Consider the following 61,930-nt stretch of genomic DNA (forward strand, 5'->3'; position numbering starts at 1 on the left):
AGGATCTTCATTTGCTCTGTCCATCATGTCTTTCATGATCCCATACCAAATTAGGTTTTACCTCTGCACATAGCTTTACAACTACGAGCAATATATTCCCTTAATGTTTGGTATTTCTTGGTAATGCAGCAAGCCCCCGATGAAAGATGTTATTTAGCAGGACCCTCAAATAGCACAGGCTAATTTCAGATGGCTTGATTTTACACCCAGTTCAACTGCTGGATGCTGATACCCAAAACCCTGCGCTTGCTCTCTGAGGGGCTGCTGAGCGCCACAGCCAGAGAGGTGGTGAGGAGCCAGAGCAAAGTCTTCTGCATGGCTGTCCTCCATCTGCAGACTTTAGACAGGATGCGCATCCACTGAAAAAAGTCACTTTTGAGACTTTTGGTTTTTTATCCGTTGTGTTTGTCCAAATACTCCTATTTACATTTGCCTGGGGAGGAGCTTTTTGGCTGTTTGATTTTTTTTTAGTCACTCTTGATTAACATGTTGTTGGCACATTTGATGTCCCACAAATACGCAGGCAGCTGATCCCGGGCAAAGATACCCGGTTCAGTGTCAGGTCCGTGCAGTGAGGAGGTTCGTCATTCTCACCAGCACTAGCCCAGCTCTCGTTTATTACTGGGTGTGTTCTGCCCATTGCTAAATAAGATATCTTCAACCCAGTGAATCACCAAGTCAATGCTCTTATGTGTGTACACAGCAATATTTTTTATTTACTTCTTAAATGATGCAGGTGATGGGGAGCCTTCAAATAATGCTCAGTCCAGGGACAAAATGAACAGGGGCTGCAAGTACTTGGAAAAAAGGCAAGAAATGTGGTTTCTTCTTTAGCAAGGCACATAAGCACAGAGCCAAACATATTTCCAGAGGGGCTTGTTATTCCCCCTCCTTTCTTTTAACAGTGTCTGGCAGATATCTGCTCCGAGGTCAATGGCGAGAGAGCAGACATGCAGCCCCTTTGCTCCCTGGGGGAACAGTTCTTACTACCTTGCTGGATAACATACACAGGTTGTCTGTAGCACTGGGGAAAACTGGGACTATGGGTCAGGTGGAGCTGCACTTTTCTCCTTTGTGCTGCAAAAGCATCATCAGCCAAACCGTCTGGAAGCAGTCAGGGTCCCATGTATGTCTGTCGTTTCTGTTGCTTTCCAAGAGCTTGCTGCACAGCGCAGGCGGAGTGGTTACACCGGGCAGGCGCAAGCTGGGTGCAGGCAGCCCTTAGGTGCAGGCAACATTTGGGTGCAGGCAGCCCTTGCAGGGCTGCAGGAACCCTTCCCGGGGAGAAGCCCACAGTGTGGGGGCCGGGGGCTCTCCCTTGGCTCCAGGTGGGCACTGCCCTTCTCCTGCAGTGGCCCTGGGTCTGTCCCTGCTCTGCCATAGCCCTCACACTGCAGTCTGTGTGTGTGATTTATGCAATTCTAGCGAGTGACAAATCCCCTGTGGCATGCAGGTCTCCGTAAGGACGGGTCTTATAGTGACATCCCTGCTGTCACATGAAGGGATGCTGGCAGCGCTCAGAGGGCTGCCGGGAAAAGCAGTCACTGCTCTCCTCCCCAGCTCACCCGCGTCTCAGGCAGGGACGAGCAGCTTTAGGTCCCAGAGGAGTCAGCGGACAGCGTTTGCTTACTGTCCTACTGCAACGTGAAGGGGAATTAATTAATCATCTGGGGCAGCATTTTGGAGTCTCCAGTCCTAGTCTGTTAATGACCAGAGAGTGATCTGCAGAGCAGCCGACAAAAAAAAAAAAAAAAAAAAAATCTTTATAAATACGAACACATATAGGTGGGTGAACAGAGACAAGAAACTAGCATAAATAAAGAAGCATCTCTACTGGTAAATAAATAACCTCCTGGGCTGCATGGTCCCCAGCTTTGCTTAAAATGACTCTGTGGCCCTCAGATTCAGATTCCCAGTGCAGCACACATGCAACGTATCTGGTATTACACAGCAGACAGTGCTGTCAGTGCAAAAGACCTTGCGTTTGGCAACATGTAAACTGGGATGCTCCCAGTTTGCTTTGGGGCTCCACCACGAGGTCTTTGCAGCCACTCGAGGCAGGGAGATGTGCTCTGCCTCTGTAGCTGCTGACCTGGGCTTGATTTTCTCTGTGGAGTCCAATCTCCACCAAACACACACTTTAGGGGTGCTCCTGGGCTGAGGGCAGCTGTGAAATGGGGGGAGTGACAAGGTCCTAGAGGGGTACAGGAAATGAACCACAACCATAAAGCTCTTTAAATTCTCCAAGGCTTTTTTGTTTTGTTTTATTGGTTTGCTGGCTTACGTTTATTTTCAAGCCTATCTGCCTTTATGAGGGTTCATTCTTTCTCCTCTTCGTCCAAGAAGACAAATCCCCGAAGACTCAATTCCCCAAGGCCAAAGGATGAGGCAGCCAGCGGGGCTGCGCTTGCCCTAGGAAGGAGGAGTGCTTGGTGCCCAGACATCACAGCCACTGTGGGGGGCTGCGTGTGGCCCCTCTCCCTGGAGTGGGGGACCAGGCTCTGCTGCATGGCAGGAAAAGCATGAGGATGCTTGAGGACTGAGAAGGGCTGTCACAGGGGCACAGGAGCAGCATGACCAGAGGCTTCACCCTAGGGAGATGAGGAGTTGAGGAGGAGAGGCTGCTACCTTTGGGAGGGAATGAAGGCTTGAAGTTAGCTCATGACTTGGGAATACCTGTGGGGTTTTGCCTGGTTTTTGCAAGCAGTCAGCGTGTCTGCCCTCCTCCTGCCTGGCTTCCATGTCCCCTTAATGGCTGCTGAGCCTGTTAGATATTTCAAATAAATTTGAGGGAGAAACTGGAGGAGAAACTATTGAAACAGTCGTACCAACTTCTGACAAGTTTTGTGCAGATTTGCAGCTGGGAGGAAGAAAGAGATCTGAATACCTCTTCCCACTGAAGTTAAAGCAGGGAGGTTTCAGGCTTTGGTTTGGCATCAGCAGATCGACCCCTGGGCTGAGCAGATGGCTGGTGCTTGTCCTGCCTCCTGCCCAGCCAAATGCCATGGGACAGGGAGGTGAGGGGCAGTCAGCAGCACGAGAGGAGGGCAGATGGGTATTTAGGGATACTAGTAGTGGTTTTAAAATAGAAGGAGGCAGATTCAGACCAGACATAAGGAATACATTTTTTTACACTGAGGGTGGAGGAATGCTGGCCCAGGTTGCCCAGAGAAGTGCTAGAAGCCCCATCCCTGGAAACATTCAAGGCCAGGTTGGACAGGGCTCTGAGCAACTTGATGTGGTTGGAGATGTCCCTGCTTCTTGCAGCGGAGTTGGACTAGATGGCCTTTAAAGGTCCCTTCCAACCCAAACCATTCTATGATTCTATGATATGAGGGGTAGAGAAAGCAAAGGTCTTGTGAGGCAAGAGGTGGAGAGGATCTAGGATCTAGGGTCGTTGCAGAGGAGGCACTATAAAAAGCAGGGATTATCATGGTGTAGGTGGATGTGGAGACAGAGGGCCAGAGAGGGACAGGGAAGCAAAGCCTGACTGCAGCCTGCTGCTGTCACCACCATGCTTTACTCCTCCCATTGGGAAAAGATGGAGGAGGAGGTGAAGAAAACTTTAAATAGGTGACCATCTTTCCCTTCACTCTCGCTGCAGCCACACTACGATGAAGTAATTTATTTTTGGAGAAGCTTAGCTTCCATTTTCCTACCGGCTTTAAGGGTTTCTTAAAATTAAGCTATCTAGTGGGTATCTGCACACAGCTGTAAGCATCTAGCACTGGGTATGTGTACAGAAATATTTGTACATGACAGTTACATATTTGCCCTGAGTCCTGTTAGTTGTGATACCATCCTAGTCCTTGTCAAAGTGCTAGTAAAAAGGAAGGTTGCTAAATCTCTAAGTAAACTTTTTTCTTTCTGCCATTGGTGACTGGCACAAAATAATTTGTAGGGAAAAGGTTCTTTTTCACTGTTATTTGTAAATTATAGCTTCAGTCTTAGATGGGAATAGCCTAACCAGGCAGCTGGAGATGTGGGTAATATACTGCTCCAGATGTCTCTGGATCAAAACCAGCTCTGGAGTGACATCTTACTGCTATTCCACTGTAATTCTTTAATATTTTAAAAATATAAAATATATCACTTTTAAATATACCAAAGCAGGAGAAAGCTTGAGGCTGTGATTTCCAGGGCTTGCCATAGCATGAGGAGCCAGCAGTACTAGCACACAGCACAGCCATGTAATTTGGGGTGCCAGGGCCAGCACCCACCAGAGACGTGGGCAAGCATGTAGCTGCTCTGAGCACACTGCCGGGTGCCTGGGAGTCCCCTCATCTGCTGGAGGAGCTGCATCTCCCCAGTAACCTCTCCTCAAACAGCCAAGAGTACCATGGGGACCATAGCTGTGTTTGCATTACCCACTTCTGACGGTTGAGGCATGAACTGTTTTGGTAATTACAGATTTTCTTTAAACGGAGGATGTAGGCAAAATTTTGATGTATGCTGCCATCTGCTGTGGGCTTAATATTATCATAAGCATTTCAAATCTGTTTCTGACAGAGGTAATGTTGCTGAGGGTAAGGGTGCCCAAATAAGTGATACATGGCAGTCACGTTAGTTGTATATAAAGGATATAAGACTCCCTTCCACTAGACCCTCTATGCAAAACATACTTCAAAAAGTGGGAAATCTGTAGGAAGGAATTACAATTTGCTGGTGAGTTTATTTCTAAATTAAAACTATTTCCCCCTCAAGCACTTTATGCTGTGGTGCTCCATCTCAGGTTAGTTCTTTACTCTTCCCTCCTCATTTTTCACTCCTTCACCACCCTCCCTCTCACATCTGAAAGCTTTGAGGAGACTGTATTTATTTTAAGACCACATGTCAGAGAAGAAGGCCTCATTCCCGCTACTGCCCTTGGGAGCCACTTTTATTTAATTCAGCAAGAACTAAGCAAATCCTGTCTTGGAAAAGCCACAGGTGGTCACTCAGGCACTCCAGCCCCACCAGCCTGCCCTGCACCAGGGTTGGCAGGGAAGAGCCCTGGAAAAATGGGTGGGCAGGGCAGCATCCCACTTGCTGCAGCTAATTTCCATTTATGTAGTCCTCTGTTAAAAGATTAAAGCAGCTGCTTTGACCTTCTCTTCTAAGGCTGCGTTTCGCCAAGCTTGTTTTCACCATGGGGCGGTACCCAGCCCTGGCTATGGGGACACGCCGATGCGCGCTGGCAGCCCCAGAGCGGAGGTCCAGCCTGGGTGCCCGAGGCGAGGCCAGGCTCCTTGCTCAGCTGCCGGTCATGTGCGTGCGTTTACATTGCATAAGCATTCTCCAGCAATAGGAGATGGAGGATCATTAATTTTTTTCCTCTTGCGCATTCCTCTGCTCAAACCGGCAGCTACCAAGGTGCTCTTCTGGAAAACAAATCGGTTATGGAGTCGCTTTTCTTTTAATCAGGAAAAATCGCTCTGACCATTTTGTGCCATCCACAAGGCTGCATTTTTACCTCTCCCCTGTCAAATCTTGAAGCAAACTGTTCAAAATCCTACCCATCTAACCGGTGTTGATGCTGGGGACGCAACCTGCTGTCCTCTACTGGGGCAGGAGCTCCACCAGCAAGAAAACGTGTGACAAAAGCAACTAAACAAACTCAGAAGCCTCTGCTCATGTAAAATACATAAAAAGAGAGATTAAAGGCAATGATCTAGTGTGCTCTTTCAGTTCAGATAAGAAACACTTCCTTGTACCTTCCCTAAAGTTAAACAGCTGAAGTAAGCTCACTTCTTACTGTACTTTCTGTAATCTCAAGCTCCTGCTGCCCACAAGTGTGATACTGCTTCTCACAGGGCTGTTTGTTGAAGAAAAGAAATTTGATCTGCACATCTTAACGTGGTTCTACACTCACAGAGATACTGGAGAGTGTGTACCTTTCAGGGATCAAGCTCAGTTTGTCACCACAACAGCAAGATTTACAGTGCAGCACTTAGAATATAAGATTTCAACCTGCTTTGCTTGGATGATGAAGACTCAAAACATTGGAGGAGCCAGATATATATATACTTTTTTTAAGTTTAATGTACAGTTCTTGTATTCGCATTTACAGACTTAAATGAATCTTGAGAGTAAGACAGCCCCTACGAGCAGAGCTGTGCGGCATCCCCACCTCTGTGCAGCAATTACGTCCTGGTGCAGGATGTATTAGTATGTAACAGCATGTCACTTCTCAGAAAACACTCTGCCTTTCTGAGACACCAAGCTTAGGCATTTGTTTTTGTACTTATCACTGCATCATTACAGAAATTGCCTTTTCGTTTGTACATCTCAAGTGAAAAAAAAAAGAAGAATTCCGGATGGGCCAAGGGAGAGTTTATCCATGTGATGTTTTCCAGAGTGTCTGGGAAAAGTGCATATTGAATAAAAGTCACATCTGGTTCATCCAAAATTATAAATTTTGTCTCAGCCTCCAGCCTTAACTGTCATGATGACAGGAACAGGTGATGAACGGCAAAGGAATTTTTCTTCACATGCTGGACATTTCTTGTGAAGTTATACATTGGATTCATTTTGTGAGAGTCCATGACATGCTGATGCAAGTTTTCTCCAAAGGCTGTGCATACAAGCAGGTTGTATTTCGAAGGGATACTATGGCTGTAACATAATCCTGTGTTCAAGCAAACATTTTAACCAGTAATCTGAGTTCACAAGCTAGAAGCCGTTTCATCAGCCTCTTTAATAATGTAGCAGATATACACTCCTCTAGAATAAAGATCTTAAATACTTCCAAGGTGTTTACCATGAAACTCCTAATCAGGTTTAGTTAAACTAGAGCTGCCTTCAGCCCCACCTGGTTTGGCAGGCCTCTCTACACGCACATGCGGTGTAGCCAATTATTTTCATCGAATAGAGAGAAGAAAAATCCAAGGAAAAGGAAAAGCTTGGTAACCTGTCATATAAGTTACTTTACTGTCTACCAGTTCATTCCAACTGTAATACTGATGACCAGCAGAGACCAGCTTATCAATCCCACCTCTCTTTGAATAAAACACAGTGCCCATCGCTGTACAAAACCCTTCCCACAGCAAATATGCTAAAACCCCATGTATCTTCATTTGGACTAACACAAAGAAATACACTAATACTGTGATTATATTTATTTTTAAGCCCTGACATGCATGTTAATGGCGTAAGTTTGGGAGAGGGAAACCCAACTTTACAGAGTGACTCTCCTGTATTCTGCCCATACCTAAGACACCACAGCAAGGGGCATGAAAGAAATGAGAAGAAAGATTAGCAGCTCAGTTAGCCTGTGGTAGGTCTACCCATAAGTGGCTGCCACTGATCTGGAGGTCAGTGCGGCTTCTTGTTGGGAAGAGTCCACTAGCTTTCTACATTTTACATTGGATTTCTCTCTAATAAAAAGGCAGACCATGATAGATACTTACCATACAGTCTTTTTATGGAAACAAAAGTAGTTAAAAAGGAATTCTCAGGTATATTTTCAGAAATACAAAATAACAACCCCATGAGCCTGTGGAGCCTTGCCCTCATCTCCAGACTGCCAATAATACTAAAACACAAGCTATGTCGGGGCTGTGAAAATGTTACGATAACAGTGAACATTAAAACTCTCGTTCTCTCAAGTTCATATTTCCCATTTCATTCTGGTTTTTGTCTCAACTTTGCAATACTTCTTCCCTCTTCTTTTTAACAACATGCCATTTCTGGAAGTGCTGTTTCCATTGCACCGCGGTTTCTTTAGCCAGGGTGAAAGGTATTGATGCAGTGTCCTCTGAGATCAAAGTCTGTACCCACAGAACAATGCGGAGGTTGACAATGCATGCAGGTTTGCTGTTCTCTCTCAATTTTGACGCAGCGCATTGCAGTGAGAATACAGTTCCAACTCCGCCGGTGCATTCTCACAGCAGTGGTGGTGTGGATACTGATTGAGAAGCGTACAGGCTGCATCTAAAACCACATTTCAAGCAGATCAGCAGCACTTGATAGGATGATAAGATCAAGTTTGGCTGATATTGAAAAGCTCTGACAATATTATCCATTACTCTGCCTACTCAGTCCCTGTCAATCAATTCTAAAATTGACAACTTTCATCCCAGGATTTTTACAAAGGGCAAGTTCAAGACAATCAGGCATTTTCCAACCTAACAACATGAGGCTGTTCTACTAAAATGACTTGTAAAACAGGAAACCACAGCAGCACTTCAGATACTTTGTTCTTTGCCTGGCTGGCATCAGTTCATTCACACCACATGTCACTAATAGGTACAAAGAGTGTGAGATCTGTATTGTCCTGTCTGCAGAGAAAGGCAGGGAAAACAGGGAAGGCGACTGGGCACGAGTGCCTTGGTGAGATGTGAACTTGGGAGTGTTCAACGGCTATTGCACTGCGTGGTGCGTCATAGACAGAGCAGTGATTTTGGCTCTCTAGCATAATGAAAGGTAGTAAAGAAGCTCCTCTTCCCTTTAAGACTGTTCAGTAATCTCAGAGGTTTTCAGTAAAATTACCACCTGTGTGCTCCTCATTTCAGAGCCATTTACCAAAAGCAAACACCTAACAACTCAATTTTTAGGGACTTTGTTCACAGCCACAGGATAAAAAAATTCAATACAGAGATTTTTTTCTAACAGGAATTGAACATACTTGCCAGATGCTTGCCAAAATTGCCAACTGCTTGCTTCATGGCTTCAAAGTAAGCTGCTGCTGCTTGTGCAACAGAGCGTGGACCTTATATGAATACTTTCAGGAAAAAAAAGTCTTTTTGTAGTCTGATTTTTGGAAGGAAAGTACTAAAATAATAGCTAACAACCTGATCTGAAGTTGCTCTAGTCTTCTGCTGATGGTGGCTGCAAAACTTTATTGTAGTAGCATCCTGGGTAGCTGGCATCTTGTAGCTGGCAGTAAATGTGCATGCCTGTCATCCAGCATCCAACTGCCTCTTCCATCCAAAAGAGGCTGAATGTGCAACAGTTTTAGAATCATAGAATCATAGAATGGTTAGGGTTGGAAGGGACCTTCAAAGGTCATCTAGTCCAACCCCCCTGCGAGGAGCAGGGACATCCCCAACTAGATCAGGTTGCTCAGAGCCTCATCCAGCCTGGCCTTGAAAAAGGCCTTCATTAAGTACAGTTACCAGTATCAAAAAGAAATGGTAAAAACCAGTCTGTGAAGGTACAAAGGTCAAAGCAGGTGTCCAGAACAGTGTGGTGGGTCCTTCTGTGGGGCTGGAGCATGATGTGGGTTTTCAGAAGTCCAGTGCACTGCCGCTCTCCTCAGGTCTGCAGTTCTTCTCTCTGGGAAGCAAAACCAGTTATGCATCTATTCAAATGCTCATGTTGCTGCCTATTGAACTCTGAAAGGGAATTACTTTTTTTTCCCCCACTGTAGTAGGGTCACAAAAGGAACTACAGGGCTACTAGAGCCAGTTCTGCCAGCTGAAGTTCTTAGAAAAACACACCATCTTGACAAAAGAGGTACGGTCCAATTCCCATTGCATGCCCTGTGAACCTGAGCACATGGCCATTAGCTCCTCTCACCACTTTAGTTTGCTGGTTCTCAACTTTGCACAAGCTAAGACAGGAAGACAAAACTCATAAAGAAATATGGTTACAGGGACTGGAGGAGTATGTTAGTAATATTCATAGACACTGCGTGCATGGGACACATGCATACAGGGAGCTAAGTAGGCTTTGAAGGGTTTTATTTTATTTCTTCTTGTTGTTCCATTGTTAGTTTTCTCTTTTTCTTTTTTTCTTTTTTTTTTCTGGGGTGGGAACCTTTCATGTCTATTTAGATTTAGTAGTTGAAGCATAGTATTTCTCAGACAGTAATGTATGTAGGTCACTGGTACTCCCCTTAGTGCTATAAACTTTTTGCTTCCTCCCTAGTGGGAGGGCTTTTCAAAATTGAGGCAGCATAAATTCTGTTCACAATGTTGGAGAAACATCTTGCTAAATGACATCAACTAATTTTCGCCACTTAGTGGAAAGTAATAAAAAAAAAGTTTATTTGCGCTCACAGTAGACAGCCTTTAGCAAAATGTTTGTATCCTCCTGAAAATTTGAGAGACAGAACTGCTTTATTCAGGTTTCAAACCTGGAAGTGGAAGATCAGGAAACTCAAATACCTTCTCTTTGATCATGCCTTGTGTTAGATGATGGATGAGCTAATTTCCAGAAAGCAAGCTTTTAAGGGCATGCTGATGGCCAAATTTCTTATCTTGCCATTTTGCATCACTTAGATCAAAATGGATCTTTTTCCTAACTCCTTTGCTAAGCCTGAGCTATAAGAGTTAATTTCATTTGAAGAAAGCACGGAAACTTCTGGAGAGACCAAATGAACCCCAGTTCACGGTAAGCAATAGCAGGTAAGAGCAGATCAGGACCGTTAAGCCACAATACAGATCTGCCAGGTGCAAGCCATCCCCTTGGTGCCATTTTCAAAGGTACACTAGTTCTGCTTTCTTTTGGTTTGTTTCAGAGTCCGTTAAAAAGTATCCATGGTTCTATGCCTGCAGTTGAAAACCTTTTCTAAGAGGATAAATTGATGAATTAATGTTTACATCTGAAGGATGTCCCTGTGAAAAATTAGAACATTAACTACACAAAGATTTAGCTGTACTTTTTTTCCCCCGATCCCTTCTTTATAACGGAGATCTGTGCTTTCACTAGATATCGACCCCTCATCTGAAATGTCTGGACTTCTGTATTAGCAGAATATCAGCTGTTTCTGGAACCTATGCTTAGATATGGGGGAATCACAACGATGACAATATTTGTGAGGGAAGAAAGACAAGAAAAATTGTCAGAGGTCTTAAAGATTTAGATGCATTATCCTGTCTTCTTTAGCTTTGCTGAGTGGCAGAAAGGCACCTGATAGCATAAATCATCACGTGTAATATAGGCTGTGGAAACAGCATGTGTGATACAGTACACAGATGCGGGCGCTGAACTGAAATTGCGCATGTAACCCTATTTCAGGCATTTCTTTGGGAATGTTTGTTATTGGCACTTTGATTTGAGAAGGAGGTCTCACATATTTCACAAACAAGATGGGAGCCGGAGTGGTTTCATCAGATGCCATTATGGTGACACAGGCAGCTGTCAGGGCTAGGGCTGTATTGCTGGTGCTGGAACAGCAGCACTGCTATTTATTTATTGATTGATTCATTCCAGCAGACTGGGTGCTGGAATAGCAGCGCTGGTGCCTCCATTTGTGAAGGCCAGGCTAGAGCGGGATGGGATATACACTTTGGTGCTTAGGGTGGCTTTGTCTTGATGCTAAGAAAATTATAATTTAGAGCTTGTGCATAGGTGTCTACTTGCAAGCTATGTGTCTAGGTTCCTACCAGGGCAGTGGAAGATGGTTCACTTGCATTGCACATGCACTATCTAATGCCACTTGAGATCACAGAATCATAGAATGGTTTGGGTTGGAAGGGACCTTCAAAGGTCATCTAGTCCAACCCCCCTGTAAGGAGCAGGGACATCTCCAACCAGATCAGGTTACTCAGAGCCCCGTCCAACCTGGCCTTGAATGCTTCCAGGGATGGGGCTTCTACCACCTCTCTGGGCAACCTGCTCTAGTGTTCCACCACCCTCATTGTAAAAAAAAATTTCCCAATATGTCTTAGGGCACTTTGCCTGACCTCCAGCAATTGGTCCTGAAGGCCTCAGATCTCTCGTAGGTCCTCTATCATACCTGCCTGAGCTGTCACAGGGTATCTGAGACGTTCCCGGGGGGATGGTGGGTACAACCCAGGACTAACTGCAGATCCTTGCCCTTCTGCAGGGTCACCCATGAACCAGGCAGGACAGCCTGGAGTCTCTGAAATGGCTCTAGATGCCTCTGCTTAGGCAACAGACCCCTTCCCGGGGGTCCACCTGAAGCTCAGCTGACTGAACTCAGCATCTCTCTGGCAGCACTGGACGGGTGCTGGCAGCAGACGACTCTGTCTCCGGGGAGTGGGCCACACTTGGGGCAGGTACAGGGGGCTGCAGCATCCCCCCACATCCTTGCCTCTGGTCTCCCCTTCTTCCAGCCAACACCATCTCCTTTCCTCCCTAATTTACTTGTCACCATTCAGCTTCCACTCCCAAGGCTTTTTTGCAGCAGCCGCATGGCTCCAGACGAAGTCCCCAAGCATCTTTTCCCTTGCTCCCCACCTCCTTACTCAGCCCTTTCACACCTCCCTGATTCCTGCTCTGTGCCCCCTCCCCAGTCATTACCATGCTTCTCTCCCACCTCTACCCCCGCCTGGGTGCTCCCTACATCTCATAAGACCCCTGCACCCTGTTCTGCCCACTGTGCCTGTGGACCTGTCCTGATCCCCAAAAGCACCCTCAGGTCGCACGTGTCCGTACAACACAATTCAACTGCGATAAATATGAGCTAAACCCTGTATGGCACAGGCGGAGCAAAGCGACAACTGGAGTTGGAGGGACAGGGCAAAACCAGACCTCCATCTGTTCGTGTATCCAGTCCAGGAAGGAGGTGGTTCGGCTGTAGACACCCGGCTTATTCTTTTCTGCACAGCCCACGCCAAAGCTGGTGGTCCCCACCAACTTCCAGACACTCATATCTTCACACGCTAAGGGGCCCCCACTATCTCCCTGGAGGACAAAGAATTAAAACAAACGTCAGTGTCCCAGAAAAGGAGAGGAATGTCTATTTGAGGGGGTAGCAGGAGAGGCATAGTCCAATAAATCAAAGTCTTCTCTTTCTGCTCTGTTCTGGGTCCTGGGAAAAGCATATGAACAGCAGAAGTTGGAGACTTCTTAGAGATGTATATTTGATCATATTTTTCTTTCCCCAGTTAGCAGTACAGTACCACAGAAGCAACCTTGCAGCCTGCTGTTAAACAACATTTAGGTGGTGAGGAGCATGTCTGTCCTGCAGACAGGGCATTGCTAATCTCCAGTCTCCCTGCCACGGCCTTCATCTCTCACAGCGGCTTCTCTCAAAAAGCTCCGAGCCGTTGAGCTGAGCTGAGCCCAGGGTTACAGCATCAAGCTGGTACCCCACCTTCTTCCCTGCCTGCTTTTGCCTGCGGTCTCACACGCTGATTTTCTGGCCCTTCCCAGACACCTTACTAAGCAGATTCAACTCAATAGACTCGCATCTAAGTACTGAAAACCCTCAAATTATTTTGCTGGGGCAGTTTTCTGCCCTATGAATATCAAAGCCAGCACAACAACAGAAAAAAAAAAAAGGGGGAATTTGGAATGAGCCTCTCCCTTTGGTAAGTAGGGCTCATTTTGTCACTTGGAGCTGTAGGCTGAGCATGCTGCCTTTGGGCAGCTCTCGCAGGCATAACGATGTGCTGGTGCTGGGTACCTTGCCGGTGAGGGGTGGTGCAAACAGGTGCTTCACTGAAGATCTATGCACTTTGCTTTGTCTTGTCCTGTAAGTAATTGGGACGACACAAATCTGTAAACATAAAGTTCCTCCCCAGCCCTTGCTCTTCTTCCATGACTAGCTAGGTGAGCCCACATTAGTCTATGTTGGGATGAGACCTGGCACAAGGTGGGCACCATCATGACTCTGAGAGTGATTTTGAGACATCACCACCCTGGGTTGTGAAGGATCCTCTGATCCATCGCTTCTATGAACCCCTCTCCCTCAGAGTCATTACCAGTGCTCTGAGTTACTCAAACACCTCTCCCTTTCTTCCTTCCCCTGCCTCACTCCACTCTTTCCAAAACCACACAGTTCTGCTTCTCTGTTGATATATGCTTTGGCTGCTTTTCACCACAGGGTTTCTACACCTTGCAGGTCTCTGGAGCTGCCCACAGTGCAGTGCAGTGCAATTCAGTGCCATGCAGAGGCCACAGCCAGGGTGAAGAAAGGATGGGACCATGCTGTAGAACATGCAAGAAGTTAAAAAAATGTCTTAAGTAAAGTTGGCTTCAGAAGTAGCCAATATGGTCAACAGAAGAAATACAAGAAGAGAATTCTGGCATATGAATACATGCACGGTCAGTGATTGATATTCATGGTAAATAGAGTAAACTTCACAAAACCAAATGTTTGCCCAAGAAAAGCCTGGGAGTGCCTTCTGATAACTTATCACTCATGTTTTTCCATTGCTGCTGTTAATGAGCACAGTTTCAGTTTGGAAACTTCCGTACCTGGCAGGTGTCCACCCCTCCCTTTAGGAAACCGGCACAAAGCATTGAAGGAGTTATGATCCCACCGTAAACATCCCTGTGATTGCAAATTGCATTAGAAATCAGAGGAACACCTGCATAATTCATGGTATCAGATGTGTCACCTGTTAAAAAAAAAAAAAACACACACGAAGAAAAAAACCTCTCTGTCCTTGAAACTAATCTCTAATTATAAACAACAAATGAATATGAAGAAATGGCAAGTAAGGGTGAAATAAATATAGTTAAAATAACAACTTACAAGTAAGGCAACTAGATGTCTCAGCACTTACAGAATCCAGTAACTAGCGATTCTGTAGAGCTGTGGATTATCACGGTATATAATATAAAGCTGTACATTACATGTTTCTACTTCAAACTAGATAATCAATGACAGTAATGAACTTAAAAGCCAGTTGGACACCGTCTTCAGTGCTAGTGCCAAAATTTGGTTTGAATTATCACCTGTTCTGTTAGTCAACAAATCACCTGCAAACCTCTGATTCATTTTATAAATATGTATTTTATTTTATTCAGAGTCTGAATGGATCATTTCTACAAACAGGAGTATTTGCACACTGTCCATTGCCAATTTATAGCTGACTTTTTATGTGGTAAACCTTGCTTTCATTTTTTTCTGCCCTTTCACTATTATCTGTAGGTCAGGTAACATAATGTTCTTGTTCTCTGAACAACAGGAACGTGTTAAATGAGAAGAATGAAGAATGATAAAAAACAGTGACCTGAGAATTCAAGCATTTTCACATTAAAGTCACTCAGCATGTATTATTGATTAACATGACCTGTGAGTCATGGTGAAAAAAAAAAAAGAATTCCCTTTTCTTTGTGATGTTAATCACGGGCCCAATTTCTTCATCATCCAATCTGCCTGAAAATGCATACATGCTTTCTCTGAAAAAATGGATGGCAAATTCTTGCGTTCATGCTGTGCTTTCTATACTTGAAGTTTTAAAGGATACAGCCTGTCTGACTGAGGCCGAGTACAACGTGGTGGACAGTGTTGCTGTCTACATGTCATTTTCAACATTTTCACAGCATGTACCTATCCATTCCTTGTGATAAGGGTTTGTACAGCACTTTTGCAGTTGGGGTGAGCATAAAATTTAGGAATATGTCTTCTTTCCCCCCCTAGATATTCCAGAAAACTTAATGTTGAACAATGTTCCAAGCAAATCTTGCATTTACTGTATGTGAGGTGTTTTCATGTAGCATAATCAACAGCGGACTATTTAAAATACCTCCTTCCACAGTTGCTCCCCATCCTGATACCCAGCACATTTTCCCTTCTGGGAACTGCTCACCAAAATTAGGCAGACAAATTGGCTCTATGTGACCTATTTAAAAAAAAAAAAAAGGGAGAGAAGAGAGAATTGCCTTTAAAATTTAGCAAAAATTTGTATGCCTCAGTAAAACTTGAGGATTCGACTTGCATTGAACTCGTTATGAATACCACCCACGCCCACATAAATAGCCTGGCCGTCTGCAGGCCTTTCGTCTTACGGCCAATACCAAGGGTTTGAAACAATACCTACACCAGGCCTAATTAGCTTCAAATATGAAGCAACAGGAGAAGGTGTTGGCAGGTCAACAAATTGAAGAATGAGCAAATAAGAAATGCACCGCATACGCAGTTGACGGGCAGATCACAGACCCCACAGCACGCTGATCGGGCAGAGAAAAGGCCTTGGCTTAACCGTGGCATGACTGCATGGCACCTCCTAACAGCGGCACGTGCAAAGAGCCGTGTGTGCACATCTCTGCGCTCTTCTGAAGGGGCAACATGAAGTCTGGGGTGCTCTTTGCTTCCCACCCATCAGCTCATAAAGCTTCTCTGCGCCCTGGGACACGGAACGTCATGCAATGTAATTAGTGCCTGATGCTCGCAGGGACAAACTGTGGTGTGTAAAAATGAGCTGGCAGTGAGCAAAGGAAGGGGAGATACCAGGTATTACTGGGCAATTCCTAGTGGTTCAGTTCTTCACAGTGCAATGATCACAGCCCAAAGCATCAAGCCCTCAGCATGGAGGCTCCAAGCCCTCCCAGTTGCCCCCATCCCCCCAGGGCGTAGCAGGTATCTCGCTCAGGTGCAGAACCATTACTGTTCTTGACAGCCTCCCAAAATTATTCCCAAGCAAAAGAAAACAGCACTAGCTAAGATATAAAGCAGAACAAAATCAAGCTTATTTTTCATTCAAAATGGAAGTTTAAAGTATTTCAAGAGAATTGATTTAGGAACTGACAGTCTAGATGTGTCAGAGAGAGCCAAGTCCCCTTTGCAGAGAGCTCACAGGGATTGGGAGGTATTGGTAGGTGATAATTTAAATTCATACAGTATTATTACACGTTATTTCATTCACTAACTGTGTCAGCTGTAGGTAGCATCCTGCTGAGAAAATAAAAGTAGTTTTAGTTTAAAAGCATCATTATATTTTAACTGCCTTTTCTTCTCTTTGAAATTTAAGCTTGATTTTCAGCTTTGGACACTGCTGGATCTCGCTATACTTACAGAAAGGACATGATAGAAATCTCTGTGACCTCCAAGCAAAATGAGGTGGGGCATTTATTTTAGATAGGAAAAATATTTTGAAAGAATAAAGTTAATGTTTGCCTATTATTAAATGCCTTCGGTAAGCCAACACCAGAATGGACAGAATGGAACATTTTGCAGAGCCCTGTGACCACGTTGTTGCTCTCCATGCCTGGATATCGAGTACAGAGAGGTTCCTGATGCTGAGGCCAGGGAGTTTCTGCCGGTGCAGACTGAACAGGGATCGCTGCCTTGCCATCACAGCAACAGGCTGGCTACATCTACACTGCACATCTCTTGTTGCTTTTAGAGGCAGTGGGGATTCACTCGCCTGTCCTGGGTCAGGCATAGGGTGCCAACAGAAATGTCCCTGTCCATACTAGGAAGGACCCTTCTCAATTTTAGCTAGAAAGGCTAAGTCAAGTGAAAGCTAACAGAAAGAATTACCATTGAGAGCAAGCGGTGCTGCCAGTTTCATCAGTGCTATATCATTTCCCATGGTCTTGGGTTTATAATTTCGATGGTATATAATTTTTTCCACTGAATATGGGTGAATCTGGGTGTCTTGCTGAGTCACAAAACCAACCTGCACACTCCATGAGCTTGGCAAGTACAGGCTGAAACAAAGAGGTAGGAGAGAGTGAAAAACCTTCAGGAAAACCCTCGGATTTTCTAACTGTCTCCTGAGCTTGCAAACCACATAAAACTCCATAGGCAAATAGCTACAGTGTGCTCTACTTGTTTATCTGTCTATTAATATTGGATACATTTTGCATCTAATTTAAAAAGATATAGAATGGGTGACTAATCTTAGTAACACACTGGGCCACTGGTATATTATGTGAGCAGCTTTCTACAAATAGAGGAGAGTTTTGCGTTGGCCATCCTGTCAGTCCTGCCATGTGAGCGGTCGCTGCTGCTGCCTGGCACGCCTGTGCTCAGCCACTGAGCTAGCTCAGCAGCGACACTGGTGGCAGGGCGTTTTCAAGGGACAGGCTTTCCTTCTGAGAGGTGCTTCCGCCCCCAGCTCATGAGCAGCCACATATTTCAGCCTCCAGCACACGAGGAGCTCCTCTTCTCTTGGCTCCAGGGATGTGGGTTGTGAAGCCAGCTCCCATCCCCACCAGCCTTTGAACACACCACACCCATCTGGGTTGTGGGGGACAAAGCCAAGAACAAAAGTCCTAAAATGCTTCGTTTTAAGTAATTACTTTTGTGGCAACACAGGGCTCTAAATAGGATCTAGGAGTGCGATTTGTCAAACACTGGAACAAGTTGCCCAGAGAGGTGATGGATGCCCCATCCCTGGAAACATTCCAGGCCAGGCTGGATGAGGCTCTGAGCAACCCGATCTAGTCCAAGATGTCCCTGCTCCTTGAAGGGGGGGTTGGACTCGATGACTTTTAAAGGTCCCTTCCAACCCTAATCGTTCTATGATTCTGTGATTCTATGATTCTCTCTACTGGGCATAAAAGCATCCTACAGGACTTGCTTAGGAGCAGGCATTCCTGTTCTGGGTCCCTAGAAGTGGTCAGGCAAATTCCATTTTAGCTGCCTAAATGCCTTTGGTGAAAGTGGCCTGGAGTTTGTAAGAGGGAGAAGAGCTCTCCTGCACTATTAGCAACAAACAAGACTGCAAACCCAGACAACTCATTATAAATGAGAGAGGGGGCTGTGTTTATAATTACACAAAGAAGAAGAGCCTAAATAACTGGTTAGCATCTATCGACAACTCAAAGACTACTTCAAACAGCATAAAAAGGAGCAGTGAGTAGGTGGTAAAGGGCACTAAGCACAGTACAACTCACTACCACTAATTGAGCCTGTCAACTTGAAAAGGATTGTGTAATTTATTTTGGAGCTCCAGAGTAACAGAGCAGCCAAGTACAAATTCCTTCTGAGCTATTAACTCACATGCAATGTACACAAATTGCAGAATGAGATACCTAAAATCTAGCACTTAAATGTTGTTTTAAGCTGATTTCCCAGGAAGCTGGGAGTGCCCAGAATATCCGAAAACTGGGGCCTCTGATTTGGACCACTTCTTGGGGAGACTTTTTTTCAATAAACACTTGCACTTGTGCAAGAAGAAAGAGATGGTTTAAACGTTATGGAGCAAGCCCATGATACAAGGATAGCTCAGTCTCTCCTGCAGTTGATTTTTAAGAGGAAGCACAGTGCATTAGCCCTCCTCTGCAGAGGTCCCACACACAAACCCACTGCAAGTGGAGTCAGTGGGGCACCCCAAGCAAGAGGATTTAGGGACTTACTCATAGACGCAGTGGGCAGCCGTGATGATCCAGCGTGGGGTGATGACAGACCCTCCACAGAGGTGGTGCCCATGGAACTGCAGGCTGACCTGCCAGGGCCACTGCCGGGGGGAGGACGCATTGCCCCCCACGATCCGTGGCCTGTAGCTGGCCCGTGTCCCGCACGCTGCCAGAAAGCAAAGGTTATGGTCCACTGAGGAAATACAGGCACGTTTTTGGTTACCTTCAGCCCCTCTGCTCCCAACTTTGCTGAGGCTAGGAGGTTTCTGCAGCTAGACCATTCCCATCCCCATGGCCCACATCTTGGGCTGTGGCTTCCCCCAGAGGTTTCTCCTCCTCTCTCCTATCCCTGCAGCATCTTGCCTGGCAGCCAGTATGGGGGCTGGGGGGCTCACATCTTCTCCCTTGCAGATGTAGTGCTCGGCTGAGCTATAAAACCCACTGTTCTGCCCTCCTTAAGGGCCCACAGGGTCCCAGGGGCCCACAGAGGCAGACTAAAGCATCTCCTCTCCCCTGGTGATTCTTTTGTTGTTGTTTTTTGACTTTTCATATCCCAATCTGAAAACTAGCTGACATGGAGAGATGTGGGATGAGAGTTCAAATCTTAAGGCAGATTTTCCCTTTCCCTGCCAAGATGGCAAGAAAGTTGGAATTACAGTATCAGTCCGTGGACTCAACTCACGATCCTTAAACCTCCACTTTCTACTGTGATTCTCACTGAAATGCCCCTGCTCCCAATCTGCCTTCCCAGCCTATTCTCACTTTCTGAAATTCTTTTAAATTTTATGTAAGAAATACTATTTTTCTTTGGTGTGATAAACTGACGGTATAGCATGCCCTGAGTACACAATTCCTCCCAACTCTTGCCTCACTCTGGATAAAGAAGGACAGTTTCTGGTTTTATTTTCACTTTTCCTGATTCTTACCCAAACATTTTAAGATGATCACACTGCCAGAAGTGCATTCCTCTCTAAAATGTAAAGACAGTGTGGTATTAGTTCCCATTCACAAATACTGAGGGTTTTTTCCATACTGTGTCATCTTCCTGTTCAGCCATGTGCACATAAATATAAGTAACTCATATATTGAAAGAGGTACAAAGTCATGTACTCATCCAATCTTCTTAGGACACTTAGCTGAAATGCTTAAGTTAGGAGCTCAGACCCAGTCGGGAGCCTGCAGACCCCTGCAGCATATGCTGCCCTGCTCAGGAGTGGTTCACTCTTCCGCGAGGGAAGGCTCCTCAGCAATTTTCAACATGTGATCTGCAGTCTCCTTGGATCCATAGCTTTTTTTTGCAGTGAAAGGTAACTAAGAAAAACAAGCAGTTGTCAGGAGGAAGTAATGGACCATAAAGGGTTCGTAAGCCCACTGGGAAATATCTAGGGATCTGTGAGCTGAAACAAACTGCTTCACAATGGGAAAAGATAAGTGCCTGGTGTCTATCCATTTGCAAAAAAAAAAAGGAACATGGGACAAATAGGCTTTCCAAATAGCTCATTTTAAAGCCTTCGTTGATTTTAATGGACCTTGGATCAGGCTCTTAATTCGTATTCCAGCAAGACTGCTACTGAACATTGGTCTATGACTTGTAACAACATCAACCACTTATGAAGTACTACATGACTCAAAAAGTAGGCAACAATCTTAAACTATTAGTAATTCTCCTTCTGCTGATTGCTCTCTTTCTGTCAGGGTGAACAAATTGACGCATACCTGAGGTTCGTTGCATTTTGCAGGGATGTCACTTGACCAGCTGATAACCAGTGGCTGAGGGATACGAAATGTCTTTGAAACTGTTTTTCGACTGCAGCCACGGGCAGGTAACCTGAACTCACGTAACTGCAAATAAACCATAAGCACAGCTTCCTCAGACAGCATTTCAGTAATCTGTTTAAATAATTCAGTGGTTCTGCTAATGAAAACTCAGTGTAGTAACCACAATAATAAGATTTTGACACTTGATAAAGTAATACTATCCTCCCATTTCTTATAATGTGTACATATTTTTGCCATAGTCATGTGTGGAAGTCACACATGCTGAGAGGCATTTAACTGGCAGAGAAAGTAAATTTTAATTCTAATATTGGAATAAAGCTTTTATTGTAACTGGTTGACACATTTCCTGAAGCAATAAAAAGCTCATTGTCCCCTTTTTCTACACTTATGTTTTTGCAGTAAGGAGAACGAATAATTTGTATTTTTTTCTTGTCTTTTTTGTTGAACAATACAGTTGCATTTTATCCTAAAGGCAAGAAAAATTTATTCAAAGAAGCTTTTATACTGATAACTATAATGTATAGAAATCAGAATGACGCCATTGTAAGAAATAATAGAGCATCACTGCAAGTCACAACTTCAAACTCTTTCTCAATTGTGTGAAAGTTTGTGAAAGAAATGGTTCTTTTTCAGGAATGGGATCAATCCAGTAAGAACTGCCTCGCTAGATTCTTCTCTAATTGTGAGGTGGGCCTTAATTCCTAACAGATGTCATGACATGACCTGTATATATAATTTTCCTACAGAGGAAGTAAAAGAAATGGAAAATGCTCCTACGTTTTTTAGTGCCTCTTTGACAGGCTCTAAGCTACTAGAGAGATGAGTAGGATTGAGGCACCTGCATTTCACAGGGGAGATTTAACCAAACCATTGTATTTAGCCATCATCCAAGATTTATAGCAGTAATAAACAGTATCTGCAGTGCACAGGTATTCAGGACTCTTTCCCACATCATCTCAAATCTCCTCAACCATATCATTCACAAAGTTAAGTCCTTTTTTTCTTTTAAAGCACAGACTAATGCAAGGTTTCATTAGCAAGACTGAAAACCTCAGAGTTTGTTCAAAATGCCAAATGAAGTTTCTTCCATTTTGTGTCCATACCTAGAGAAACCCAGGTGTTTGCAGGTCGTATTTCCATATTCTGCTTTCCAGTCATCAGAGCAGACAGTTCGCCAGGATCCAGAAGTGAACACTTGCAGCACTGCTTTCTTGCCACTCAACCTGACTTTGAGATTTGGGAGAAGAAAAGCCTGGGTGAGTTGTGAAGAAGAACCACTGGGTACACAACAGTGTCAATGCACTGCACTGGCATCCACATTTCTTGGCTCACTGATTTTTTACTACTTGTCTTTTTCATCACTTGGATCCTTTGATGGAATTTTTCTGTGGGTTTTTTTTTTTTCCCTCTTAAGGAAGGGAACCAAGGTATGCAGAGCTAGAACAGCCAGGAGAAGAAAGTTGATGCTTATGAGAACGGATAGGGAATGCTGGCTCTAATACAGATGGAGAAGGCTGCCTGGCCCTCCAGAGAGCCTAAGCAAGTCTTGCTGATTACAGTGAGTTGGAGCTGCAGATACTCGGCATCGAGGAAACCTATGATCAAGATAAGCGCAGTCAGAGAGGTGGATGCACTTGCACCCAGCCACCCCCAGGCTCCTGTGGAGTTTCCCACTTGCTCGCCTCTGCGGAAATGGGGCTGGCATGTCTGGGCTGATGAGCATGTAAAGGCTGGGGAGAGGAGAGATGCACGGGTTGGGAACCTGGCTCCCAAGGACTCTTTCTCCATGCCAGCCTGGCTCTGCTCAGCATAGCCCTTCCCCATGGGTGGCTCTTCACGTTAGCCCGGACGCAGGGCTGAGTTGCCCCTAGGAGCTAGCACTGCTGTAAGCTGTGCTGCCTCCAGCCAAGAGATCGACAGGGAAGTACTGCTGGAGGCCCAGGTAGAGAGCTATCACCCATGGTCCCTTCATTCTGCATGTTGCCATGTCCTCCTCACCCCTGCGGCTCACACCGGGGCCGCTGCCAGGGCACAGAGCCTGGATGAGCTGGTGATGCATGGACCTGAGAAAGGGCACGTCAACATGGTCTTCCCGGGGAGAAGAGAGGCCACGCACAAGGTCACTGCTGGTGAGGGGTTTCCCGCAGGCGCCCATGGGCCAGTGTCATGGCATTGCAAAGGCAGGCAAGAAAAGCAGACACGTTGCCCACAGGCTCCACAGAGGCCTGAAGCCTTCTTGCAAAAAACACGCCAAAGGTTGAAAGCATTTTGCGGGGTTAGCTGTGGCCAAAACCTCACGGTTCTTGTCATTCCTCACATTGCACCGATGGAAAGCTGTGCTGCCTCCTTACCTGTAGGTACTGGAGTCAGAATTACAAGTGCACTGATCTAGAAATCAGTTATTCTGTTTACTAATATTAGTGCACTTTTCCTCCAGTGGCTGCAAAAACCACAGTCATCTCCCATAGCACAGAACAGGAAGAGACTATTTAAAATGGCCCTGTGATACCCTAAACCATTACAGAAAGAAACTCGGACATGGAGGGCATGCATTTCACACACGAAGCAGCAAACTCTGCAGTACTCAATGCACAAAAGGCAGCGCTGATCTCTCCCATTCCCACATCCCTTCAGATAATAACAGGCTTTTGCAATCTTCAAAACCAACACAGGGCATCTGTGTGCCAGTGCATATAGAGAGTGCTGTATATACACACCATAATGCAGTGACTATATACCTTGCAGGCAGAGGTATGTATAGATATACTATATACAGATATACCTAGCAGTCAAAAAGCATCTAGATTTCTAATGGAGAAAGATGCCCAATACGGCAGTAGCAATATTCAGCAATCATCACACTTATCTTAAGAGCAGTGTGATTTCTCATAAACTGTAAATCAATACTTCAGAGAGATTGTTCCTTTGAAGTAGTAATTTAGATAATGCATCAGCCTCTATCTTTCTTGTCTCACCCAAACTCTTTACAACATGCATTTCTTGGTAATGTGCCAGATGCTACAGGAGGAGGTAGGAAGGATTTATAATTGAATTTAAATTACCACATCTGTACTCATCCTCCCCTTCTTTACAGTTGAAGACACCATTGCACCTGGCTGATTTCTGGATACACTTAAAGGATGATCGGCAGCGAAACTTCCCAATGCAGTTGTATTGGACTAACAAGAATGAAAGAAAATAAGGCGATGAAAACACACTTGGATATTAATTTAACACTTCTGACTTCCATTATCCAGCCAGATTTCTGCCTTGCTAAGGAAAAGACAACTCCCGTACTCTAGGAACATTTGAAATAAAACCTGGAGGTTGCTACACGGTGTTGCTAAAATGATCCATTAGTAATTAATTGTAGATGAGTCAGCCTTGCTGTCTGTGCTGGCTCCTTCCCAGCTCCCTCAACCCAGTTTATGTTCCACTCCAGGGTGAGTTTCTGCCTGGTGCCTCAGCCCCTCAGCGTCAAGGCAAGGAGACCCCTGCAAAATACGGCCAGTGCACTCGCTTCCTGAAGGGATGCTTCAGCCTCCTGCAAGCTTATCCCTGTTGCAGGTGTGAAGGCACTGCTCTAGCATCAACATATTTGGCGCCTAGACCTGGGCAGGTCACACTTTCCAGTCACAACTAAACTCATTCTGCGTTTTCTTTTCCTTTGTAGAAGTTGTTTGTGATAGGGGAGAGTTCTTTAATGCTTTGAAAACAAACTTAGAGAGGTGAGTTACAGGACAAATATATGGTATGTGCTACCCGAAGCCTCCCCCAGTTTCTAAACTCTTAACTCACCACCCGAGAGGAATCGGTGAAGTTTTACTAGAGAAAGGTTTCCTGGAGCTCCATGTTCCCCAGTGTGGTAAATATTACACCAATCCTCTCATGGGTGCCAGATCTATTTTAACCCCACAGGTAAATAAAATTTAAAGCCATCACATCAACAAGATTTTTTACTTCAGCAAACAAGCCACAGTAGCAGTTTAATTCCATTCTCAGTAAAAGGCTCATGAAAAATTAAGCATTTTGATGGCTAAGCGAGAACTTAATGAATAACTAATTGTACTCACCACCCAGGCCAATGGCAACTGCTAGGATTACTGCAAGGAATAAACCACAGATATATGGAAAGTATTTTAAGGAGATAAAAGCATGGCACATCGAAGGTGGTTCGACATCTCCTAGAAACCAAACAGAGAGAACAGCCTCTGTGAAGTTAAAACAGATCAAGTTTGCAATGAAAAAGATTTGTCTAACATTAAACTAGATGGCAGTAGTAACCGCCGCATACACTTTGTGAGCTGGCCTGACCCAGAGGGGTTCATATCCCCCGGTTCAGGGGCCGAGGAGGCTCCAAGTGCTTTGGGGCTGGTTGGTGGACACTTGGCCTGTCCTCAATGCAATCGAAAATATAAGCTCTAGATTTTTATGTTTGTGGCCTATATCACACTGTGAGCTTTAGAAGTGTAGGAGCACCTCTCCTGAAAATGTCAGTTCCCACAGAAAAATGAAATTCAGACTTGTTTTGTTTGTGTAATCAAATCAAAACTGTGTGCAGGGTACAGGTATAGCCTCTGAAGACTTCAAAAAGCTCAAGTGGACAAATAAAGTCTTCCAGTGGAAGTAGCAAAGAACGAATTAGTCTGAGTCTCCTCCCTATGTCCCCTCCTGACTCTTGCTGGTATCAAGTCTGTGGTCCGAGTGCTCCTCTCAGCCATAGCCCCAGTTGGACGCTGCTCTCAGCCCTGCGCCTGGGACAACAAAAATCCTGGGACAAGGCTGGAGGTTGCATAGCTCTGCCTCATGCACCAGGGAGCTAAGTCCTATGTGCAATGCATTGCTACAGAGTTGGGGTAACAGAGGTAAGGGGAGGTAAGGGGAGCCTAAAGATTTGAACAGGAGTAGGGATATCGGAAAAAGACAGGACTGACTAGTAAACAGGTGTTCAAGACAAGAAGGAGGCAAGTCACTGGTCGTTTTGAACTTGGAAGCCATATTAACTGAAAATTATAGAAAGCTACATTTCCAAAAAACAAGACTTGAAAACCCCAAACTAGACTTGAAAAATCTGTGAAAAGACGATCTGTTCAAAGTTTTGTTATAAAGACAGGGAGAGAACTGAGCAATGACTCAAGGCTGAGTTTTGAGTTTTTGAGGAAAAAAAGATGCCTCTAAAGTTAAAATATAATAGTAATTATTAGTATCAGTAAAATATCAGTAGTAATTGCTGAATGTATTCCATGATCTGGACCAGTACTGCTCACCAGCCACCTCCAGAGCTGACCTTAATTTAGTGGCATAGTCAATCTGGAAGACAACAACAGATTCCACTGAAAATAATGAACGGTTCACTTATTTCAAATGTATTCCGATATAGAAAAGGCAAACTATGGGAAAACACCATACACAGCTCAGTCGTGGGTACACACAGGAACTGGCAGAACCTTGTATTCATTTTAATTCATGCAGCAATTCACTCCCTCATTCTTCAAGCTTTGGATTTGAGATTGGCAGGCACTTACAATCAGTCAAGGATGACGAGTGTCTCCCAGTACTTACAGATTCACAAGTAAATCCCAGCCTACACAGACCCTCTCAGCAGCAGCTGAGTAACTGGTTTTGGCAATGGAATTGGTGTCTGGTATGCCAAAAAGCTTAGACAGCTGTAGTAGCAAATGTACCAGAAAACTAAGTTGCTCTATCTTTATCCTTGATTCTCAGCCTGCCTCTGTTGAAGTTAATGGTTATTTTTGCCATGAATCCTATGTGAAGTAGCAAACATTCATGCTATTCCTCCAAGGCTGTTGTATTTTATGTTCATTTTTTTTACTAGGCCAGTTTCTAGGTTGGTAAAATTTTAAATAAGCCATTCAAAAATGTGTTGGAGTAGAGTGGGCAAATATTTGCTATGCAGCTGAAGAGTGTGAATAATCTGGCTGTGAAAAATGCTTGCATATGTGAGCAGACACAAGATGTCATCACCTGTTAATGTGCTGACAAACCTCACGGCTGGGGGAGTGAGGTTGTGTTTCTTCTTCTTCTGAGTGATTGCTTTCTCTGTGTGAGTGTGCAAGCATAGTTCTGCAAGGCTAAAGACCTACATCAGTAATTTAGATTACAAGGGTCAAAAAGTTGTGCAGCATCCCTACCAGGTCCATCTGCGCTGGGGTCCACTTTTGCTTGTGGTATGAAGAAAAATCTTTTGAAGGAAAACTGAATTTCTGGTACTGGCAGGCCATCTTCTGTAACAGAGATTATTTCAAGACTTCCAGTAGTGGGATTTGTCTCTTGTACCTGACTCAATGGGGGAAGGAAGAAGATAATATTTAAACAAATTATTTCTATCAAAAAAAAAAATAATCTGACACTCTTCTCATGATACACAGGGACATATAGTTTTGCTTCATACTTCACTTTTTTATTCCAGTTTTTAGAATGTAATACAGATACAATGTGAATCCACAGGGACACTTTCAAGAATGCTGTGTTTGCCCAAAAAGGATCACCTTGTAAAATGTTGTGTATCTCACGTTCATGAGAGGAGCTCTTACAATTAATTAAAATGTACTGAAGTTACATTTTGTTCAAGTTTGTCTAAGTACCATAGCTACTTTTAATAACTCACACTGGGGACACTTTCACTTAAATTTCAATCCATTCCCTGCGAGGTACTCTTGAGTTGCAACTGGAAACGAAAGACAGACTAAAAAGCGTATGACACCTGCACAGCACCTGACAGGATCCTCATGCAGGGGCCCACTGAATTTTACTCCAGGAAAACTTTGATCGCTTTCTACAGAATGAAAAACAATGAAAATGGGCTACACTAGAATGCAGGATAAACAGCTTTGAAATTATTATTTCTGACTGGTTCTGCACACTGCCACTGGCAAAAGGAATCAGATTTTTGAAGTCACAGTGATGTGAAATAGGTCCAGGTTTTTTAAAGACAGTGGAGCTGGTAAGCTGTAAAAGCATTGTAAGGTTTGCAGCGTCAGACTCAGAAAACGCTTATTTCAGGCAAAATATACATGTTTTGTCTGAGACACAGTATCTTTAGGTTGCCTGGACTATCTTTTCACCTTTCAGCAAATAACTGCAATACAGTTTCTACACTTTCATTTGATAAAATTTCGTGTACATTTCAATGAACATAAATTAAATTTTAGATACCCTCTGCTAGCTTTAAGGCAGAGAAAAGGAGAACTTGCAGTGCATTATTTTTTAATTTATTTTTTTTTTAAAAAGCCTTCTAATTGGTAAGTTGTCCATCAGGAAATAAAACAGTATTGTGAAGTATACTACATGAAAGCTAAACACTGGTGCGTCGTTTATTTAGAGGATATCACATGCTCCCAAAGCTTCACTCACCTCTTCCTGAGAAGTCATAGTTAAAAGCAAAACTGTTTTCTTTCTTCATTATCAAAAGAAACCAAAAGGAAATTCTGAGGTTGCTAAGCCAGTCTGCTCTGGAAAGGTTTTAACGGAGCCGCCCGCGGCTGCCCGTTCAGTCATCTGTTGCATACGGCGTTATGGCAGCAGCCTGTGTAACTCAACCTGGTGAGGGGTATCGGGTAGCCCCGATGGCATGGCTACGAAAAGGGGAAGATAAAAATTCAGCACGTTTTTTAATTAGCCTAAGTATGTCAGGTAATATCGTAGTATTCGCAAACATTTCTGCAACCCCTCAGCAAAGGAGCACCGCAAACTGCAGAGGCTCATGTTCGCTCATCTTTCGTCAAAACTCGTGCAGCTGAGAAGAGGAGTCTGCCAGTCGCTGTGGGTGGCAGCAGGCAGAAGCCTCAGGTGCTTCATCTTTTCAGCACACGAAGTTCATCGGCTCCCTTTGCTCTTCCTTCACTTGTTTTAACCTTTGCTGTGGGCTTGTGACAAAGAGCACGCTTAAAGAGGGTTTTTGAAAAAGACTTTATCTTTCATTATGGATAACTTTTATAATTAAATATTGCACAATATTTTGGAAATACTTTGCAAGCAGTATCTCATGTTTCTGAAGTATCAACTCACTTATACTCTGCGATTTACAAAATGAAAATATATGCTTAGCTTTATAAAATACTCAAGAGTAGTAATAGTTTGGCTAGGATTTTTTTTACTAAGAGAGATTGATGACAGAGGGGAGGGTGGAGGGAAGAAGAAGGAGGAGAGATGAAGCAAAAAGCCACAGAAGTGTAAGTGAAACAAGGCTCCTGAGAGGCCAGGGAAGAAATGAAGGTTTTCCATGACAAAACCCATGTCCCTGGAACATGGCTGTGATGAGGCAAGCTGTTCAGTCCCTTTGCTGTGCACAATGAAAACTGGCACTTCCAAAGGAGAGGATCCCATGTCACAACCCTGTTAATTGTTCACATCTAGGCCATGACACCAAGAGTTCTTCATCATCTCTTATGCCACTGTTTCAACAGCCTTCCCTCGAAATGTGAAACACAGTGGGGACATATGGGGGAAAAAAAAAAGAAAACAGACAAGGATGCTTGCCCTCCAGAGGGATCTTGGAATTCTGGAGAGGTGAGCTGGTGAGAATCTCATGAAGTTCAACAAGGCCAAGTGCAAGATTCTACACATAGGTCTGGGGTAATCCCAAGCACAAACACAGGCTGGGCAGAGAATGGATCAAGAGCAGGACTTGGGAGTGCTGGTGGATGAGAAGCTCAGCATAAGCAGGCAACGTGCGCCTGCAGCCCAGAAGGCCAACCACATCCTGTGCTGCATCAAAAGAAGAGTGGCCAGCAGGTCAAGGGAGGTGATTCTCCCTCTCTACTTTGCTCTGGTGAGACTCCACCTGGAGTACTGTGTCCAGTTCTGGAGCCCCCAACATAAGGAGGACATGGACCAGTTGGAGAAGGTCCAGAGGAGAGCCACGAAGATGGCTGGAGCACCTCTCCTATGAGGACAGGCTGAGAGAGCTGGGGCTGTTCAGCCTGGGGAAGAAGAGGCTCCGGGGAGACCTGATAGAAGCCTTCCAGTACCTAAAGGGGGCTTACAGGAAAAATGGGGAGAAACTCTTTAGCAGGGCCAGTTGTGATAGGCCAAGGGGTAATGGTTTTAAAGTAGAGGGAGGCAGATTCAGACTTGATATAAGGAAGAAATTTTTTACAATGAGGGTGGCAGAACACTGGAACAGGTTGCCAGGTTGGACAGGACTTTGAGCAGCCTGATCTAGTTGAAGATGGCCCTGCTCCTTGCAGGGGGGTTGGACTAGATGACCTTTAAATGTCCCTTCCAAGCCTAACTATTCGATGATTCTATGTAAAAAGAAAGCTACGCTTCTTGAATTGCTCACAGTGCTCTGATGCTTTCCTCACCGGGCTTCAGAGAGAAATGGTTGGAGAAGCAGCCTAATCTGGCCAGATACCCCAGGGGAGAATTTCAGCCAAGAGGGAGAAAGTTAAGGTTCATTTCAGGAGACCAGCAGCTCAGGTGACCCTTTCAGTCCATGGAGCGCAATGTCTTATCCTTCCCAGGGAGTGGTGGTACTACCAATGAGGACAACTCAGGCCAGAGAAAATTGTCTCCAACCATTTCACCTGCTCTGGCCATGCTGGAAGCCCTGGGGACCAGCCAGCACAGCTCTGCAAAAGCTTCCATGATGGGACTGGCACCACTCAAAGGGACAGACTTCTCCCTGCTGCCACTCTGAGCTGCTGCAAGCCCAGCCTCGGGGCATGATGTCTAGATGGGACATTGGGTTTGACCTTGCACAGTTGGCTGGCTCATCGCCTTTGTCTGAGAAGACCAAAGCAGGAGCCATGTACAACAGGAATAGGAGGGCATGAGAACTGAGTGCAAAAGGAAAGAATTTGACCTACAGACTAACTTCTTACGTGCTGCAGGATATCTCTGCTCACCTCCCCCACACTGCAGTAGCAGCTCAGGTGGATTCCTTGGCTTTCAGAAGACAATTTAAAATGAAAGGCTAAAAGATCTCATCTAAGACCCTTTAGCATGTCCACCTTGACTGTGGTGTTTACCTTCTGACTACTAGCCTTCTTCTGCTGGGGCAGATGGGAAAAGCCTGCAAATAGCTTTTACTTTTTTAGCCACTCTAAACCAAGAATTTGGAGATGCAGACGTTACGAAAACAGGATGTCAGCTTTTGTCAGAAAAGATCACAAGAGGTTTGAGGGTTTTTTACTTTAGCTACCTCTTTCTCTTTCTCTCTCTCTCATTTTTTTACTCCCTCCCTCACACCCTCTGGAGAAGAGCGGAGGAGATGGCGGTGGCTGAGACACAGCTGTACGCAAAGGTGTCCAACAAGCACAGGAGCAAAAGCACCGCTGTACTCCTCGAGTCTCTCCTCACCAAAGGATTCCCGGCTCATATCGCGTGAGTAATGTGTTCAGCTGCCTTTGCATGGTAAGAGGTATTTAAGATATATAAGAGGTATTTCTCATAAGATCCTGAAAGCAGGTAGCTTGCTGTTTTCATCAAGAGAGCATGCTGCTTCCCGGGAGTGATGTCCCTATACAGAGATCAGACCTGTCTTGCTTTGAATTTCTTGTACGGCAGTGTGTATTACTCATATTGCAAAACCAACCTGCTCTGTATCCATTTTTATAAATGCTGTGTATATCTGAAGACACATGGCCTTCCACCTCTTCAGGTTGAGAGGCTTCACAATAAGTTAAGAAGTTGACATCCATAGTTTTCTTTTGGGATATACCCTCTTTCATTTTTTCTGCTTATCACTTATTATGAGGGAGTTAAATGTAGATGTCATTTCTATCCACAGTTTTCTCTAGGTCTGACAGAGATCTGCTGGATTTTGTCAGTGGAAACTATTTTGAAAGAATAAGCTTTCTTTAACAAGATGCCACATAAGTCTGTCAATTTTTCTTCCTGTCTTGAATCAGGATCTTGTTCCCAAAGTATGTCCTACCTCGAAAATGCAATAGTAAAGAATGAAGCGCTATTCTTGCCAGCCCCAATGGATGAGAGATTAACTGGTGGCAGCTAACTAAGTTAATAGAAGAGAAATGTGGTGGTCACTCCTCCCCCAAGTATCACTCTGGTTGGACAGGGGAGTTTTGGGGAGGATTTTCCAACTTCTGACGGGCAAATATGGACACCTAAGTTTAAACTGTTCAAAAATAAATAATTATATTTAAATGTTAAAGAACTCTCATGAAAATATTTTAGAAAGGAGAGCAGTGTCTCTTCATTTTGGCTGAAAATTAAGCAAGTTGAAAAGGCTCAATTCGTAAGCTGCTTTTTTAGGAACAACTGTGTTTAGCAGATTAACTTTGGATGTGATGGGCACAGCTTACAAGGAAACTGTGGATGTCTTGTTCCCAGTTATGTACAGTGGAATTTTAGCTGTGCAGCTGAAAACCTGGCTTATCATTTCTCTAGTCATAATGTAAGTTTGATCTCTCCATCTAGATTTTGCTATTACTGAGATGACTTCTTCCCAGGTCAAAATCAAGAAGCAATAGCAGAAGTACTACGCAAATTGACATAAAATGACAAAATTTCCAAAATAACTTTATTTTTGATAGATTTTCTTTTATAGACTTTAAGACCTTCAAAATTTTGATTGCATTTTTATAAAACCTTTTAGCTGTCTCTGTAGTTCCTGGCTTGAACCATAAATGAAAGTACTGAAAAGTTGTTCTTTTGAGTTGTCCTGGCCTGAGAAAAACGAGGCTGAGTGGAAACGTTAGAAAACCTTTCATAATGTAGAACCAGCATGCCAAAGCAACATTTCCAAAAGAACAAAAACCGAATATGTGGGATCAAGGCTAGCATCAGATCAGCAACACGGACCTCCCCTTGTGCTTACACAGAACTGAACTGCATCAGCAGTTTCTGCTTTAGGGAAGAGCTAGTTCAGTCTTGCTGCACAGACACTATTTTTAATACAGATTTTCAATGGTTTATTCCCACTCTTTATCTGAGAGAAACTGGTATATACAGAATTTATTCTATGCATTTTCTTTCAATCTTCACTGCTCATCTTGGAAGCATAGGACGTCTAGTCACAGCCTAATACTCTCCTGACAATAAGGGCTCTATAAACTCTGCTGGAAAGCATCCTACCACCAATGTGTACGATGAGACAAAAGATGGGAACAGGCACAGAGAGGAGCACAATGGAGCAAGGACATAGTACTAAACAGCATGACAGTCCATGGTCTCAGGTCTTGCTTATCTTATTACATTCACAATTTTGCAGGCCCTATAGTGAAGAAAAGCTGAAGTCAAGCTCCATTTGGCTTCAGGACTGTTTGCATAGAGCTCATCTCTGAATGGGAGGAGCAGCATGGCATGAAGCAGTAAAACACTCACTTTGAGGTGCAACAAGCAGTTGACAAAGTCTGGCATCATTGGCCAAGCAGCAACAGGCACTGACATTTCAACAGGATACAGCAGGAACGGCTGTGTGGGGAGATGACAAAAACACTGGTTGTTCGTGTCTGATGTGATGGAGAAGGGGAAACCAGCAGAGGCGTGGAAAGGAAATGTGCAGTATTCAGCCACGGAAGACACAGGCTAGTTTTAGACCAGCTAGCTCATGGTTTGCATTGATTTGGCCATAGTAGTTGATTTAGGTTACAGAGAAGTAAAGTAGAAGGTAAAGTTTGAGTGGAAAGAACTCATGTTAGCCCTCATTCATGTTAAGCCCCCACTAAAGAGCCAGGAAAGGCTGCACATACACATAAATACACTTAAATGTTTTTAACAAGCCCACGTGTAGTTTTTGCACTAGAGAGAAGACAGAAAGCTAGGAGGAAGCACCAAGGATGAACCTGAGTCCTGCTGCTTAATGCACTCATTGCACTGCTGATGCATGCTCAAGTGTCACAAGGATGGATGGAGGATAAAAATGTGAAGAGGCTAAATGAATCAACACCCGCAGGACCTAGTGACCAGAAAGGATGGCCTCAAGAGAGAAGGAAAGAGATGAGCAGATACCAAGTGATTTAGCAGGTTTTCTTCTATGTCCACTGTCCCTACCTCCCCTTCATGTCTCTTCTGAGAAGTTTGTAGGTGGGTTACAGGGCTGAAAATGGGGTTCATGGGTGCAGGCGCTACTTAAACACTGAAATCCTCACTCACCACCTAGCATTTAGTCACAAAGACTTGTTCATGTGAAGCACATAGTCGGCATTTTGAAAGCTCTACTGAGAAAAGGAAATGCAAACCAAATCTGATCCCAGAGAATGACAGTTGTATTAACAGAGAGAAATGTGAGGTATTTTCCCCCATCTTGGACTGAACTGGTGGCTTAGATCTGGCTCTCTGCTGGCCTATGGGAGATCCTCAATCCAGATTTTGAAACACCAATATAAGAATGTTTCACTTTGGTTATACGTATGGGCTTGAGCCTGGCATCTTGAACCAGAACGTTATCCTATGAACCAAGCAAACTGTCCTCTTGCAGTGCATGGATGGATGGTTTACCCAACCCTAAGGAAATCCATATAGTCAGTAGGGCTGCTAAGGAAACACCTCCAGAACACAGAGGAGGACATACTGTGGAGAGGACAGCTTATAAATCTTCAAGGAATTAAAGACTTGCTGTGGAAAAAAAACTATCTAGGGAGCTTCAAAAACATTAATATTTGCCAGGAATAATCTAGTTGATAAAGGTCCTGTCTGTTCTGCAAAATAGATTTGGTGACCACAGCATGGCCATTCTTTACTTTCTAGGAGTTTTCTTTCTGTTATTCTGATGAATCCATTTTGGTTTTTTTCTAGGCAAAAAGCTTTGGCTGCTACTGGACAAAAGACAATAGAAGATGCTGTAAAATGGTAAGTACCTGTGATTTCTAAGGAGTGCTTTTGCATTAAACTTGGCTAAAAGTCCTTGTTCATGTGCTGATTTTGTCACTGATTTTGAAGTTAGCTGCCGTAAAAACCCCCGCATCTGTGTTCTTTTGTCACTCCCAATCCAAAAGCTGTGAAGCCAAACATATAGCATGTGCAGAACATGATGGAGGATATAATTGTGTGGGATACAAGTTTCTGATCTTTGGTTGTGCATTTTCTGATCTGTCTTGTTTGCTTTTACTGAGGCTGAATAAAAATGCTGTCTCTTTTTCATTATTTTAAAAATCTTCAGTTATTTTTCATTTTGTCATTCTTTAACACTTTCTACCCATTGCTTCTTTTTCCTCCTCCAATCCTCTATTTCCAGTTATGAAAAAGGAGGAAAAAATAACCCAAAAAAACCCCTAAAAAATATTTTTCATTGTCTTTAATTTTCAGACATTGGAAGAAGTGAGGGTACATAATAAAATGTAAAGTACACAAAAATATGCAGAAGAAAAACTCTTTCTCCATTAGTCAATATTTCAGGGAGAAAATTTGTAACAAGCTTTTTTTTTTAACTTTTTTTTTTGTTAAGAAAATAACAACCTTGTATTTCCTTTTTCTGGTCTCTACTATGGATGCCTTCCACCACAGGAAATAAGAGTAACTGGTGCACACACCTACTGTCTGTGATACGCTCTTGATTTCAGGTTGCACTCCCACTGCAATGATCCCTCTTTGGATGACCCAATCCCTCAGGAGTATGCTCTATACTTGTGTCCCACCGGCCGTTTGCATAACCACCTGCAAGACTTCTGGAAGGAGAGTAAGCGCCAGTGCGGGAAAAACAGAGCCCACGAGATTTTTCCACATGTCACTCTCTGCGACTTCTTCACAGTAAGGCACAAAAGATGTGCAAGGGCAAAATGTCAACTACCGGTGAAACTGGGGCACCTGCTGTTGTCTTACACCAGAACTTCTCTTTGGGGATCAAACTAGCATGACCCAAGTCCTGATATGCTTGCTTGATACTTGAGCGTTCAAACCCTCCATAGGCACTGGGGGCTTTCTTCTCATCACCTGCTTTAGGTACCCACCTTAGACCTTGGCGTACTGAAAAATTGGATGCTGGGCCCAGTGGGATGCTTCGAGATCAGTGGGATGTTTCGAGATCAGTGGGATGTTAAGTGACACACACCTAGCATCCATCTGGACCAACACTATGCAGTCTGAGCTGCACAAGAACCTGCCAGTGGGAAGCACTGCTCGTCACATGCCACTATAGGCAGGCTGGAGAGACCATGCCCACTGCTGCATGGATCTAGGAAGTTAAACCTTCCTGCCTAGGGCAGCAATGGCCACCTTCAGCCAACTGTGCAGCAGCTTTTATCATAAGACGTAGACAAGTTTGGCATTATGCCTATGGCAATCTTGGGGAAATCTCTGCATCTCCCAGAGAGCTCCAGACAGTAGCTCATTGCTGTGATCAGATGTCCCAGTCTTTACCATTTCTATTGAAGTTTGGCTGTTGTAAAAAAAGAAAGAAGCAGAACGCACAAGGGTGGAAGAAGCAAGGGGAGTCAGACTGTAATCTGGCAGTGCAATTGAGTCACTGCCAATAACTTCACATGGAAGTTAGGCTCCTGAGCTGGACTCCTGGCAGGCTGTTTCCTGTCTCTGGAGATGTTTCTGTCCTCCTAGCTGGTCTTCTATATGATAGATAACCCTCTAGAGAACTTCCCAGCAAAGCTGCTTTTCCTGCACGGGTGAATGTGCCAGTATCAGCAAAGATCAGCAAAGGTCTGGAAAAACTCTGGAGCCATCTAGAATCCAGTTTTTGCATGCTGGTGGTGAACATCAGCTGCAGCTGAGATGCGCTGAAGCAGACATGAGCTAGAGCAGCCAGACAAAATTAGGTTAATCCATCATACTTTCATGCTAAACTGTGCCGCTAAGCCTAGACGATGAAAATAAGAGTATTTTGTTGCGAAATATTGAATAGTATGGTATCCTGTGGCCATTAATCACAATTACACAGAAAAAAAACCTCATCAATTAATAACAAATTCCGTGCTGTTTAAAGGTGTCAAGTTTAAAGGCCTGCCCCTGGAAGAGACGACTGAATTGCAACCCTCACCTCACGCACCTCTGCCCCGTTTCAGGTAGCATATTTCTAGGGATAAATGCACCCTCCACTGCTGTCCTCTGCTCCTTGGCTGTCAGCAAGAGCTGACCTGCTCTGCTCACAGGCGGAAAGCAAGACTCACTGACCTGGCTCCCACCTCCTTCTCCTGTCCTGGCCCACTCCTGTTTCCTGACTCCCCACATCTCCTGCAGCTCATGAACTTGTCGGCCTCAGAGGAGCCTGCTGCACAGCACTTGCCCTGGTGCAGAATCCCACCTGCCCCTGTCCCCCCACAGCCCACCCTGCCGGGTGCCCCTCAATGCATCCCTCCTCACCACGCCTCAGCCTCGCCAAGTGGTGGGTTTGTGGCTTTAGAAACGCTCAAGAGAGAAAGACAGTTTAAGCAGGAGGAGCTCCTTTCTTCTCTTCTGCTCTTCTCCCTCAGCAGCTTGACCCAGTGTGAAGGGTAACTGGTGTGAATAGCTCTGCTGAGGAGAATAAAGCAGCATGGAAATGGAGCGTTGTTAATGTTTTGTCTCTGGCTGGATAGCACAAATTCCATCTTTGTCCCTTCACTTCTTAAATTGCTTAAGTGACACTGCTTGTAGAAGCATGGCTTTGTACAATCCTTTAATTTGTTGTGATTAGAGCATTAAAGCTCATCATGACAAAGATTCCTTATGAATTTTGCTAGGGATGTTGCTCAGCATCTGAGATCTTGACATTTTAGCAGGGGTGATTTCAGCTAAGGACTGTGGGATAACAATAATACAAACTCATGCTTAGAACTGAAGAGGGAAATCATGATCCCAGCCTCATTTCAGAGAGGTTACTGCACACCTATCAGATGATAAAATCTTTTGGCTCTTTCCTACGCAGGCTAGGTACACCTCCAGGTAAAAGGCTTTATCTCCTGTTATAGCACCAGGATACTGTGCCGACCAAACCATCCAATACTAACAATTTTAATGCTAGGAATTTCAGGCAAGTTTGTAGGTGTGTTGTCTTTCTCAGGAAGTCTAATGCCCACCTTGCTTTCTTGTATTGCTGTATGAGACCGACTATGACAGTGGCTATTGAGCTGGTGGGTAAAGCATGCTCCTCCTCTGCTTTCTTTCAGTGTGAAGACCAGAAAGTGGAATTACTGTATGACACCTTAAAGCGAGTTGGTGACAGCTTTTCACAGTGCTTTCCGCCATCCATTTCCCTATTACTACATTCATCCACCAGCTACCTTGGCTTCTTCATTGGTGACAGCCATGCAAATATCCTCAAGGACTTTGCTCTGGCATTCTCGTCAGAGGCTTCAGCCCTGGCAGGTAGGACCAACATCAGAGGAAAAATGGGTGGGTTGTAGCACAAATGCTTAACCATGATCCTGTATCTCCAGGGGAGTTTAGCTGATGTTTTACTGCCAGCGAGCACCCTTTCCTCCTACAGATTTGAAAACAATGTGGTTAGGGGAGCATGTTTCAGAGTTTGAAGACAGAGTGCTTTTGTCTAGAAGTTGAAATGGTTGGCTCTGTAACTTGATAGGCAGTTTATCTGGACATTCAAGATGGGCAGGGATATAATACCCTCTGTTCCCAGACCTCCATCCCCACGGTGCTATGGCCCAGCTTAATGGCCCAACTGCATCCCTGAGAAAGAGGTCCTAATCCTCACCCCAGTGACATCCAAGGGAAACTGCATCACCAGTGGAGACTGAAGGCAGACAACCCCAGAACAGCTTTGTCTAAGAGAAAAGAGCTCAATACATCTCATGCTAGGAGAGGAATTCAAACCCTGTTTGGTTTTTTCCTCCCAGCTGAAGGCAGGGAGCAAATTCAGTTGAGATTTGTGAATTATTTTGGCATGATTATAACCATGACATTCTGCAAAACAGTTATTCAGCAAAACTATTATTTAATTTACTACTAGTTATTATGATATTTCCTGCATCATGCAAAGCATCTAGGATAAAACAAGAAGAGGAGCTTTAAATTACTTTCACTTCTATATTGTGATGTGATTGTTTCATTCCTAGATTGCCATGTGAAGCCCTGCCTAAAGCAGCTCCACCTTACCTTGGCTCACAAGTTTTATCCTCACCATCAGAAGACTTTGGAACAGTTAGCCAAATGCATTAACCCAGGAGAGACCTGCCAGTGGGTAGCTGCTCTCTACTCGCGAGACATGCGCTTTGTGCACTACCAGGTACTGTCATCAGATTTATTTAATTTTTTGAGCCTGTGGTCAGACTCATTGCTACAGTCATCTTGCCTTATTTTTCATTAAGAAAATCAGTGCACGCACAGTACAGTGTTTCAAAAAGCATGGTTGTTTCAAGCACCTCTTTGGGTTGAAAAGCTGTACTCTTGAATCAGTGGATGAAACCTTTATGGTAGCCTGCTTGACCTGCATGTCAGCAAAGTCTAATTCCAGACTCCAGCAGAAAAAAATAGTCTTACCGCAACATGGGAAAATAAAAGAAACAGGATATTATGATCCTTGAATACAGGATTTGTCACATCACAGCTTTGCAGAAAAATTCCATTCAGCAAAATTAGTTTTCTTGATTGTTCCAGCCATGATGAAAACTGCACAGATTAAATATCAGTGAGCAGGACACAATTCTTGCTGATGATTTTCTGCTTAACAAACTCTTAGTTAAAACCAGTCAGCATTCCAGTTCTCATTTCCAAATTTAAATACGGAATGATCAATATTTTTTAATCAGATCCGTATATCATATTGTCACAAGTCTCTCATTGGATTTTGGTCACAGTCAGGAGAGCTGCAAGTAATCACAAAAATAGCTGATAACACTTTTGCTATGTTTGCTTTCAAATAAGTCTGTACTAGTTACAGGAAAAAATATTTTTATGAAAACCAAGTGCCTATTTTTTACACACACTGCAAATGTGGTACTGTCTTCCTTTTTCTCTGCCAAAGTGCCAATAAAGAGCAAATTGCAGAGTGGAAAATAGTACTGGTTGCTGTGTCCAGTAGAGAGTTCAGCAAGCACCCCCCGAACTGCTGCGGCACGTGCAGCAGCTGGCTCCAGGCAGCAGCCTGACCCCTCTACCTGTTTCCCCTAGACGCTGCGGGCTGTCTTCCAGTACAAGCCCCAAAACATTGACGAACTCATGATCAACACCGGGGACTTCATCTATGTTGACCCAACGCAGCAGTCCAACGTGAGCGAAGGCTGGGTGATTGGGACCTCACATCGGACTGGCTGCAGGGGTTTTCTTCCCGAAAACTACACTGAGAGAGCCAACGAGTCAGACACATGGGTTAAGCACAGGTAAGCTGGGGTTTCATGGGTGTAGCTTCATGTCAGCTGTTTTCGCTGCTGGGGACACAGAGCAGAGTTCCTTCTCACCGTGAGCTATGGGCTGCCAGGTGGGAGTGGGAGGCTGTGTGTGCAGAGGAGAGGACAGTTCTGGGGGTCTGGGTGGGATGCTGAGACTTCTGGAAGAAAAGACTGAGGACACACATCCGCAGATGGCCAGAGTTCATTAGTTCAGCTTCTCAAGGGATGACCCCTATTTGCTCTTGAACAACCTGAACATCCTAATGAATTTTGAAAGACCGCGTCCTGCCAGGCAGGCTGAGCCTTCAGCCCGGCTCACTGCTTTCTTCCTTTTTCCTCATTTCAAGATCTTGCAAAGTTAACTTGAAATGAAACCACACAAAGGTTACTCCACCACCTTGAGCCCACCCTCGTCTTGTTGATTTACCCTGTATCAGCAGGCATCTGTCTGGCTTCCTGCACTTTGCTCTGCAGCTGACAGCGCGGCTGATGCTGCTTGTAGATTAGAGCTGATTTTTCTAAGCAGGGAGGTGTAGGTGCACTTGCTGAGTTCTCAGAGGCAGAGAGGAGGCAACCAGGTAGTATTTCTTGTTTGAAGATCACACTTTAGCTGAGTTACACCCAATGTATGCCATGAGTTCATACTATTTTAGCCTCATTTTTACTGGGCAGATTCTAAATCAAGAACAAAGTGATGAAGTGGATTGCAAGTGTGCAAAAAATGTTAAACAGAATATGAATCCTGACTTATACATGTCTGTAGGCAAAATAAGGACTTAAAAATCCCTTCTATTTGTGTGTGTACCTGTATGTTTGTGTGTGTGTTCCTTCTGCTTTTTCTACAGGGAATATATTTTTGTAACAGCTTCAAGATCCTTCATCCAAACTGAAAATGAACCTAACATGAACCTGAATGGAGAAGCCCATAATCCTAATACGTCAAGGAGCATAACGAATGTACTTTCTCTTCAGGTAATCACGGGGTTTTTTTTCCATTTCTTATCTTTACCATGTGCTTGTGCAGGTATACCATTAATTAAAAGCATTCAGTAAATTTAATAGTATCTTCCTTTTTCTCACTCACATTTTCATGTTATGTTGTAATGCATATATATATACACACACACTCATATGTTCATACATATAGAATCATAGAATCATAGAATGGTTAGGGTTGGAAGGGACCTTCAAAGGTCATCTAGTCCAACCCCCCTGCAAGGAACATGGACATCCCCAACTAGATCAGGATACTCAGAGCCTCATCCAACCCGGCCTTGATGGTATAGTATCTCTTAAATATTTTGTAACATATATGATGTATATTACTCTTACCTTCTTTCATAAAACTCTTTTTGTTCTTGTCACAACAGCACAATATATGAGTTCTCTGCTCAGGTTTCTCTATGCCTTACTGGGCAAGCTGTGCAGAGGTATGGCAACAAGTCTGAGAAGTGAGACGCAGGCACAAGTTCCCCTGACTTTCATATGGGTTCATAGTAGAGTTACTAGAGCAGAATTGGGCTCATTGTTCTTTGTTACTTTTAGGTCCAGATTCTATGGATGCCACCTGGATGGTTTAAGTGATCTTAGGACATTCAAGTGTTTCATCTTCTTTTGTGTTTTTAGACACATAGCTAATGCAAATAACTGCACAGAACTGCAGCAAGAGAACAGCTAGCTGGAAAGGTTAGCAGCACTGATGGGATTACATTTTTGTCCCAGTTTCAAAATCAACATGTATCCATTTTTTTCCCAGGTTTTCCACTGGTCTTCTGGTAGGAAGAGCAAAACAAATAAGGACTCTTTTTTTTTTTTCAATCTTCCGCACATTTGCACCTGCACTGCCTTATTGTCTCTGTCTGTCATGATCCCAGGACAGTCCTTTCCGGCACACTGACATGCTGCAGAAACCTCTTTGAGCTTGTTGGCCCCATGGCCTCTCTTCTCACTGTGCTGGGGGGATAACCCCGGGTTCATTTGTGTTAACATCAGAGAAACTTGAGGGCACCTTGAGGGAACTTCCATCCTGGGGCCTCCCAGGATGCTGTGTGTACAACTGTAAGACAGAAACTTCTACACAACTCACACGTCCTTCCACTGACTTTTAATTGCTCTTGGCCTCTCTTATCTAGCTCAGATCTTTGGCAGAGCCACCGCTTGGGCTGAGGAACATGTTTGGCAGATGTTGACATCTCCAGTCCAGAAGTTTCCCCAGTCTCTGGGTTCCTTCTACGCAGAAGAGCAAGACCACAAAACCTTACTTTCAAACTCTGATCTTGTGGTGGTTGATTAGTGTTTCATGGCAGAAACACAATAGTGTTTAGCAGAATACATGAATACTAATCTCATACCACTTCTTAAGAATTCCTTTCTCTGCTGCTGAAGATACACATCGTTAACCTCAGTGCTGCAGCAGTGACGCTGTGATGGGTTACTGTTGAAAAAGTTTTAAAGCCTTTGACCTGTTCCTCCTTATCCTCTCATCTGCATTTAAGGTGCATCATATACCAACCCCAAACTGCTAAGAACTTGTTTGTAATTCCATGCAGTCTGAGTAAAATGTGGCCTCAGAGGAGATCTAGTTTCACTGTTGACTTGGCCAGACAATTATGAAAAGTGTAAAAGTAGTATTTTCATTAGGAAAAGAAGGATGAGCTTGGTGTTATTTCTGGTGTAGAAAAGAGCCTTACCACTGAAATCTTAGCTCATTTCCCTCTTTTGTTTATACCAATCATATGATATATATTAAAATGATAAATCCTTCCCACACTGGAATTAAAAGGTCTGTTATCAGCACTACCTTTCACTAGTGTAATCACAGAATTAAAACCTAATTCAGAGATCTCTCTCATTTGCCTTCAGTGGAGACCCAGACCCTATTGCACTAAGATAGGCATCTATTATAGCAGCTCCTTTCTCTCACCCTCTATGCTTGTTACTAACCTCTCAGGACAAGTCTGCTGTTCCTTCCTCCATCAGGCAGCATCCAGGAATCCAGACTTTTCATGCATGTTATATATAATATTGTAATGAAAACCCCTTTTTACACAGCTGTGTCAGAATGCCACCTTGCGAAGAGGCGTACTGGTGATGCGCCATGGGGAAAGAGTTGATGAGGTCTTTGGCAAATCTTGGCTTCAACAGTGCTTGACTGCAGATGGTGAGTAAGAAAGACAATGGCAGGATCTTAGGAAATCAGAACCAAAACCAATTAACCTCAGTAACAGGTACAAGAGATTGAGTCCCATACATGTAAATGTAAGCTGACACCAAAGAGCGAGTAACATTGCAAGTCAGGTACATGACTGCTTTGACCTGCATGGAACCAGTATTTCATAATGTCCTAAAGTCCTTCATAGTTATGCTGGATAAACTCTGCAGAACAAGTGAAGCTCTTGTGATACTGATGGATGTATGTCTCACTGATGGATCTACGAAACACAAGATCTCTCCCACTCGTTACAGAAGGTGGTGGTTGTCAGACCCCTCCACCTTTCCACACTTCAGTTAGAATCATGTTCTGCTGATCAGACTCACTAGTACATCACTAGTCAAACCTGGAGTAGAAGAGCAAGAACAAACCATGGTGGAAATGAGATGTCAGCACTGGCCTAAATTAAAAGCTGGATTTCTTGGTCCTCTCTCTCCCCAAAAGCATATTTTGAGGTGAAGAAAACTGACCCAGAACAGGGAAATATGTGTCAAGAGGAAGGAGGGGAACAAGAAGGTGCGAGAGCTTTATGCTGAAAGTCTCCTTTGTTATGCTGGAGATCTCCTATATTCACACTAGATAATAAGAATGGTACCTTCTGGCTCCATAATCAATTCACTGGTTTCATTTTTCTTTAGTGGAAATGTTGGTTTTTGTCATTTTGGCCATGTTAAAAGAATACCGATATGGAGTAGATTTTTTTTTCATCTGAGCTCCACAAAGCTGAATTCTCAGTTTCCTGTCCTCTCGCTCCTCCTCCCTTTTTGCTCTTTCAGAGCTTGCAGAAGAAGTGCTATTTTGTTAGGACAGGTGATTTCCCAAGCCAGTGTTGTAACCTTAAAACGTGATCTCTTTAAAGTAATAGCAGTCAGCAGGCTTTTTTCATTGGTGAGACACTGAGTATGTCAGTATTACTAAAATAATCCTGTAGGCATCTGAGTTCAGGCACTGCCCCATGATCCCCCAAACTGCTTAGTTATCAGCTATATCTCCTTGGCATGGTCTTGGCTGATGGCAGGTCCCCCTTGCCCACATAGTTTCCAGGTGAGGTTTGGGGAGAGCACAGACCATATTCCATCCCCAGTGGACAGGCAGCGTCGGTGTTTGAGGAGGAGGGAAGAGAGGCCAGTTCCTTGGGCAGATGCCTTGCTTCTTCACTTGCCTTTGTGGCCAGAGAACGGGTCTCGAGATATTTCATTTGTCAAGATGTCATTCTGGGCTGAGTTTTCAGAACCAGCTATCCAACCATTCAGAAGAAATGAAGCCATTACAATGAAACGCAGCCTGTGCATTAGTTGCTGCCTCCCTCGTACTGTGGCAAAATGTCCCACCTTGTTTCAGGAAAATACTACAGAGCCGATCTGAACTTCCCTTCCACCCTGCCAAAGCGGAAAGAGAGCATGAAGCATTTTGAATACGATCCTCCTTTATCTTGCTGTGGTATTTTCCAGTCAAGGCTTATAGGTAAGCTGGATAATGTTCAAATGTAAGGGTTTGAGAAGCAGGCTTTCATCATTTGCAAAAGCCCATACTGGCTTTGCAGTAGAAAAATTTCCTAGCAGTGCTCATTGTGATAACACTTCTCTATGGGTGACTGCTGCAAGATCTTGTTAAATAGTAAAACAGAGAGCAGGGCTGGTTGCTCATCTTGGAGATCTGTTCTGCCAGTTCCTGGCAAAGACAGTTAAAAGAAAGAAGCTGCAACAGGACCTGTGCCCTGCTGCCTGTCTGCAAGGGACTAATGTCTTATGGGGTTGTTACTGAACAGGCAGAGTGAGGAGTGAAGCAACTGGCCAGAGGAAGCGGCTTCATGGTCAGCAGAGTGTGGTCAGCTCATCCCAGGTGGTACGGGTTAGTCTGACACAATTCATTCACCAGATGAAGCTGTTTCTGCTCCCTGAGCAAGCGTGCCTGACTGTGACAATGTAAGTCTGGTGCAAATGCTTATCTCTGGTGGTTCGGATATGGGGAGATAGCCAAATATTTAACGGCTGTTTGCAGATTTTGAGTGTAATTATCATTCCAACACTCATTTTAAACTTACCCTTGCAGCTAGAATGAGCATTTTAGTGAGCTCATTTAGCAAATAGTGTGAAAAAATGAGTACAAAGGGACTGTCAATGTATCTCATGTCAATGAAACCGAAAAGCTCCAAGGTGGTTTTTTGCAGAAAGTATTTTGCAGAAAGTATTTTGCAGTAGTTTCTCATCTGTCATGATCTGTGAAAGAGCAACTCACTTTGCTGTTCCCACCCAGGCGAAGCTCTGCTGGACCAGGAGGTGACAGTCAGCTACGTGTACTCGTCACCCGCACTCCGCTGCATACAGACAGCTCAACACGTACTGCAGGGTAAGGCAGCAAACCCGGCCAGGTGATTTTGCCACCGTGAAAATGTCTTCAGCAAATTCTGTGAAATCCCTGAGATGAGTATTAAGAAGATGTAAGACTTTGTGGTTATTTGTTGTTGTGCTTAAGCAGGGAAGACAAGGTGGTTTTGCTTAGCTGGTAATAAACCTGCTGCCATGTGTCTGGTCTGGAAAGCACTATCTGCTGAACTCTAGTCCTTGCTAGTAAAAATGGAATCTAATGTTAGATGAAACAGAGCCATTTCACATCAGGCTGGGTTCAACATCAGTAGCTGCTCATCCAGTCACCACTGCCACCTCTTCCAGAAAATATTCTGAGCCAAAAAGCAAATATTTCCAGTGCCCTGAAGGATATCTGTGTGAATCAGGGAAGACAGCTTTCTCCTGAAAGCATCTGCCTTTGCAAGCCAAACTATTTTAATTCCTTCATATTGCAGAACCTTCTTCCTTCTCCCCCTCCCTCTCCCTCTCTTCTTTTTTCCTCTCCTGTCCCCTCCTGTTCACAGCTCATTACCATGTTTACAGCAGAATTACAATGGGCGTGCATGTCTACTGGGAACAAGTGCCACTCAGTAACCTCTCTTGAGAATAATCAACAAAATAATGTGTCTTTTGACAAGAGCATTCCGTTTCTAACACTGTAGGACAATTCATTGTCTCACCAAGGACCACTGAGCAAAACTGTGTAAAAATGGTAAAAACATTTCCTGTCTAAAGTTTATTTAGATTGCAACATCGCTGAGGTCTTTTGTACCTTGCAGATCATAAGAGAGCTCCAGAAATAATAACAATAATGATAATGATAATGATAATGTAATCCTTAACATCAGCCAGATAAGAATATAATGGTGGCTTCACTTAATCATCATGATCCTCTTTTGCTTGACAATAAGTAATTGATTTTCGTTAATGAATGTATTATAGCAAACAAGGCAGGAGATATAGCCTGAAATGTAACACTCGAGTGTATCCTCCTCTTCTTAAGAAATATTTCTTGTTCTTGCAGGGCTTAAATTAGATCAAAAAGTCAAAATTAGGGTGGAACCAGGACTGTTTGAATGGACCAAGTGGGAAGCAAGCAGAGTAATTCCTAACTTCATGACCTTGACAGAGCTGGCAGAGGCATCTTACAAAATAGATACAAGTTACAGGTAATTGCTCCATTTCTAAGTGTTAAAGTATTTTTTCCTCCCTGAGGTATCTCCTAATCTTTTTACATCATGAACATTGCAAAAACTGGGTGATTCTGGTCAAATTCAAGCCTGCATGATCTATTCCCAAAACATGATACGCTGTCAGCTCTCTTGTGCCAGGAGTCCGCTTTGTTTGCTGCTCTGACAGAGAGACACACACGCCCACTTGGGAATGTGCGTGCACGTAGCACGTGGGTGCACCTGCACATGCACAAACATCTGACACTTGTGTACGGGACCAGCCCTGCTTTGGTGTTGCCTTCAGGCCCGCCGGCTCAGGCCCATGGTTTGCCGTGCACAAGGATAGCTGCATTATAGGCATTTGTACTGGGTACCAGGAGTTTTGGTTTAACATTTGGCTCATGTGAAGCCCACTTTAAAAATGTGAAGAATAACCTGTCGGGTAAATAACATGCTGCTTTTCAGTGACAAGGAAATGTGACTTTTTAAAAAGTTAGGAAGCCCTTTGTTTAGGGTCTGCAGGGCAGCAGCAAGAGGTCTGCCCCGCAGCAGAGGGTGAGCCCAGGCTGGGAGGTGGCTCCACACCTGAAACGTCGCTGGTTTGTGTCACTGAAGCAACAGCTACAAGAGGAAGGGAAAGCGGGGGGCCACCCCCATGCACCCCGAGACAGAACCACGCAGGGTCTGGGGAGAGAGAGGTAAGCCCAACACGAGCCATCTGGCCTTCTGGTTTCGGGGGCAGGCAGGACAGCAGCATTTCACTGTAGTTGATGTTTGTGCCAAATTCAGTCAGGGAGGGGGGTTGTTCTGTTTTGAGTTGCTCAAAGATTAGTACTGTGCTCAGCAAGGACTTTTTGGGGCCCTTAAAACTTTTGTAGGGTGATGCCTTTTCTGAGTGCTTGCAAACCACAGCAGGGCAGGAAACGATAAGCCTCCAATTCAATCTAGCTCCTCATCTTGCTCACAAACCAGGCAGCTCTGTATTCGCAGCGCACAGCCAGATCCAGGAAGTTACTCAGCTAACAAAAGTGAGCATCTCTGGGGTTTCCCACATATAAAAGAAAGGCAGAAAGGAAACTTCTCATATCTTAATGCATTTCTTAGGATGGGAGAAAATGGCTTCAAGTTGCACAAGGGGAGGTTTAGGTTGGACATTAGGGAACACTTCTTTAATGAAAGAGTGATCAGGCACTGGAACAGGCTGCCCAAGGAAGTGGTGGAGTCACCATCCCTGGAGGTGTTCAAAGAATGTGTAGATGTGGCACTCCAGGACATGGTTTAGTAGGCACGGTGGTGTTAGGTTGACAGTTGCACTTGATGATCTTGGAGGGCTTTTCCAACCTTAAAGATTCTATGATTCTTACAGCTGAGCAAGTGTCTTCATTTGAAATTGCATGATGGAATAAAATCCTTCATTTTCTTTGGTTTTAGTGCTTTCTGGTGTGTGTTACCATGGACAGACTGTTTTCCCTAGATTTTTCAATACAAACTTCCACATAGAAAAAGGTGCAAATACAGAGCAGTGGGAGGTTCAGAGGGGAAGCTCTGAAGCAGCGCTAACTATACGGTTCAGACCTTTCACAGCTCACTCAGGTCTAGGCAAAAATAGAATGGATGAGCTTGCACGTATGATGCCAGTTTCTTCCTGTCACATGCAGGGTTCAAAATCCTCAGGTTCCAGCAGCTAGTTTTACCGTATTCACCCACTGCCAGTGACAACCTTCAGCTAGGTTAAGTCCCTGATCTGTCAGCAGTAGACTTGACACAAATTCTCCTCTTTCCAGTGCCACTAAGAGAAAACGTGAGTGGTGCTGAAACATTTGCTGCCCATGCGTTGTGTGATGAGGTGAAATCACCTTGAGGTTCACTGCACTCAGCTGCAGACATCTACAAGTTGGGTGCCTAGGCTGTGATGGTTACCTAGCAGCCTTCTTGTTGGTGGAAAGAAGAAATCACTGTCAACCAAGACAGTGATTTTCCATCTTAGGCTAAGTCAGACACTTAACATAGCATGAATTGCCCTCTGAAGGGGTTTACTTGGCTCCATTTTCCTAGCAAGACGTGTGAGTTGTAGGCAGCTAAGGTTGGGTGACATTAACTCTGCCTCTCTCCTCTCATGCTCAGACAGAAGGAGAGGGGCAGTAGACAATCCCTGGCCCAAAGCAGGATAACCTCTGCCTTTGCAGAGTTCCTGCTGTTAAAAACTGCCAGTCACAGTACAAGCCACTTATTTCTTTCCTGTTCACCCTGTGTGTGGAGCATAGACCCTTCCTCTCCTCTTCACAACACCTTTTGCAGACTGTTATCACGTCCTTCTTCAGCCTTTCCTCTGAGCAGAGCTCTTCCCATCCTCCCTTGTGGGCTGTGCTTTCTGGACCCCTGTTCACTGTTCCCCTCCGGGTTTTTTTTTGTCGTTGGTCCTCATCTCACTGCGTCCACAGCTGGACACAGCACTCCCACTGAGACTCAGCCTGGGCTGAGCACTCCCGTTGCTATTTAGCCTGGAAACCACTTGGGCCAGTGCTGGGGATGCTCAGTTCTGTTGCAGGATGACTAGTTAATAACTGGGTTAATACTGAAGAGACTGAGATGCCAACGGGACAACACATTAAAAAAATATTTGCAGCTCTGACAAAAAGCAGACTAGTTTTGAGTACCCCAATCTAGACTTCTCTGGCTTAGCCAGGATTAGTATTAGCTGTGATTAACAAACCAGCATGAGCTTTTCACATGGTTTTACCACCTGTTTTCTACTTCTGCAGATTGTGCTGACATAATGTACTGGCGACTCACCTGTGAAAATACACTGTGACACCATACCTTACTACGATATATTAATCTATTCTTACTCCTGCCTATTTACTGATTAAGGAGAGAATCCAATCGGGGTGAGAGGGAGAGTTGTTTGTAGAAAAACAATTAACACCCTGTTTTGTATCACAACACATGGCTAACAATATTTGCCAACCATAGCAGTGAACACCTCCCCTTACCAGAGAAAATAGACTAAGAGTATGACATGAAAACCAGAAGAAAAACAGATACTTAGGAGTGGCGCATTGTGACTAATGTCCTTGGAAATATTTTTTTTTACTCTAGGAGTGAAAATCTTTACTATCCATTTGTCCAGCTAATGCAGATATGCCTTGTTTGCTGTTGATTTTGTTTTGCTTTGTTTATTAAGGAGACTAACACTGAGGTGCCAAATCTTGAAAGCATTCACATCACTAGTGTCTCACCTTGGTTTGAACTCACTCAGGGTTCCTAGAGCTGGGCTGCTCTGCAAGTCTGCAGCCCATACCTGGGCAGTGGTCCTTGCCAATAGCATTGCTCAAAGCACAGGAATTTCTTAGGCATGAATCCTACTTTAAACTACAAGTTTTATTCAAGTATGGTTTTCTGTGCATCTGCTGCTTTATGAGCTATGAGATTTAGCCATACGATTTAATAGAAATTACAGTGGGGGAAACTAATGCTCCATGCAAGCTGAGGTAGCAGTTTGTCAGCCAAGTCAGCAGATAAACCTGTACCCTTTTAACCAAGTGCCTTTCCTCTGGTGTAGTCATTCAATAGGGCTAACGATGTCCCCGTATTAATCTAGATTAACATATATTTGTGATTTTATTGCCAGAGGTAACTTCCCACTCTCCTCTCTGACGCCATCGGAAAGTTATGAAGACTATGTAAGCAGAAGCTCTGCGGTTATAAAACAGATAATCACTGCCTGCTCCAGCAAAGGTAAAGGTTTCAAATCTTTGTATATTCTGTCAGACACTTTCAGTAACAGAAACAGGCAGAGATTTGCCAACAGAAGCACATTTAACATGAGTTGTTGGCATTGCACAGAGCTTAAGATAGACTGTTAGTCCTTGTCCTGGGCTACACTAAATCAAAATACATGCGATTTATGGGATAAAAATGAAAAAGCAAAATTAAATGGAAGACAGTAGAGTACTAAACTGTAAGAGTATGTTCTTTGCTTGGTATTTCTACATTGGGATATAGCTCAGTATAAGATAATATACTTTTCCAGAAAGCTTTTTTTCCTCTTTTCCTAGCAAACATTTTCTCTCACTAGCTGGCGTGCCTACAACACAGCAGACTTTCTCTGACCAGCACAATGCACTCTGCCACATTATCAAAAAGGTCTGCAAAGACGAACAGCCCCAAAAGAGCCTCACACACATCTGCTGATGGGTAACCTATCAGTGCTGCAGCTCCCTTACTCTCTTTCTTTGCTTTCTCTGGTATATCAGGTGTCATCCTCATTGTGGGCCACGGCTCTTCTTTGGCATCTTTCACCCGACCTCTGATAGGGCTCCCTGCCAGAGACAGCAAAGACTTTGCCCAGGTGGTACGAAAGGTAAGAAGATTTTTTTTGGAGCAGGAAGCTTTCTTTTTCTTTTATTATACTTTTAATAAGGAGCCTGCTTATGCAGTGAGATACACGTGTAACTGCATGCCAATACCAATGGCATTAGCTTTCTCACTACAAAGGGAGTCTCATGTAGTTTTAGTAAAGCACTGGAGGTCAAGAGAAGAATTTTCTCCTGGTGAACACTATATGACTAGCAGCTAAGTCTTTGGAGATTTTCACCCAACTCCCCTGGAAACTCAATGCCGGGTAACACCTACAGACAAAAGGCACATTTGGGAACCTCTCCATCTGGAGCTAGCCTCCTGCATTTAGAAACAGGGCTAAGAATCTTACCTCTCCTCCTCGTGGTATTGTGAGCGTAACCTGCAGCTACATTCAGTGAGTCACTCTTTAGGAAGCTGTGTGTTTTTCAGGTCACTGTAAGTTCACATCTTTTGTGCTCAGACACAGAATAAAGTGGAGAAGGGTTTTCTTGCCAGCTTCACAAGTGGGGCCTGTGCTTGAGACATGTTTGCCATGCGTTTTTTGTTTATTTTATATGTGCATTATCACCAGTGGCAGAATTCTTCAGCCCAGTTTTCCTTACCATCTGCCTTGGCATGACCAACCAGACAATTCAGTCTTTAGATGTATTTTCACTACCACTGTCAATGCATAAGAAGGAGTGAAAACATTTTAATCATCAGATCCAAGTATGACTGTGGAGTGATGACACAAGTTTGGCTATCGCCCCAGAGGCCTCCAGTCTGTTTTTAGTTCATTTCAGAAGCTGCAAAATGTCCCAGTCTCTCTTCCCAGAACAGTATCAGGGTCGGCTCTCTTCTGCCTCCTTCACGTCAAAGCAATGACCCTGCTAGTAACTCTGCTGGTAAATTCTTTCCTAGATTCCTTCGCTGGGTATGTGTTTCTGTGAAGAGATTAAAGAGGAGAACAAATGGCAAATGGTCAACCCACCAGTGAAGACGTTAACTCATGGAGCAAATGCAGCGTTTAACTGGAGAAATGGTATCGTGGAAGATTAGAAAGCCAACTCTGCCTTTGCAATTGTCAAAAGTGAGACAAAGACAGCTTATGGTTCAGCACAGTCCAGTGATTCATCCAGAAGACTTACAAAGGGTGGAAATCACCCTCTCTGAGTTGTCAAAGCACAGAAAAACACTTCCGATTTTGGTGCCTGAATTTTGTTTTTATTTCAGTAGCTGCAAAGAAGTAACCTAGGCACTGGCATGCAAGTGAGCAATAACTCTTTTGGTGGTGAAGAAAGTACCTTTTAACCTTTTCTAAGAGTACCAAGATTTAACAAATGTGGAACTACTTGATTATAAATTCCACTGCTAAAGGCACTAAAGTAGACAATGTTGCATTTTCCAAGACCAAAACATATCCAGTAAGAATTGCTTTTTTTTTTGTGCACTTGGATATTTTCAGACAAGTAGAGAAACTGAGACTGAAAAAAAAGTCATCTCCTCCCCAAACAGAAGACTAGCTTTACCTAAAGCCACTGGGTTTCCTGTTCACTCTGCCAGTTCTGCAAGAGCAAATACCACACTGAGTATTTGTTTACCTCATCTACAAAGAGAGTCCATTTTCTACTACAACAACTCCTCCTTCAGTGATTCCCAAGTGGCCCAAACTGCAAAAGGGACTAAATGATTCCTTTTTGAAGAAAATTGAACTGACTGCTTTATTGTTGCTGGGACAAAGAAAGATGCCCTGATTACTGAACTGATGATGAAGCCGTGATGTGAGCTACTCTAACTGCTGAACACTTCCTGAGATGGCACTCACAGGAAAATAGCTTTGCTATGTGCTGTTGTCCTGGTTTTGGCTAAACCATCACAGCTGTTCTGTGCCAAATTGTATAAACGGGGACACACCTACCAGACAGGTCACCTGAAAGGTCTCTGTAGCTCTTCTGTTGGTTATTTGTTTGGTTAAGGAAATGTAGCCCCAACATGTTATGCACACTCAGGAACATGCCTTTCCACAGAGCCAGGTTTCCTTTCTAATTGTTCTTTCTATTTATCCTCTCAGATAACTACCGCTGGGAAAGCACAACTGCTTTATTCAATGAGAGGAAAAAATAGAGTTTTCTCTTTCTTTCTTTCTTAGCGTGACTAAAAACATTTTCATTTTCACTCTTCATTTTCATGTTCCTTCTTGACATTGTCTCTGCAAGTATACCTTTAACCTCAGGGTTGGAGCCCATGCAACACTCAGGCTTTGAGGCTGAGAGGTATCTGACAAGCACCCTTATCTATGTGTGTGGAAATTTCGTGTCTGTCTTGCACCTGAAATCATAGAATCATAGAATGGTTTGGGTTGGAAGGGACCTTCAAAGGTCATCTAGTCCAACGCCCCTGCAAGGAGCAGGGACATCTCCAACCAGATCAGGTTGCTCAGAGCCCTGTCCAACCTGGCTTTGAATGTTTCCAGGGATGGGGCATCCACCACCTTTCTGGCAACCTCGGCCAGTGTTCTACCACCCTCGCTGTAAAAAATTTCTTCCTTATATCCAGTCTAAATCTACCCTCTTTTAGTTTAAAGCCATTACCCATTATCCTATCACTACAGGGCCTGCTAAAAAGTTTGTCCCCATCTTTCCTGTAGGCCCCCTTGAAACACCAGAAGGCCACAATAAGGTCTCCCCGGAGCCTTCTCTTCTCCAGGCTGAACAGCCCCAACTCCCTCAGCCTGTCCTCATAGGAGAAATGCTCCAGTCCTCTGATCATCTTCATGGCCTCCTCTGGACTCACTCCAACAGGTCCACGTCCTTCTTATGCTGGGGGCTCCAGAACTGGACGCATACTTCAGCTGAAATATTTCATTTTGACTTTCCAGCTCTGATGAAGTTGCTTGAGCTCTTGCTTTTGTAACAGCACTGTAATTTTAAAGCAAAAATCTAATGCCCCAGCGGCAAGATAGGAGCTCTTTAGCTAGCAAGCGATGTAAGGAAGGGTATATGACTGCATCAGTGGTTGCAGCCCAAGCACATGAGATTGGTGGCTACCAACACAAGCCCGGAAAAACACAAAAACCCAAAGTACCATCACAGCTTCTTCTTGCTCCGAGGGAGCAGGATGCCACTGCAGCACTGAGAAGACTATGGTTTGTTACTTCTCTGCATCTTGCCCCATCATGCACTGGCTCTCAGCTGAGAGAGGCAGATGTGATGAGGGATGATTTTGCACTGAGCCCCAAAAGCAGTGGCAAGGCTCCTCTGTGGTCTTCAGGGAGGGCTGTGAGTCAGCTAAGAGAAAGGGATATATGACACAAGAAAATCAGCACGCAGAGGAAGAGCAAGGTAATGAGAGAGGGAGCAACATCCTCCCCTTGCACTCAGCCATGCTAACAGCAACCAGCAAGGATCTCCCACCATACCGTCTGCTCCCTTGGGATGGGCTCAGCCCTGATCGCGGGGGCAAGCCCAAACCTCTGTGGGTGAAAAGCAGCCCCTTTGGGCACCCTGTTTCCTCAACAAGGAAGCTGTCCAAGTGGGAAGGGAGGGGGAAACGGGGACTGTGGGGAAATGGGGATGGCATGGGCAAGGATCTGGCCCTGGGCATGGCAAATCTCCGGTCACTCCCAGGAGGTTCGAGCTCAATGCTCACGGAGGAGTCAGCTCCCACCTCACTGTGCTCCCGTGGGGCTTTCCTCTCTATGAAAGCTGTTGCTTTTGGTGTGATTTGCTCTGATTTCATCAAGTGATTTCAAGTCATAGGACAGGTGTCATCTGAGAAGCTGTTGCCTCAGACTGAAACCTCCGTGTGAGGGATGGTCCCAGCTCTGACCAAGGCTTGGGGGTATGTGGCACCAGGGTCGCGCAAGCCCTCTCCTCTGAAAAGTTGCCTTTTGAGACAGCTTTTGCAAGCTGTCCCCCAGGTTTCAACTGATATGCTTTTGGCCTTTTGAGTTGCTCTAGCCTTGGGACTGATCCCTCCTCTCTACCTGAGAAGAAACCTAGGCAAGTCACTGGGACTGCCTTTCTTCTCCAGTGGGGCACATGTCTACACAACTGTATTGCATAACGGGAGGTCCTGAGCTCAGTGGCCCACTCACAGAGGCTAGTTTGGGCAAAACAAAAGCAGGTGAGGATATGGATGGGTGGGACTGATGGTGGTGCTCCAGGTTCACGTGGGAAGGGAAAATGCCTGCTGCTCAAATGACGCTCTGTGAGAGTGGGGCACGATGGCATGCCGCCTGCCTGGGGACGGAGCCAGGAGAAGATAAGCAGAGGCAGGTGAGACCTGTGCTCTCCTTGCTACACAACGCACCTGCCTATGGGGTGTGGAGTTGGCACTAACTGACAAGAAAGAGAAAAATGAAACTTCCTTCAGAACAGGAGTTTTCAAAGCCATTTAAAAGACTGATCATTTTTAAAGCATTATTGGCATAAAATTTCAAGTGCTTTCATAGGAAACTTTCCCCTATCTTTTTTTAAAATAATTGGTTTTTTTTCTGTAATGATCCTTAATTATATTAATCCTAGATTGTGCTGCAAATACCAGTTTGGGTTAAGAATCTGGGTCTTCTTTTATAACTTCAAAATAAAGCACCAAATGACATCTCTCCCTTCACCCAGTGTCATCAGAGGTATTGTCAGTGTGGGTCTGCTGTGAAAAGTAAACAAGTAAACTGTAAGAATAGCATCATCTCCTTGCTTTGAACAGCTTTCCTACGCTACCGCCACCATGTGCAACATGGCAATGAAATGCTTCTTTGCTTTTCACTCCTGTTAGTCTGCAGAAATAATGTTACTAAAAGCCAGTTTATGGCATTCTAATCCTGTTATTTTCCATTAAATTCCTATCCAAAACGAGTGCATGCTGGCTGCCCTAGAGGCAAGTGTTGGGAAGGGAGATGGATATGGCTGGGAGAAGTGCCTCTTGGTCTGGAGTGACCTTTTTTACAGGTAGGGGGGACATGGGGGAAGGATTCAACCAGCTTACCCAATCTCGACATGTCATCAAAAGGCCCACAGAGGGTGAACAACACTATTTGCAAACTAAATATGCTTAACAGGCAAATTGCTAGGACACTTGAATCAAAATCCCACTATGTTGGTTTTGGTTTTTTCCCCCAATACACATGCACTCCAACGAATTTAACTTTGGTGAATCATAGAATCATAGAATGGTTTGGGTTGGAAGGGACCTTCAAAGGTCGTCTAGTCCAACCCCCCTGCAAGAAGCAGGGTCATCCCCGACTAGATCAGGTTGCTCAGAGCCTCATCCAACCGGGCCTTGAATGCTTCCAGGGATGGGGCATCCATCACCTCTCTGGGCAACCTGTGCCAGTGTTCCACCATCCTCATTGTAAATGCAATGAATTAAACCTCAGAGCACATGGGGAAGGGAGCTTGGGGACTTAAATGTTTCTCTTGTGGTGGTTTCTAATTCAGACAGTGCTAAACAGGGGAGGACAAATGCTTAGTTGCAAAATTCTTTAACTTATAAATATTTCTGTATTTCTACTGTCCAAATCAATTCAACAGGAGGAACAAGCAGGAGAAATAGCAAGCCACTGAAACTGTATCTCAGTCTTAATAACAAAAGGGCAAGGACAAGCTCTTCTATTCACAAGAACCCTGCTTTTGGCTTTCCTGAGACCCCATGTGAGCACAGGTTCACCTCTAAAGAACACTTTTTAGGATCAGAGCTAAAATTATATCTTTAATGTACAAGGGTTCTTAGTTGTAAAATCTAGTGCTCAGGGGAGAAAGAGAATTCCTGATTTGGTGTGTTCGTAATATGAAACTAATTGCAGGTGAAACGAAAAAAAATTGTCCTTGGAAACTTTGAAGTTGTTGCTGTAATAAGCAAAAGAAATGGGAAATTCCTTTCCAGTTTCTAGATTTTTCATGCAACTTCAAAAAATAGATGTTGCTTTACTCCATTGCAATTTTCTTTAACTCTATCTATTTCATTAAAAATTCCTGTACTTTAATAGATGCTTTCAGCACTACCTAGAGCACCTGAGTGGCTTTTTCATATCTTAAAAACTGAAAATATATATTCTTTTGATAAAGACCTACAGTGAATTTAATCTATGGTGACACCTTGTGGGGAAGCACAACCTCAGATTTACATGACTAAATAAGATCTGGTGTGACTCAGGGATGGGGAGGAGCAGTATTTTTTTTTTTATTTGAACAAGAATGCTCTGAAAGGATAGTATCTTAGACATTTATAATGTTTGGGACTACTTTTAGGAAGAACTGCTTGGAGAGACACTTGAGTCCAGTTCTTCTGAAAAGCAAGATTAAAAAAAATGCTACGAATGTTTTGTTCCTGATTTTTCCAAAGCTTTTTCCTTGTGCCAGCATTGATACTGGTGCAAGGCAAATATGCAGTCCTGCTGATTCAGAGCAGTAATTGTCTCTATTTACTCTGCACGATTTTAAATCATCAGGTGGGAAGTAAAGCAGTTGAGTAGATTTTTTTTATTGTCTCCCGAGAGCTTTGTTATTGAAACGCTTTGAAATAAAAGGAAGTTTTTTGAAAAGACTGTTTGCAGCTGTCTGTTGTGAGTTCAGAAGGATGTATGGGTCTGGTCTTGACCTTTTAGTGCTTTCTTTAACGGATGATTAAAAATTAAAATGTTCATGACTCTCTGAACTTGAAAACAGCATAAAAGCTTTGAGCAAATGAAAGATTGTACTATGGGAAATAGGAATGAGTCAGTGAATCATTTAAATTTACAGTCCAGTATTTTGGGGAGATCACAAACAGCCTGGTGAGCACTTCAGGCCTCTTGATTCTAATGTCTAGTTAGAAGAAAAACTTAGAGAAAAACTGGGCAAAACCTCCAAATGGGATCTCCCTGAGCTTCCTTGGTTCTGAGTGAGGATACCCAGGAGGCAGCATCTCCTACAGCTATGGGTGCAAAGAATAAAAACAAAACCACGTTGTTAAAAGCATTTAACCCGATCCACTTGAAAGTACCTCCATAGTGGAACTGTTTGTGTAATCAAGTGTTTGGAAAAACAGGGCCTAAATCTGTAGCTTTTTGGTGTTCAGATACTCCTGGGTTGTGGCAGGGGAAAAGGAAATAGAGATGCTGCTAACACACATATGCTTTCTAATTCACAGCAGGAATTTCTGTTGCAAATTTGTTTATGAAAATTCATTAATTGAGTTTTGATAGAACACCTTTAAAATACAATGACCTTATTTCTGTCTTTTGAAGCTCAGTTGTCCCTAAATTTGTCTGGCACTGAGATATCATTTCCCAGGTGTTCTGCCAAGTTTCTCCCACCACCTGTGGGCTAGAAAGGTGAATAAATAATATACAGAATGGAAAGTATATGCAATATAACCTATTATCCAGTACCAGCTTATTCAAAGGACCCTTGCCAAAGCATCAGTCTTTATGAAAAATAGCGAGCTTAAGCAAGTACTTAAGAAATGGGGTTTTGTGGTCCCACAGAACTTGTGTCAGGAAGTTGTTAATTTACGACACACTGTGGTGTTTGGTTTAAAATCATGTGGTACAAGACTGTACTTGATTCAGAAACTGCTCCAGCGTATAAGAATAACTGTGCTATTTAAAAAAAAAAAAAACCTCTGAAGAGTCCTTTGTGGAAATACCTCTGCCAGTGAAAACCTCTGTGATTGTGTGGGTTGGCAAATGAATCACAAAGAATTGCTCACTCCACAAGTGGAGCCAAGGTGTGTATTCCAGGCAGAAGAATAAGGAACAAACATGTAAATCTCTTCTACAGTTTTGTTTTCCACTTTATGTACATAATAAAACTTCAGACTCTGCAGTCATCTGTGCTCTTCTGCAGGGCTGAAATGCACAGACACCTGCATCTGCACTGTAGTTTCTCCCTTCACAGCCAACGTGGCTCAGCAACGCTTCATGGAGAGATCTCTGTGTCCATGTCACACCTGGAGAGATGCTCTTGGCACAGAGAAGCACGTTACAGATAACCTCTTTGCTGGGCCTACAGGCTGAACAACGCCAGTTACCAAAGACCCTTTCAAGGGATGTAATCTTTTAGGGTACTATATTGGTTTTGGCTGGGATGGGGTTAATTTTCTTCATAGTATCTTGTATGGTGCTATGCTTCTCACACCACCCCACCACCAAGGAGGCTGGGGGTGTACAAGAAGTTGGGAGGGGACACAGTTGGGACAGCTGGCCTCAACTGACCAAGGGGACATTCCATACCATAGGACCTGAGGGTCAGCATATGAATCCTGGGGAAGAAGAAGGAAGCGGGGACATTCGGAGTTAAGGTGTTTGTCTTCCCAAGTAACTGTTATGTATGATGGAGCCCTGCTTTCCTGGAGATGGTTGAATACCTGCCTGCTGATAGGAAGCAGTGAATGAATTCCTTGCTTTGCTTTGCTTGTGTGTGTGGCTTTTGCTTTACATATCAAACTGTCTTTATCTCAACCCATGAGTTTTCTCACTTTTACTCTTCTGATTCTCTCCCCTATCTCCTCATAGGGGAAGTGAGCAAGCAGCTGTGTGGTGCTTAGTTGCCAACTGGGGTTAAACCACGACATATGTCCTCCAACAAAAGCACCAGTGATTTCCAAAAAGAGCAAGTGATCTTCTTGGGAGCACTTCTTAGCACATTAAAGACTTCCAGATGTTCTTACCTGTTCCTCATTATACTCCAGACAGGATGCGCTTTTCGCGGGTACACCACTGGGGGTCACTCATGTACTAATAAACAGTACAATACTGGCTGCTGCAGGCGAGAAGTTAACTTCACAAATCATCCCAGAATGAACTCAACTTGAACTGAAGATCACCGTAAAATGAGAATGAGATGGGAAATATGCCATGTGGATATTCCCGCACAACATCCTTCTTCCCACATGACATCATTCTTCCTGCACGACATCCTTCTCTCTAAACTAGAGAGGCATGGGTTTGATGGACGGACCACTCGGTGGATAAGGAATTGGCTGGATGGCCGCACTCAGAGAGTGGGGGTCAGCGGCTCAATGTCCAAGTGGAGACCAGTCACGAGTGGCGTCCCTCAGGGGTCCATGTAGGGCCCAGCTCTGTTCAACATCTTTGTCAGCGACATGGACAGTGGGATAGAGTGCACCCTCAGCAAGTTCGCTGATGACACCAAGCTGTGTGGTGCTGTCGACATGCTGGAAGGGAGGGATGCCATCCAGAGGGACCTTGACAGGCTGGAGAGCTGGGCCCGTGCCAACCTCATGAAGTTCAACAAGGCAAAGTGCAAGGTCCTGCACCTGGGTCGTGGCAATCCCTGGCACAAATACACACTGGGCAGATCAAGAGCAGCCCTGAGGAGAAGGACTTGGGCATGCTGGTGGACGAGAAGCTTAACATGAGCCGGCAATATGCCCTTGTGGCCCAGAAGGCCAACCACATCCTGGGCTGCATCAAGAGAAGTGTGGCCAGCAGGTGGAGGGAGGTGATTCTCCCCCTCTACTCTGCCCTGGTGAGACTCCACCTGGAGTACCGTGTCCAGTTCTGGAGCCCCCAACACAAGAAGGACATGGACCAGCTGGAGAAGGTCGAGAGGAGGGCCACAAAGATGATCAGAGGACTGGAGCACCTTTCCTATGAGGGCAGCCTGAGAGAGTTGGGGCTGTTCAGCCTGGAGAAGAGGAGGCTCCGGGGAGACCTGATAGTGGTCTTCCAGTACCTAAAGGGGGCTTATAAGAAAGATGGGGAGAGGCTGTTCAGTAGGGCCTGTTGTGATAGGACGAGGGGTAATGGTTTTAAAATAGAGGGAGGTAGATTTAGATTGGATATTAGGAAAAAAATTTTTTACAGTGAGGGTTGTAGAACACTGGAACAGGTTGCCCAGAGAGGTGGTGGATGCCCCATCCCTGGAAACATTCAAGGCCAGGTTGGATGAGACTCTGAGCAACCTGATCTGGTTGGGGATGTCCCTGCTCCTTGCAGGGGGGTTGGACTAGGTGACCTTTGAAGGTGCCTTCCAACCTTAACCATTCTATGATTCTATGATTCTATATTTCTCAAATTTACAGTAGAATATATTAAAACTAGTAAATAAACAAATTATTTTTTTTATAAAAAGACAAAAAAAACCTCCAACATTTGCAAGCCAAGTTTGCTTTGATCTAGCTACAGTAATAATGGAAATGCAGCACTTCTCTTTGCCTAAGAAAGCAACTGAAGCCACAATCAGTGTGACAAGAAATCGCAAAAAAAAAATGACATGTAAGATAGGAGGGGAAAGATTGTATGGGGATTTTCTCACTGTTTCTGATATCACATTCCCGATAGGATAAAAATGGCAGGAATAAGTAATAAACTCTACTTATATGACTCACTTTCCTTGTCTCTACTTTCTGTTAATCCATTTTTATCATTACCTTTCAAACTTACGGGCAAACCTTTGCTGAAATTGTGAGTTGTCAAAAAAAGGAACTTATTAAAATGTTTTCCCTTTTCCCCCTAAAGTAAAATTTAGTATAGATTTCATGCTCTGAGTTGAAGAATTAAAAAATGCAGCTCTTGTTTCAGCAACAGCAGTACAACATCTCTTATCTCAGCTGGGCCAAAACCAGTTATCTTACTTCAAAAGCAAACCGCTACTGGCTGGCAACTCTCTGCCTCAGGCTCCAGGCCCATCAACATTCATACCAATATTCTCACAGTATGAGAGAGTCAATTAAAGTCAGACAGATACGTACGTTAATAATTAAGGTATTGCTTACATATGATCAGGAAAAAAATATTTCAGAACAGCTTTATTGACCTGCAGAAGAGGAGAAAAGATCTGTCCATGGCATTTAGTGCTTGTATAATGCTTTGTGCAGCTCTGCCTTCCTCTGTACTTTAGGCTTTCTATTTATATAATGCCATTTGATTCTGGTGACTTCCAGGGGGCTTCTGCAGCTGCTGTCTCCTGCTGGCTGCTTCCTGATTGACAGGTTCTTGATTTAAAAGGA

The 61,930-nt window shown here is 44.2% G+C and overlaps 2 protein-coding genes across 2 annotated transcripts; one reads left to right on the plus strand and one right to left on the minus strand.

Moving 5' to 3' along the window:
• Positions 1–11,127: 11,127 nt before the first annotated feature.
• On the minus strand, positions 11,128–28,098 carry TMPRSS3 (transmembrane serine protease 3). Its single transcript, XM_086753428.1, has 13 exons — positions 28,081–28,098; positions 26,859–27,003; positions 24,780–24,890; positions 23,769–23,885; positions 21,810–21,933; positions 20,644–20,769; positions 19,854–19,897; positions 18,928–19,093; positions 17,105–17,274; positions 15,369–15,464; positions 14,092–14,234; positions 12,421–12,573; positions 11,128–11,241 (listed from the first exon to the last, which is right to left on the minus strand). Exons 1-13 carry the CDS (start codon positions 28,096–28,098, stop codon positions 11,128–11,130), a joined length of 1,527 nt encoding a protein of 508 aa, XP_086609554.1.
• A 2,842-nt stretch (positions 28,099–30,940) lies between these two features.
• Positions 30,941–52,966, plus strand: UBASH3A (ubiquitin associated and SH3 domain containing A). Its single transcript, XM_086739987.1, has 14 exons — positions 30,941–31,053; positions 34,429–34,482; positions 35,193–35,379; positions 37,728–37,926; positions 38,634–38,803; positions 39,688–39,896; positions 40,751–40,877; positions 42,957–43,065; positions 44,458–44,580; positions 45,373–45,465; positions 46,489–46,633; positions 50,268–50,374; positions 50,893–50,999; positions 51,899–52,966. Exons 1-14 carry the CDS (start codon positions 30,941–30,943, stop codon positions 52,034–52,036), a joined length of 1,881 nt encoding a protein of 626 aa, XP_086596113.1. The 3' UTR covers positions 52,037–52,966.
• Positions 52,967–61,930: the final 8,964 nt, after the last annotated feature.

The sequence above is a fragment of the Chlamydotis macqueenii genome, chromosome 1, assembly GCF_036417535.1.
Source record: "Chlamydotis macqueenii isolate bChlMac1 chromosome 1, bChlMac1.mat, whole genome shotgun sequence".
Taxonomy (NCBI): domain Eukaryota; kingdom Metazoa; phylum Chordata; class Aves; order Otidiformes; family Otididae; genus Chlamydotis; species Chlamydotis macqueenii.

What these genes read in the sequence shown, in the direction of transcription:
- TMPRSS3 (XM_086753428.1), bottom strand. An exon ending in AGTTGCCATTGGCCTGGGTG is followed by an intron (nt 23,886 to 24,779) that starts GTGAGTACAATT and finishes CATTCTTGTTAG; the next exon opens with TCCAATACAACTGCATTGGG. An exon ending in GGAGGATGAGTACAGATGTG is followed by an intron (nt 21,934 to 23,768) that starts GTAATTTAAATT and finishes CAAATCTCAAAG; the next exon opens with TCAGGTTGAGTGGCAAGAAA.
- UBASH3A (XM_086739987.1), top strand. Translation starts at nt 30,941, where the DNA reads ATGGCGGTGGCTGAGACACAGCTGTACGCAAAGGTGTCCAACAAGCAC. An exon ending in GACACATGGGTTAAGCACAG is followed by an intron (nt 39,897 to 40,750) that starts GTAAGCTGGGGT and finishes CTTTTTCTACAG; the next exon opens with GGAATATATTTTTGTAACAG. An exon ending in AGCTCAACACGTACTGCAGG is followed by an intron (nt 45,466 to 46,488) that starts GTAAGGCAGCAA and finishes TTGTTCTTGCAG; the next exon opens with GGCTTAAATTAGATCAAAAA.